Source organism: Benincasa hispida, chromosome 12 (genome assembly GCF_009727055.1).
Source record: "Benincasa hispida cultivar B227 chromosome 12, ASM972705v1, whole genome shotgun sequence".
In the NCBI taxonomy this organism is placed as follows: Eukaryota; Viridiplantae; Streptophyta; class Magnoliopsida; order Cucurbitales; family Cucurbitaceae; genus Benincasa; species Benincasa hispida.
The window spans coordinates 33,326,491-33,398,579 of NC_052360.1; the positions used below are offsets into that span (position 1 = coordinate 33,326,491).

The following is a 72,089-nucleotide window of genomic DNA, read 5'->3' on the forward strand; positions in this document are numbered from 1 at the left end:
CCAAAAACATACATATATTTCTAAGTTTAAAATATATTGAAAAATAACTAGAGAAAGAAATATACCACAGAAACTAACAAAAATCGGCAGCCAAAAAGGTATGAAAATCGAGCAACACGACCGCTACAATGGAGGATTCAATGAGGATCAAATGGATGACTAAAAATCGAGCAAAATCGAAATTTTGGAAGATTTCTGTGATGAAAATTGAAGATTCGGTGAAATGGAGACCTTGAGGAAAATCAACAAGATTTTGGAAAGTATAGGCAAAATAGAAGAAGAAATCGAAAGCAAAAATCGGTGAGAGGGAGAAATCGTTCATGCAAAAACAATCTAAATAGTTTCGGTGAGGAAGAAGAAGGGGCGGTTTCGATGAGGAAGAAGAAGGGACGGGCAGAGATTTTAATGCAAGGAAATCGTGTGTCGGGTACACGACTTAGGGTAATCGTGTACCCGACACACGATTTCCTCAGTCAAACCTGCATGACTGCCACGCCAGATTGGGCGTGCCAGGTGGCCAGGGACTCGTATACCTGGTACATGATTTAGGGTTTATCGTGTACCTGGTACACGATTTAAATACCTATTTTTGGGAATACTTTCCCTCCAACCCTAATTTTGTCATTATTTATTAAAAAAATATTATTTAAAAACAAAATTCTTTAATTAATCAATTCTTACCCACTCTCCCTCACTCTTTGTGACCTCTCACGCAAATAAGAGGACATAATTGAAATAGGAAAACACTCCAATTTAAATTGTCACATTTGTAGTAACTTTAAGAATTTTGCCATATTTGTAAATAGTTAGCTTTATTTTGTCATTTGTTATAAGTTTCGTATTTTAAGTAAGATTGTCATGTCTGATTTTATAAATTAAATACAAACATAATTTTTATTCATAAAATTATAATAACATTTTTCATTCTTAACTAGACATAGTCATATTTGAACCTTAAGTCTAAGCGCGTAAGAATCGGGCTACAAGGGAAGAGATTTTCAACTACTTTCAATGCATTTTATATTTGTTGAAAATTAACCTAAAACAAAAGGTTATATCTACTATTTTCTTTTATTACTTCATAAAACCATGTCAAATATTTATTTTTTAAAATAAATAAAACAATCTTTCAATATTCAAATTTAACTCTCAGAAATTTTAACCACATGCATCACAATGCTTTTTAAGTTTAAAAGGTCAATGAATAATTCTTTTTATTATTTTAAATGTTGACATGATATTTTAAATTAATAATAAAAAATAAAGAAGAAGAGGGGATGACGGTGAAGGGACGATAGAGAGAAGATGTTTTTAATTGAAGATGTTATTCAACAATTAAAATAATAATAAAAAATTACTCAGTAACCTTTTAGACTCCTTTGAAATTTGAAGATTAAAATGGTACATTGAAATCTTAAGAACAAAATGCCCCTATGGTTGAAAATTCGGAGGCTAGGAAGGTAATTCTCCCTTTAATATTAAGTCAAATATATATATATATATGCAATGTTTATGTTATTATATATAAAAAAATGTTGAGCCATATTTCAGAATAGTTGCAAAGGTTTTCACTGCATATATTCCACATCATCTAAAAGAATGTTATCTATACAGTGTAGGGGCATGTTGGAATCTTATAGTGCACAAAAATAATTTATATTAGGCAAGTTGTGACCCCTCAACTTTCACCTTTAATTAGCCTTTACAATTTATTCTCTATTCTTTACTCACATTGGCAGAATCAATCCATTGGGAATAAGAAAGAGAACCACACAAAATAATAGTCAAATCTCTATTATTATTCATACAAGTTTTTCTTTTTCTGGGTTGAAATTTACATAACCCAACAAAATGGATCTTACAAAGACTTTAAAAGCTATTTGAAGTGCGGTGTTAATTATCATAGTTAATGGTTATTATAGTCTATGCGTTATAATAGTTTATATTTGGGTACAAACTATTTTAGTTTAGGTTGCAAATGAGGAGAGAAGATGTTTACAAAATAGTAAAAATATTGTAGACAATGAAAATTTTCAAATAATTTTACTGTAGTTAAATGTGGGTTATAATAAGGGACTGTTGTAAATATAGCAATAAGGTCCAAAGTATTTACGGATATAGTATAATGAAAAAAAATTTGCAATTATAGTAAAATTTAGATTCAACTCTTGGACAATCAGTGATAGATCATATCCCTAATAGAAGTCTATTAGTGATAGAGTCTACCAGAGATAGATTTTGCTATTTTTGAAATTCTTTAAAAATATTGTTATGCACTTAATTATTAACCCTACAAGTGTTGCTCCTTGCAATTATCCTTATAAATAACTAAGAACTTCAATTATTATAATAAGAGGCTCATACATTGATTGGGATATACTAGCATACTCCACTCAAGGTAAGTGAAAAAAGATATATATATATATATATANATCCTAAAAAATAAACTTACATATCCTCCTCAGGTCTATCCACCCCTTTAAAAAGTCTATTGTTCCTCTTGATCTAAAAAGTTTATTAAGATTGCATAAAGTTGCATAAGTCACAAAAACTAGTTGTTCTCGAAAAAAGGTTGATGGAGAAGGAACTCATTAAACTGAACTCCTAGGATATGTGGCAAAAACGCAACTCCCAATGAGGTGGTCAAGATCTTCAGACATGATTAAACAAGTTTGAAAAATGATCCAAGAAATTAATCATTTTTAAAAGGATATGCCAACAAAATTGAATCACATTCTTGAGAATTTTAATCTTCCATATAGATGGAAAAAAAATCCAAGTGACCCAAAGATGAAAATCCCCTTTCCCATGGTTAATTGAAATTCATGAACGATAAAAGGTTAACGATGTTCGTCATTTCCCTATCCGTCAACAAATGAAAGAACATAAAATCAAGAGAGAGATCATCGCAAAACAAAAAAGAACGGAGGCTACTACTATTAGAATATGTTTAGTTCTTCAATTTTGAAAATAATTTTCATACGATTAAAAGTGACTTTAAATTATTGATGGATTGTTTGAGAGTGATTTAAAAAAGATATTTTTGGTATGAATGACTTAATTATAAACTATTTAATATTTGGTTCATCACTTTTAAAAGAGATTTTGATTTCATTAAAAATGTTTTTGTTTGATGATTAATATTTATTTTCAAAATTAACTTTAGAATCATCAAATACTAAAATTAGGCGGGAAACAAAATTTAAGAGAAAAAAATAGGGAGTTAAAAAAGTTTCAAAGAGGAAAAAGTGCTAGAGATGGAAAACAAATTTTGGAGTTGGACAAAAAAAAAATTAAGAAAGCTAAAAGTCAAAAAATAGAAAAATAAAGTGAAATAGGAGAATGTTTTCTTTTTTAAATTAGAAATAATTGTCATTTTAAAAATCAAAATTAATCATTTGAGAATCACCTCCCGAGTGGTTGTGTTTGGAGTACGTATTCAAGTATTTAATTTAAAAAATAAGTCATTTTAGAAAAGATTAGAGTGTTTGGCAACAACTCAAAATAGCTTTTGAAGTGTATTTTAAAACACTTTTTTTTTTTCTTTTCAAAAGTGTTTAAATAAAAATGAATTTTTTGAAAATACACTTTTTTAATAAGTCAATCCAAATGAACCCTAAGTAATTTTAGATTCTTCCAATATCACATACCTACCATTATCAAACAACACCATTTTAAATTAGAAAAATTTTGATCATATGTTGGGAATGATTTTAGCATGATCAAAATTAAATCAAATCACTTCCTATTGAAAATAGTATTTAGCATCAAATAAAATTTATTTTAAGAAAATCTAACATCATTTTAGATTAATTTTAGAAGAATTAGTTAGTAAGTGATTCTTGTCGAGGTGATTGACCAAAAATTCATCTAAAAAATGATTGTATAGTTAAGATATATTTAAATATCGTTGTTTAGCCATTGTGAGACCTTTTTTAATTCTCAACCAAACAATGATGGACTAAATATAAATAAATAATACATAGATTTATTTTGGTTTCGTTTGATTGACCAATATGCTTTTGAGCACTATAATAAGATCAGTTCATTCTAAAATGCCAGAAGGATTTAATTCTCTCTCTCTCTTTTTTTTTTTTTTTTTTATAAGAAATGTGGATTTTATTCTTAAGTTGAGATAATAGAATAAAATGAAATGAAACTTTAATATATAATCAAATTTTATTCTCTTAATCCATGGCAAAACAAAAATAAAAAACAATTCCCCATTTCATAGAAAGAACATCCTCATATAGGTGGTCTTTCTTGACCATAATTTCCTCGTAGTTTTAATAAGTTAATGTAGTTTTTTAAGCCTGAGTTCACCGCACACCATAAGCCAATTTTAAGGATCAACAAATCAACATTCATACTATTATATAAATCAGCTCTCCGAAACTCCAACATTGACCTTTTCCTTTTCTCTTCTTGACGCAAATGTTTCTGCGACGAGTAATGGGAAAGCGATTGTGGCATCACAATGTACCTGGTTTGCCAAAAAAGGAAATTGAATGGAATCATAACTTTGTTATATTTAGTCAAGGGAGACCATATAATAGAAAGAGCAATGAAGATCATTAAAGTGTTCAAATGTAAAAAATGAAAGCTGAGAGGCTTTTTTGATAGTGAGATCCAAATGAATCAGGAAACTTTTAAGTGTAAAATGGAAATGAACATGGATGAATGAAGCGGACCTTGACAGTCTTGGCCGAACCTCGAATTTTGCCCCAAGAGACAGCCTCATCAGGGCGGGCTCCGGAGTCACTTCCATCAAACTCTTGAGCGGTGTTGATGAAGACAGCATAGTCTGCACCGTTACGCATCATATTGGCATTGCAAATATGATGTTTTGGGAGTCCTCCACCAAGAATTATCATTCCAGTCTTCCTTGGACTTGCATGAACAGCTTCACCATCCATGTCCCTAATATCTGTCCAAATTTTTAGGTAAGACACTGAGCTTTCATCGAGAAAAAAAGAAAGAAATACAATGCACACAAAAAAAAACGTCCCATCAAACAAATATCTGTCCAAATAATCAAATTCTAGCCCCCCTCCCCACTCATCACCACACAATAACAAAATATAGTAATAATAGAAAAAAGTGACCTTGAACGACGTCAATAATCAATCCAGGATTACGATAAGAGTGGAAGTACAACATGTCTCCTATTGAGCCATCTGTTAATCCTGGACAGAAGACTGGAATATTATTCTGCATAAAATCAAATGCACTTATTTTAAACTACAGATGAAAAAGCAGGACAATTGCAAAACTATACAAATTCTTTATCCAAAATGTGGCAGAACAAGAAAATTAATTTGCAAGACTTCTACAACTTCGTAATCCAAAATGTGGCTGTTCGAACCAAATAAAGATCTTGACATCATAAGTAAGCTATATAGGTTTCTTCATAAATCTAATAAAATAAAAAATAAAAATCAAATTTGAAAGCTCACATATGAAAAATTGATTAAAGATAATAATGTACTCGGTAAATAAATGAAATCGCATAAAGGAAATAATGCCATTGTTGGTTAAATGATACTGATGAACATGAGAACAGGTATAAGGATTCTACTAACTTTTACCTTATAGGCCCAATAAAGATACGAACTCTTGTCATTTATTTCTCTTCCCAAACGTCGGGTTACCTTCGATGGTGTCCAGAGTACATTCTATGGAGACCAAACAAAATGAATGAGAAAACTAGAGAAAATTTACAGGGAAAAACATCAATCTAATGATTCTAATCTGAGTAAGTAACTCTACCATGATTGAAAGCAAGTACCTCTTCACGTTGTTCCTTCAACATCTGATCCAAAATTGGGATTATCCAATCCTCAAATTTGCAGTAGTTATTATTAGGAACCAATAAATTACCAATGCGATTCAACCCTTTTGATCGAAGAACTGCCCCTGGAAGAGAAAAGTCACCTTTATATGTGGGAGCAAGACATTTTATAAGATCTTCTTCAATACCACCAGTTGTAGTGACAATCACATCAACCTGCATTGACATTAAGATTAAGGTAATACCAGATTGAAATCATAGCATCTTTTAAACAGACCTAACTCACCATATGATGTTCAACAAGATAACGAATTGTTTCTCTAACACCAGAAGAAATAAGATTGGAAGTGAAACCAAGAAACACTTTGCACCTCGTCGACTCCCTAAAGATTGGATCCTTCTCCTCCTCGGAGCAATCTTCTGTTACATTCTCATCAGAAAGCCTCCAATCTAACTTCAATCCAATTCAGTAGTATTTCTCAGAATGAAATCACTAATGCTAAAAAAGTAACTGGGATGAGATATGTATGTTATAAGCATCCCGTGAAGCAAAATAACAAAACATCTGTTTAGATAAAAACTCACCATTTGATTGACGATTTCTACGGCATCTCCCAAATTGGAGGCTTGGAATCCAGTGGAGATCATGGACTTTATAAGGTTGGAGTAATTTAGTCCTTGATTGAAGTCATATCCTTCAATTTTGATGTTTTCCCCCTCAAGATTCTCTGATTCCTTAAAAACTGCGGCATGCACAGATGCCATAATATTATTGTTCTCCATCTGACCTAATGTTTCACGGCCTGCACAAGGCATTTACATGAATATGGAGCTGGAAACCATATAAAAAAGTTGCTCTATGCATGTACCACCTTTATTACTTTGAAGAAGTAATCCCAAAAAAGTAAAAAGTACCAATCCGTACATGCAACAAAAATTCTAAGTTGTCTCGGGTCAATGACGTGCACTGACCACGATTTCATCAGTTTAAATTAAGACTAATTCCAGTTATTCAACTCCCAGAATCATTAAACTTTCTGCTAATAAGCAATATTTACATTTTCCTAACGCAAAGAAAACCCCCAGCATCCATGGATAGTAAATGGCTGAAGTTGGCAGGAAATTAACGAAATCCCAAGAAGTAAGTTCATTTAAAACCATCCAAAAAGACCACAATCGTATCACTCTATCAACTAACAAACAAATCTCAAATTAAAACCATCCAAAAAGACCAAACACAAACTTCTAACCATCATTATGGCATATCTAATACCAAAGGAGTGAAACAATTGAATATTTTGTGGATATAAATAATCGAAGTAGTGAGGAGAGAGAACAAAAAAGTAAGACAATGAAAAGGGAAAGGAACTCACGTAAGGGAGAAACAAAGAGTTTGAATTAGAAGAGAGAGAGATATGGTACTACGGTAGAACGAGCAATGACTCTCTTTGCTATTTATATCTTTCTAAGTGGGGAGAATCTCTCTTCCTATTTTATCCTAAACATTTGATACCATTCGAAAAAACTTCTTTTTGGAGTTCAACAACACGAGGTAGGGGATCAAAACAACCTTTTATCTACTACTTTTTTTATTACTTCGTAAAACCATGTCAAATATTTATTTTTTTTACATAAATAAACCAATCTTTCAATATTCAAATTCCATCCTCAAATTTTATATTCTAAGAATTTTTAACCACATGCATTGAAAAGGTTCTTTTTATTATTTTAAATGTTGACAAGACATTTTAAATTGATAATAAAAAATAAAGAAGAAGAAGGGATGACGGTGAAGGGACGATAGAGAGGGAAGATATTTTTAAAAGTCATTGTTTTTAATTGAAGATGTTATTTAACAATTAAAATAATAATACAAAATTACTCAGTAACCTTTTAGACTTAATTCTCCCTTTAATATTAAGTCAAATATATATATGCAATGTTTATGTTATTATATATAAAAAAGTTGAGCCATATTTCAGAATAGTTGCAAAGGTTTTCACAGCATATATTCCACATCATCTAAAAGAATGTTATCTATACAGTTTAGGGCACGTTGGAATCTTAGAGTGCACAAAAGTAATTAAATTATATTTTCTCATAGGCAAGTTGTGAAGTGACCCCCTCAACTTTCACCTTTTTTATTCTTTATTCTTTACACACATGGGCAGAATCAATCCATTGGGAATAAGAAAGAGAACCACAGAAAATAGTAGTCAAATCTCTACTACTGTTCATACAAGTTTTTCTTTTTCTGAGGTGAAATTTCACTTAATCCAGCAAAATGGGTCCTTACAAAGACTTTAAAAGCTATGTGGAGTGTTGAGATAGTTATTATAGTTAGTGGTTATTATAGTCCGGGATTATAATAGTTTATGTTTTGGGTGTAAATTATTTTAGCCTATGAGGAGAGAAGATGTTTACAAAATAGTAAATACTGTAGACAATGAAAATTTTCAAATAGTTTTACCGTAGTTAAGTGTGGATTATAATAATGGACATAAGTGCATCAATTGCACTAAGATATGGTACTTCAAGACCAAGAAGTTTTCATTATCATTTCAAGGTCGAAATATATATTTCTTTACGTTTAGTGAACGAATTTATATTGAAATATTTAATAGATGTGCTTTGTCCATATAGAACATTTTCAAAACTTTTCCTGTGTAAGTTGACTGATGAATAGTATCTCATATGTTAAATGTTCAATTTGCAAGTCAAGGCAAAAAAATAATAATAATAATAAAATCTGAGATCTTTCATCTCAAATTCTTTCCCAAGACATTCTATTGCATTTGAAAGCTCTTCGGGAGTTCCAATTATATTAAATCATCAACTTTTATAATTATTATAGCAAATTCTTATTGTGATTTCTTTATAAAAACACACGAACATATTGGATTGTTTTGATATCCTTCTTTCAACATATATCCATTCAGGTAATTGTATCACATTCATCCTAATTGTTTCAATCTATAGAGTGATCTATGTAACTTTATTGAATACAATTCTTGATAACTTGATTTATATGTTTCAGGTATGTTAAATCCTTCTGAGATTTTTATATATATGTCGTGATTAAGAAATCCATATAAATATGTTGTGACTATATCCATAAGATGCATGTCTAGACTTTCATATGCAGTCACACTAATTAAATACCTTAATGTAACTGCATCCACCACTGGAGAATATGTTCCCTCATAATCAATACCAAGTCTTTGTGAAAAACCTCGAGCAATTAGTCTTACTTTATATCTTGTGATCTCATTATTTTCATTTTTTTTCTCACAAATACCCATTTGTATCTCACAAGTTTGACACTTTCTAATGTCCAAACTATTAGTCTAAAAACTAGACGTTTTGAAAGTGAGTTTAATTTTGTCTCGATTGCTTCTTTCCATCAAAGCCAATCTTTTCTATGTTGACATTCTTCAATTGATTTTGGTACAGAATCCCCACTTTCATATAACTACATCAATTCAATTTCATAATTTTTTTCCTGTCATACCATAGTTTATTGAAATCTCATTATTATCTTTAGGTATTTCACATTTCTCATTAATCATCTCAAGGATTTCTTCATGGGTATTTGCATTTTCAACCAATTCTTTTTTACTATCGACTATTTTTCTCTTTTAAGGATTTTTATTTTTGAACCCATTGGTGTACCACGATTCTGGTGTGCTCTAGATCATTAGTGACAATTTGCTAAGTTGGGATTGTTAGGGTTGATGCCCTAAATCTTGTAGTTTTGTAGTTTGTAAACTTTATTTGCACAAACAATTTATTTATTTAATAAAATAAATGTTATTTTATTTGACATTTAGTTGCATTAACCTAGAACCAATGAAGACATTACAACCAATAGGGACATTGGAAGGGGAGTTGTCCCAAATACTTGGCAGAGAAGAAGAAGGCCAAACAAGGTATATACCATTTACTTGTATTGGAAACTTGTTTAGTGGAAAATGATGATTATGCCTGGATAATAGATTCAGGTACCACTAACCACGTTTGTTCTTCATTTCAGGAAACTGATTCTTGGGGAAGTTGGTGACTAGTGAGATGACGATGCATGTTGGAACTAGGCACATCGTCTCAGCGAAGATAGTGGAGGGACTCCGACTTACTTTACAAAAATCTTATATTTTATTTTAAAATGTATTTGTAGTTTTTTATTTGAAAAGGAACTTGATTTCTTTAAATTGTTTACTTGAACAACAATATACTATATACTTTTCTATAAATAAAGTGTTTATTTGCAAAAATGATATTGAGCATTGTTATGCTAAGCTGTAAGATAATCTATATGTGCTAAGGCCATTAGCAAAAAATGCCCTCTTAACTACTGAACTGTTTAAAACTGCAATAACTCAAAATAAAAAATAAAAAAAATTCTCCAAAAGAAAATGCCCAACTTTGGCACATAAAGTTAGGACATATAAATCCTAAAAGGATTGAAAGATTGGTTAAAAATGGACTTCTAAGTGAGTTATAAGAAAATTCTTTATCTGTATGTGAGTCATGCCTTAAAGGTAAAATGACTAAGATATCTTTTACTGGAAAAGGTCATAGAGCCAAAGAGCCTAAAAATGGAAAAGGTCACAGAGCCAAAGAGCCCTTAAAACTTGCACAAACGGACCTTTGTGGTCCTAAATGTTAAGGCAAGAGTAGGGTTTGAATATTTCATCACCTTCACTGATGATTATTCAAGGTGGGTACGTTTATTTCATGCAACATAAGTCTCAAGCCTTTGAAAAGTTCAAGGAGTACAAGGCTGAAGTTGAAAACGCATTAAGTAAAACAACTAAAACATTTCAATTTGATTGATGTGGAGAGTATATGGATTTGAAATTCTAGGACTATTTGATAGAATATGAAATTGTATCCCAACTCTCAGCATCTGGTACACCTCCATAGAATGGTATATCACAAAGGATAAATTGAACCCTGTTGAACATGGTTCAGTCTATGATGAGTTATGTTTCCTTACCTAACTCATTTTAGGGTTATGCAGTACAGGTTGCCGCTTATATTTTGAACACGTGTTCTACCCAAAAGTATTACTAGAATACCTTTGGAATTATGGAATGATCATAAAGCTAGTTTACGCCACTTTAGAATGTTTGGTTGCTCAGCACATATCTTGAGACAAATCCTATGAAATTAGAATATCATTCAAAATTATGCTTATTTGTAGGTTACCCCAAAAGAACAAGAGGTGGTTACTTTTACGATCCTAAAAATAATCAAATGTTTGTGTTGACAAGTGCTACATTTTTAGAAGGGGACTACATAAGAGAGCATAAATCATGCAGCAAGATAGTGTTAACTGAGTTTTCAGTGAAACTACTGAACCTTCAACAAGAGTTGTTAAAGTTGGTTCATCTAGTAAGTCACATCCACCTCAATCATTGAGGGAGCTTCGACATAGTGGGAGGGTTATGAACCCGTCTATTCATTAAATGGGTTATACCAAAACCCTAGCTGTCATTTCTGATAGCGATAGTGAGGATCCATTGTCTTACAAGAAGGCAATGGAGGATGTTAATAAAGGTGAATGGATCAAAGCTCTGGATCTTGAAATGGAGTCTATGTACTTCAATTCAATTTGGGATCTTGTAAATCAACCTGATAGGGTTAAGCTTATAGGTTGCAAATGGATCTACAAAAGGAAACGGGGTACTAATGAGAAGGTGCAACGTTCAAGGTTAGGCTTGTGGCAAAGGGTTATACCTAAGTTGATGGAGTCAACTATGAGAAGGCTTTCTCACTTGTTGCCATGTTGAAGTCTATCTGGATACTTCTGTCCATTGCCTCATATTATGACTATGAGATTTAGCAAAGAGATGTAAAGATTGCCTTTTTTGAATGGCAATCTTAAGGAGACTATCTATATGCAATAACATGAGGGATTTATAACCCAAGGTCAAGAGCAAAAGGTTTGCAAGCTTAATCGGTCCATTTATGGATTGAAACAAGCTTCTAAATCTTGGAATATAATATTTGATATTGGGATCAAATCTTATGGCTTTGATCAAAATGTTGATGAACATTATGTTTACAAAAAAATCATCGATAGTTCAGTAGCTTTCCTAGTGTTGTATGTAGATGATATCTTACCCATTGAGAACGATGTAGGTCTAATGACTGAAATTAAACATTGGTTGGCGCCATAATTCTTAATGAAAATTTTGGAAAAGGCGTAGTTTATTCTGGGCATCTAGATCTTTAGGGATTGAAAGAATAAAATGTTAGCCTTGTCTCAAGCATAAATTGACAAGATGCTTGTCAAATATTCGATGCAAGACTCCAAAAGAGACTTGCTACCTTTCAGGCATGGATTTGCTCTGTCTAAGGAACAGTTTCATAAAACGCTTAAAAAAGTTAAGAAGATGAGACGGATCCCCTATGCATCAGTTGTTGGTAGCTTGATGTATACGATGTTATGTACTAGACCTGACATCTGCTATGCAGTGAAGATAGTTAGAGGATATCAATCAAATCCAGTATTAGATCATTGGACTGTCATTAAAACTATCCTCAAGTATCTTCAGAAAACGAAGGACTACATGCTCGTGTATGGGTTTAAGGATTTGATTCTTACAGGATACACAGACTCTGATTTTCAGAATGATAGGAATTCCAGGAAATCCACTTCAAGATCAGTGTTCACTCTTAATGGAGGGGTTATAGTCTGAAGAAGCACCAAACAAGGGTGCATTGTTGACTTCACCACGATGGCAGAGTATGTCTGCTTGTGAAGTTGCCAAGGAGGTTGTCTGGCTCAAAAAGTTATTGATAGATTTGGAAGTAATTCTGCTTATCACCCTTTATTGTGATAATAGTGGTGTTGTAGCTAACTCCAGGGAGCCTAGGAGTCACAAACGTGGGAAGCACATCGAGCGGAAGTATCGTCTGATACGAGAGATTTGCATCGAGGGAACATGATCATCACGCAGATAGCTTCGGCGCACAACGTTGTTGATCCATTTACAAAGGTTCTCATGGCTAAGGTGTTTGAGGGTCACCTACAGAGTATTGGTCTTGAAGACATGCCACATTTTGTGTACTAGACGCATATTTTATGCCCTAGTCTCTTGTTTTATGTGTACTTTAATATTAGTTTAACTTTTATGATGTACACCCCCATTAGCTTTAGAATAAGTGGGAGATTGTTGGGTTGATGCCCTAAATCTTGTGAATTCTGTAGTTTGTAATTGTATTGTACAAACATTTTATTTATCTGATAAAATTCGAGGCATTTTATTTAATATTTAGTAGCATTAACCCACAAAACCAATAAACTGAGATCCAATATTGTTTTTTGTAATTTAAATATGTATGTGGAGACATACAAGTGAATCATGTTTAAGTGATAACCTAAATGATCTGTAGTAGATAGATAAGGTTGGGTACCTTGTCCTGGTGACATTATGAATACGGCTCCCTTTATAGATGATACAATTGTTGTAAAGTGCTATAAATGATATAATCCTGATCATTCATGTGAAGTCATGAGAGCGGGGGTGTTCTATACAAATAGTTTGTATAAGATCGGACCACGAAATGAATAGTCTCACTATATAACACCATTGATAGAGGAGACTTACATTTCACCAGGATGACCATAGGTGACTTGACTTAAATCCTGAGCAAGTTGTGAACTTCTGCCTATGAAGGTGGTCCTTTGATTTGCATGGGTGAGAGTGTTAGTTCGTCGACTCAATATGCCTACCATTTTGGGTATTCATCTGATAAGAGAATTGGGAACACAACTACATAATAAAGAATTCGCTCATTTTTATAGGTAGAGATAATAGAGAAATTACTCCCTTAAGCACTGATTCCAAAGTTTGAACAATGTGGCACCCACCTCTTATGGCCCAAGAGGGGTTTGATCATAGTTGGACTATGACTTATTATTCATTAAAGAGATCAGTGATACTAAAGAAGTTAGATGTAACAATAGGGGCAAAACGATAATTTTGGCCCAACTGTACTTACGAGCAATTCGTGAATGGTCATGGCACCGTTGATTGGTTATATCTAATGGACACATAAATATATTTGTAGTGCTCATAGTGCAGCTATCATTATCGGTCTTTACTGAAGTGACCGACATTTAATGGATGTTGGTAATTTAATTAAAGAGTTTAATTAATTATCGAAGTACCATTGGAGCTTCAATTTATAGGTCCATAAGGTCCCTTCGGTAACTCAACTGTGATTATTGAGAATCAAATTAATTTTGGATTAATTTGAACTGTTCAAATTAATCGGGGGAATAAATTATATATGATATAATTATCATAAATAAATTATATGATATAATTAATATAATGCATTTGATACATTATAATATAAAGTTTATTTGAGAGGAAATGAATATTTAAATATGTTCAAATATTGATTATATGGATTAGATTTATATAATTAAATTTAATATAAATTTGATTTATATCAAATACCATAAATTATTGAGAGAATTACAAATTATAGGTTATATTGTATTTGATATAATATAAACTATATGATGTTATATTTGATATAACATATAGTTATATAATAAATTAGTTATTATATTATTATTTAAATCAAAATTTAGTTTTAATTTGAATCTAAATTAAAGGGGGGGAATTATTAAATAAATTTCTTCCCTTATTTTCTCTCTTAATTTATGTCTGATTGTGGGTGGTTGAGGTGGATCTTCATCTTCTTTCCTGCAAAAAAAAAAAAAAATAAATAATAATAATAATAATAAAAATACACATAAGGTCTATGTGTGTTTGTGTGTTTGTTTGTTTTTTTTTATTATTATTGATTTGTTACTCTCCCAATTACTCTCTCTAAAGAACAAAAAAAAAATCCTCTCAGATTTTCTTTCCCTCTGCCAAATTTATGAGCAAAGCCCACCGCTCTTGCTTGATTTCTCACCCTAAGGAGAATATGGAGATTTCTCTATTGGTAGTGTTCAAAATTGGATTGGGTTGCCTTATTGGCATTTGTACTCGAAGAAGATCGAAGGGTTCATGATCGATCGAGAGGATTTCGTGGAGAGTTATTTGGCTTCAAGGGTTAGTATGACTTAAACCCTTTCTCCTCTTCTCTGTTTGTTTTTTAGCATGCTGTAATTTTTTTTTTATAATTAGAATGCATAATTATCTCTTATGTATTTTTAATGAAGGAACCGTTGAAGGTCCCTGAGCGAAAAACGGGATCAGACCCAAACCCAAAATTTATAAAATTATAATTTTACAACAAACAAACAAAAATTATACATCTAAAAATAATTTAGAGCATGCTTGAGAAGATTATAGAAGAATAAAAAATGGGTTTAGAAATCTTTACCTTTGAAGAACTGTTCTTCAAGAAAGAAAACCCTCGAACCGAATGGAACACTACCACAAGAATTGCACTGTATTCTCTATATGAGAATTCCAGAGATGTGAGCTCTGGCTATTTTGGAAGAGCGAGTTTAAGAGAGATAAGACCAAAAGATTGGGAATAGATTGTAACTTACAGAACCTTTCTGTAATTTTTTTTTTCAGGAAGAAGAAGATGATGAAGAAAAAACATACCGCTTTCCACTCTCACGTCTATAAAGAAAAAGGGGGAGGGGAGTCAATTCTCTCCCTACAACTGTTTTTAAAAAGAAAATTAATTTTAATAAAAACTTTAATATATGTTTATATGATAACTACTTTATCATATAATATATATTATACTATATGTTATATCAAATATAATATATAACCTATAGTTTAATAATGTATCCAATACAATACCTATAGTTCAATTCTCTCAAACACGATATTTAATATAAATCCCATTTATATTAAATTGAATTATATAAATATAATTCACATAATTAATATTTGAATCATATTTAAATATTTATTTCGTCTCATATATATTTTATATTATAATGTATCAAATACATTCTAGTAATTATATCATATATAATTAGATTAAATTAATTATATCACATATAATTAATACTCTCAATAAATTTGAACAATTGAAATTAATCCAAAAATTGATTCTCATCAATTCTCGTTGAGCTACAGAGGGGACCTCCTGGACTTGTAGCTTGAAGCTTCAATGGTACGTGAAAAATTAATTAAACTCTTCTAATTAAATTATTCACCATCCGTTAACTGACAAACACTCCAACAAAGATCGACAGCTGTACTCTTCACACTACAAATATAATTTTGCATCCATTGGATATACCAATCAACAGTACGATGATCCTTCACAAATTGCTCATAGGTACAGTTGGGCCAAAATTATCATTTTATCCCTATAGTTACATCTAATTCCTTTAGTACCATTAATCCCTCTAATGAACAATAAATTAGTCCAACTATGACCAAACCCTTCTCGGCCAGGAGAGGATGTGGTGTCACATTGTTCAAGCCCCGAAATCAGTCCTAAGGGAGCAATTTATCTATTTACCTCGACATTGGGGAAGGCGTGAATTCCTTATTGTGTGACTGTGTTCCCAGCTCCACAATCAGACGAATCCCCATCTTTGTCAACAACCTTAGTTGCCTTCTTATAAGAAAATAGATCATCAACATCTCCGTCAGCTACCTTAACTAAGATTTCTGTTAAACCCATATACCGGACAGGCAGGTTTGCAACCCTCCCACTACGTCAAGGTTCTATCAACACTTGAGGTGGATTTGACCTACTAGATGATCCAACTTCAACAACTTTTGTTGAGGTATTGGATTCTTCAACAACTCTTGTTGAAGTTTCAGTAATTTATTTGGAAATTTCATTTAACACTATTTTACTGCGGGGCTTGTGCTCCCTTATGTAGTTTTTTTTTTCTAGAAAAGTAGCGTTTGTCGATACAAACACTTTATTTTTCTTAGGGTCGAAAAGGTAACCACCTCTCGTTTCTTTGGGATAGCCTACAAATAAGCACAATTTTAAATGAGGTTCCAGTTTCTTAGGATTTGCCTCGAGCACATATGCTGGGCAACCCCAGATACTGAAATGACATAAACTAGCTTTACGATCATTTCATAACCCCAAAGGTGTTCTAGTTACACTCTTGGATGGAACACAATTCAAAATATACGTTGTAATCTGTACTGCGAAACCCCAAAACGAATTAGGTAAGGAAAACTCATCAGAGACCGAACGATGTCAAACAAGGTTCGATTTCTCCTTTTTGATACACCATTCTACTGAGGTATACCAAATGCTAAGAGTTGGGATACTATTCCATGAATTAAATAGTTTTGGAATGTAAGATCCCAAAACTCTCCACCTCGATCAGATCGAAATGTTTTAATTGTTCTATTTAATGCATTTTCAACTTTGGCCTTAAACTCTTTAAACTTTTCAAAGAATTCAGACGTATGTTGCATTAAATAAACATACCCATACCTTAAATAATCATCAGTAAAGTTGATGAAATATTCAAACCCTCATCTTGCTTTTACATTCATCGGATCACAGAGGTCTGAATGTACACGCTCTAAGGGTTCTTTAGTCTTGTGACCTTTTCCAATAAAATATCTTTTAGTCATTTTGTCTTCAAGTATTAAGGAAGGATTTAGTTGCTAATGGTATTAGCATATAAAGATTATCTTTGAGATTTACAGAGCAAATATATATACCATTTTTGTAAATAAACACTTTATTTACATTAAAAGAGATAGTATAATTTTGTTCCAACAGACATTTTACAGAAATAAAGTTCCTTTTTTAAACTTGGAACAAAAAATACATTATCTAGTATAACGTATGATTTCTATAAATAAAGTCGAAGTACTCCTATTGCTATAGCTGAGACGACGTGCCTAGTTCCAACCCGCATCGTCATCTCCCTAACTTCCAGTTATCGCGAGGAACTAATTCTCTAAAATGAAGAACAAACATGGTTAGTGGCACCCGAATCAATTATCCAGGCTGAATCATCATTCTCCACTAAACAAGTTTCTAAAAGCAAATTATATTTATCTTACTTGGCCTTCTTTTTTTCCCTCAAATATTTAGGATAGTTCCTCTTCCAATGTACCTCCTGGTTGCAATGGAAATAAATTCCCTTTGCAACCTTGGCCTTCTTGCTCTCTTGGGCAGTAGCTGGTGGGTTCCATCTTTCTCATTTCCACCTTTCTTTTTCTTCCACTTCTTAGTGCCAAAAGAAGAAGGCACAGACTTTATCTCAGAAGTCGAACCTCTAAAAAACTTCTTAAAGGATGAAACAACATTTCCCTTTTATTCCTTGGTTTTCACCAAGGACTGGAAGGTATGTAGCTCGTTGAGTAAGGTGGTCAGGTTGTGGTCAATTTTGTTCATAACAGAATTGCTATGGAACTGTAGGAAACTTTCAAGTAAAGTTTCCAAGATGAAGCTAACCTGACTGGCTTCATCAATGATGGACCCAATCATCTCCGCCGCGTTGAAGTAGCTGGTGGGTTCCATCTTTGAAGATGTATTTGAGAGCGTCGTGCCTGAGTTGTGCGAACGGTTGTTCGAACATTCCCCTAAGAGATTCCATGAGCTCACAGGCCGTGAGCATGGACTCATGCTTCTTGGTGAAGACTTCAGAAAGGCTTACCAAGATCTACGCTTGTGATAGAATAATCATGCAAAATGTGGAAGCAACCAGAATCAATAAGCACTCTAATTACATTTAATTTGAATTTAAAAACATGCATGAAGATAGAATTCAAAAAAGGGTTTCTAGAATATTTTACCTTTGATGAAACTCTTCAAATTCTTGCTCATCTTCACAAAATTGGCCTTCAAAATCACAGTAGACCACCACAAGGAACTTCTCTACTATCATCTAACTCAGATTGTGTGGTGGACACACTGAATTGAGGTCAAATGATTTGAGAAGGAGCAAGGTTTGGAGAGAATACTGAATTCCAGAAAAACCAACATGCATCCTCTTTCAAACTCTGAAATTCAAAGTATTTATGAACATAATTCATGCAAACACTCCTTTAAACATCTGATTGACACTTCAATCAGCACTAATGGTGTGGATTAGGTGTTGAATTGTGGATAATTCCACTTCAAACTACAAAAGAGTTGGATACTTCCACTCAAATTATAAACCATTTAATTTTGGTTTTTATTTACTTAATTTGACAATTAAAACTAAATTTAAATAAAACAAAAAAAATCAATTCTGAAATTGAATTTCAAAATTGAAAAATGATTTATTAATTTAATTTAATTAATTAAATTAATAAAACATCTACTTTAAGCATGAATCCTATTCATGCAATTCAATATTTAAATCAATATTTAAATATTTTAATCTCTTCAATAACGTTTAATTTCGATAAATTAAACGTTTAATTATATCAAATATAATTAATCAAACCCTAAATTGGATTTGAACATTTCAAATTCAAAACCCTAATTTCGAATTGAACACTTCAAATCTGCTCAATTCATTAATCGAAAAAATAAATTTACGAGCTAGTAGAAGGACCTTATGGACCTACAGATCATGAGCTCCAACGATTTGAGATTAACTCGCTAAACTTTTTAGATCAAATTAATCAATATTCGTTAACTACCGAGACATACCACTATAACTCGATAGTTGCACTCTCCTCACTGTAGATATATTTTTGTCCACTTTAACCATAAATAGTAAGTTGATTCTTCACAGGTCATTCGTATTTACAGCTAGGTCAAAATTATCATTTTACCCTATAAATACATCTTGCTTCTTAAGCTCCCACTAAACCTTTATTGAACAATTAGTTTATAGTCCAACTAATAAACCATGACCCTCTCAATCCTGAAAGGGCGGGCCCTGTTGTTTAAGACCAGGAATCAATACTTAAGAGAACGACCTATATGCTAATCTTAAATTGGGTATGAGTGAATTCCATCTTGCAAGACTATTTCCTAAGCTATCTGTCCGGTCTTATCCCCAAAATGGGAGGCTTATTGAGCAGTGTTGTTGGACTACTCTCACCTATGTAGATCAAAGGATAATCCTGAATAAACAGGAGCTCATAGTTAGCTCAGGATTAAGATCGAGTTACTCTAGGTCATCGAATTTGAAATAGTCAATTTTACCAGTAAACGATCGTTATAAAGAAAAGTGACTATTTCGAGGATCGGTCTTACGCAAACATCCTTTGCATAGAATGTCTCCACTTGCATGTCTCCACATGAATGATTTTGGGATCACATCAATTGTGTTAGTATACAAAGGGGGCCATATCCAATGGTGTTACCAAGATGAGGTACCCAATCCCATCCATATACTTATAGACCATTTGGCTATATACTAAAATTTGATCTACTTTTATGTATTCACATAAAGTTAAAGTGTTCATATTATAGTCATGGATTTGTTTATTGGATTTTTATAACAAAATGCAATATCAATAACATTTTATTGAATGAAAATACTTAATAATACTTTCATTGATAAATAGAATATGTTTCTAACATTTACAAACTGCGAGTTTTAGGACATTTCCAACAGCTTGGGCCTTCTTGTTTACTCGTGTCCATCGCTCATATGCTTCTCGAACATTGATTTTGCACATTTAGATATTTTTTATTTTACCACAAATCAATAAACTTAATATCCCTGGTAGTCTTTATGTAACTTAAGCATGTAGTGACAAACAAGTAGATCATGTCCTAAGTGACAACAAAAATAGTTTGTAGTATATGGATATAAGAGGGAAACCTTATCTTGGTAACAATACGAATGCGACCTGCTTTGTAGAATTGTTACAAATGTTGTGACTTGTCATAGATGGTTTGATCTTGATCATTCGTGTAGTGGACATGCGAGCGAGGGCGTCCTATACAAAGAGTTTGTATAAGACTTGACCTCAAAGTGTTAATGTCTTGTCATATAACACCGTTCATGATTGAGACTTCATTTCACTAGGATGAACATAGGTAACATGACCTCAATCTTCAGTGAGTTAGGAACTCCTGCCATTGAGGGCGATCTTTTGATTTGCATGGGTGCGAGTGTCCAAAACGCCAACTCAAACCTACCATTTTGGGGATTCGTCTGATTTGGGAGTTGGGAACTCAACTTCACAAGATGGAGTTCACTCATTCCCCAAAGTAAGGGTAAGTAGATATATTACTCTCTTAAGGGCTGATCTCGGGGTTTGAACGATATGGCGCCACGCATCTTCTCATGGCCCGAGAGGTGTTCACACATAGTAGAACTATATTGTATTGTTCATTAGAGGGATCAGTGGTACTTAAGGAGAAAGATGTAATCACTGGGGCAAAATGGTAAATTGGCCTGCTGTAATTACGAGCGTCTGTGAAGGGTCATCGTACTGATGATTGGTTATATCCAATGGACATAGAAATATATCTATGGCAAGAAGAGTTCAACTGTCGGTCTTTAATGGAATGTTTGGCAGTTAACGGATGGTGGATATCCTAACTAAAGAGTTTAGTCAGCTATTCACGTACCGTTGGAGCTTCAAGCCATAGGTCCATAAGGTCCCCTTGGTAGCTTAGATACAAGTTGAGAATCAGTTTTTGAGTCAGTTTGAAATCTTCAAATTGACAAGAGGGAGTTCGATTATATATTGATATAATTGAACGAGTTAATTAAATATGATATAATTAACTTTATGTATGAGATACATTAATTTGGAGGAAATTGGATATAAATATGATTTATATGTAGTAAAGGAAAATATTATAATTAATATATGATATTAATTTACATGTTATGAATATAATAAGATCACATTCATTGGATGATTATAAAAGAAATGGGACGGCGTCTCTTCTGTTCTAAATAACGAATGAGTGCATTATAAATAGCCGATATTGCTATTGTGAAATAGATAGTGTCATCGTTTAGAAAACCAGTGCCTATACGATAGTGACTACACGATCGCTTCCATATATGATATTGCTAAGTGATCGCTTACCGATTACACCGTCGGGCGCTATAACTAAACGATCGTTTACCTTTTCCTAAGTGATCGTTTAGTTCCCGATATTTACTAAACGATCGTATAGACAATCGCTTAGTTTTTCCTACGCAGTCGTTTGGATTATCGCTCACCCTTTTCCTACACAATCGTTTATCTTTTCCTACACGATAGTTTAGACGCTCGCTTACTTTTTCCTACACAATCGTATACTTCACCTAAACGATCAAGCATCTTGTCTATGCGATAGACGACCTTGTCTACCACTTGCTTAATCGTTGTGTACGGTCTCTTTTTCTCCTTCTCTCTACCAAATCCGAACAAAGCCCACACTTTGGATTCTCACTCCAAGAAACTGAGGGCTCTGAGTGGTGTTGTCTTCTCCGTTTCCTTCTGTCCAAGTGGTGATTATTCGAGGTAGATGGTTGGGTTTTGACTCGCTGTGAAAAAGAAATCTTCATCTGGTATGTTCTCTTAATCTTTTTAGCATTATGAATGCATATTAGTATGTTTTGAATGTATATGCGATAATTCTGTCATAATGAATTGAAAAGATCCCCTTTTGTTCGTAGGTATTACTGAATAAGAGTTCTTTCAATTTTAACTAAGTGATTGTTTAATTTTCCCAAAAACAACATTTGCTTTGAATAGTTAAACAATTTTTTTTAATTAAGATTCATTAAACACTTTAACAAATGTTAATTAATAATTGCATGCTTGTAATAAATCTATTTAATTGGTAATTTCCCAGGTAGGGGTGTTAGATTTCCGTCAACTTAAATACCCCAACCTAGACAGAATTAGCCTTAGACAAAAGGTCTCTTATAGATACATTTGTTACAATGTTAATCTTTTAATTAAAACCATTTAATTCTATTAAACCGATTAAAAGATTAAACTAAATTTCTAATCTCATTAGAAATATGATATTAGGTCCATATGATTCAAATTTTAAAACTATTTTAAAAAATGAATTTAATTTAAGGTTTGCATGCAAAACTGATTTATCGATTTTAATTTCTAATTTTATTTTTTTTTAATAACAATTATAAGCAAATGAAATAAATTAAAACCATACATTGCATTAATTGACATACTTAGTAAATTATAACTATTATAAGTTACCTAAGGTAATGTCATGCTTCATGCAATTTCATCTCATTACTAACATACATAACATTTATATACTAAATGAATGAAATAAATAATAGTATACATTTAAACATACATCCATACACTACATTATATCTCTTATAATATAAATGATGCACGTATATGTTATTAATGCATGCATGCATATATTATAACATTTATACTATATGATGCATGAGCATATAAAATTAAATAATGCAACTAAACATATTTTATAACAATTATAATATAAATGATGTATTAAATTAAATTCATAGCTATGGTGAGATTTTATACTATACGACATATAAATTGATATATATATTTAAATAAAAAGCATACATCAAATGCATAATTAATAAAAAAAAATTATTGGACCGGGATTGGATACTTAAACAATTAATTAAATTAATATAACACTTATATTAATTTAATTAATAAAAAAAAAACTAACTATTACATAAACAAATAACCAACTGGGCCAAAACAAGCAAATTGGACCTTGAACCATCCAGCCTTCGAACCAAACTCGAACTGCTCGAACTGACCGAACTGAAAGCGAAGAAAACGAGCCACAAACCGAAGCGGGCAAGAATTGATTTGTTCTTTCCATCTCAGAGTGTGCAACGCTACGGAAAGAACATAACGTTAACGTCGCGGTACAGTCTCCACTGTACAACCGCGTTTTCCATCGTACTCCGTCGAATTTGGTCTCGTTTTCTCCAGATCGACACCAAAAAATCCATGAACGACTTAATGACTTAAAAATACAGACTCAATCGCATTCAAATATGCCCGAAACATGGGCTCTTACAAACCAAAAGGTAAATTGAAAGCGATAAACTAAAGTGCCAATCTCGAAAACATCCACATTCTCAAATATTCATCAAATGAAAATTACAGAATGCAAAATCCCACCAGAAATTGTAAAATAATTCCAAAATTTTGGAAAAATTTAGGCCAAAAACCCCACTCTGATACTAATTGGAGGACTCATCGAAGGTCCTTGCACTACTACAAAATCTACATTACTTGACACTTATAGTTTTTAATTACTCGACGTTTCTGTGGAAAAAAGTTAAGTAATATGATTTTGGATAAAAAAAATGTCAAGTAAAGGGTTAAAAAAACGGAGATTAATGGAATTTTTTGGATATTTTCACGCGAACCTTTACTTGACACGATTTTCATGTCAAGTAATATAAGGTCTTACTTGACACGTTTCACGTGTCAAGTATAAGAAGCTCATACTTGATATTTTTTCGTGTCAAGTAAAAAGGTTAAAAAAGCAAGGATTGACGAATATTTCAGATATTTTCACGCGAACCTTTAGTTGACATGATTTTCGTGTAGGTCTTACTTGACACGTTTCACATGTCAAGTATAAGAAGCTCTTACTTACATTTTTTTCGTGTCAAGTAAAAGGGTTAAAAAATGGAGATTGATGGAATATTTTGGATATTTGATAGGCCTCAAATTATGTGTCGTTCATTGTCTACTTCTACTAAGCATTGTGTAGTCGAGTTAAGCGATCGTGTAGCATTTGGTGGGCGATCATATAGAAACTGGTAAGCGGCCGTGTAATGTTTTGTAAGCGATCGTGTAGTTTCGGGTAAGCGATCGCGAGGTGTTTGTGGGCGATCGTTTAGTGTTACTCAACAATCGTGTAGCAGAGCTCAGCAATCGTGTAGCTTTTTGTAGGCGAACGTATAGAAACTGATAAGCGATCGTGTAATGTTTTGTAAGCGATCGTGTAGTTCCGGGTAAGCAATCGCGGGGGTGTTTGTGGGCGGTCGTCTAGTGTTACTCAGCGATTGTGCAACAGAGCTCAATGATCGTGTAGCATTTGGTAGACGATCGTATAGAAACTGGTAAGCGATCATGTAATGTTTTGTAAGCGATCATGTAATTCCGGGTAAGCGATCGCGGGATGTTTGTGGACGATCGTCTAGTGTTACACAACGATCGTGTAGCTTTTGGTAAGCGATCGTATATCATTTGGTAGGCAATTGTATAGAAACTGGTAAGCAATCGTGTAATGTTTTGTAAGCGATCGTGTAGTTCCGGGTAAGTGATCGCGGGGTGTTTGTGGGCGATCATCTAATATTACTCAACGATCGTAGAGCAGAGCTAAGCGATCGTGTAGAGACTTTATTTTCATTTCTCTCTCAAATTAAGAACTCTTTCTCTTTTCCTTTACTATTCAGCGAACGTGTAGAGACTTTAGTTTTTTGTTTCCCTCCCTCTCCTATTTTCATTTCCCTATCAAATTTGGTTTCCTTTCTACCAAAATTATCAAATAAAATAATATTTCCCTCTCTCAAATTAAAAACTCTCTCTCTTCTCCTTCACCATCTCACTCACGACCTTTCCCTTCCCCCCATTTTTTTTCTTCTTTCGTGCGGTCGAAAGCCCTAGCCATCATCAGGCTTCATTCTCCCCTCACCTTTGTTCGCCCTGTTGTTATTGAGTTTTTCATTCCATCGTCTACTCAGCCGCGCCAGCCCTCTTCCTTTTCGTCTACTCAGCTTCTTCGCCGTCTGCTCAGACGCGCCAGCCGGCTAGCTGTGCACGTCGTTCGCGAGTCTTCAGCCTTGCCTAAATTTGTAGCCGAACGCTCCCAACCGCTTTCGTCGCTTCAGTCCCGCCAGATTTGTAGTTGAACGCTTCCGTCGCTTCAGCCCCACCCAGATCTGTAGCTAAACACCCCCAATCCTTGTTTTGGGTAAGGTTTGGTCATTTGTGGGTTTATATGCATAATCTTGATTATTGTTTGATTTTGGGTTAGTTCTAATAAAAATCCATTATGTTTGGGTTATAGATTCAGATTGTAGTGGAGTTTGAAGATTGGAAGCGTGTTGTGCGGGGTTGGAGCCACTATCATAGATTCGGGTAAGTGTTTTGGATGTATTTGGATGAATTTTTTATTTGGGTTTTAATGTAGCATCTTATATAATGATTTGCTTGTTTGAATGTTTGATGATGAGATTGATTTTGAAGTGTTGGAAGGAGTTGAGTTTTTGTCCAATAGGTTTGAGACCGATCTTGGCAAAGTTTTGGTAAGTTTGGAGGTTAGTATTAATAGTTCTTTGTTACCCATTGAAGTATTGGTCTAATAATTGAGTTATTTTCAAAATTTGATGTTCAATTTAAAGATTTCAAGGGATTGGAGCCACTGTCCGACAAAGTTAACGATGTTTGGACGTTTTGATAGGTATTAAGGCCTTGAAACTCTTTTAGAATTGTTACATAGTTGCTGGAATTTACATTTTGTAACCATTGTTATTGAACTTTTCGTAGGTTGGATTACGTTGTTGTATTTTAACACTTATTTATATATTTTGAAATTTGATGTTATCACCCTTTATTCTATTTTGCAGGTTGACTTGTTTAAACATGGCTTGTCTGACCCTTAGTTCTCGATCTTTAGACTTCAAAGCTCAATAAATAGATTAAATAATGTACTTTGTTGAGAGGTTATTTATCAAACATTTTATCACTTTTGTGTTTGTACATGTGAAATAGAAATATTGTTGTAATTTGTGAGGAGTGTTCATAGTTGAACATATGGATTTTTAGTGAATATATTGAGTTGATAGATCTTAAATGTATAATGTTTATTTATTTGATGTAATTGTATTGTTAGAATACAAGATAAAAAAATGAGAATATCAATTGGAGCATTTAATTTGAAAACAAAAGGACATATACTTGACAAATAAAAAAGATCAAAGAGTATCACACTATACTTGACACTCGAATAAACTTGACATACCACCAATGTCAAGTGTATTATCTTACTTGACACAAAAATTGTATCAAGAAACATATTACTTGACGTTTTTTCGGAGTCAAGTTATCACACTATACTTGATACTCGAATAGTTGACGCTTTTATAAGTGTCAAGTATACCCTTTACTTGACATTGGAAAAACGTCAAGTAATCCAATTTCTATAGTAGTGTTGAGCGGAAAACGGAATCGGACCTAAACCCAAAATTTACAGAATTATAATTTTACAGCAAACAAACAGAAATTATGCATTTAAAAACAATTTACAGCATGCTTGAGAAGATTACAGAAGAATAAAAAATGAGTTTAGAAACCCGTACCTTTGAAGAACTGTTATTTAAGAAAGAAAACCCTCGAACCAAATGGAACACCACCGCGAGAATTCCACTGTATTATTTGGATGAGAATCCAATAGGTGTGGACTCGGCTATTTTAGAAGAGGAGTTTGAGAGAGATGAGAGCAAGAGATTGGAAAGCGATTATAACTTACAGAACCTTTCTGTAATTTTTTTTTTCAAGAAGAAGAAGATGATGAAGAAAACATACTGCTTCTCACTCTCACATTCTAGAGAGAAAAAGGGGGAGAGAGTTCTCCCAAAAACTGTTTTTAAAAATAAAATTAATTTTAATAAAAACTTTAATACATGTTTATATGATAACTACTTTATCATATAATATATATTAAACTATATGTTATATCAAATATAACATATAACCTATAGTTTAATATAGTATCCAATACAATATAACCTATAATTTAATTCTCCCAACAATGATATTTAATATAAATTCCATTTGTATTAAATTTAGTTACATGAATCATATTCAAATATTTATTTCCTCCATATATACTTTATATTATAATGTATCAAATACATTATAGTAATTATATCATAGATAATTAGATTAAATTATTTATATCATATATAATTAATTCCCTCAATCGATTTGAACAATTCAAATTAATCTAAAAATTGATTCTCATTAATTCTCATAGAGCTATAGAAGGGACCTCATAGACTTGTAGCTTGAAGCTCCAACGGTACGTGAATAATTAATTAAACTCCTCTAATTAAATTATTCATCATCCGTTAACTATCGGACACTCCAACAAAGAACGATAGTTGCACTCTTCGCACAACAAATATATTTTTGTGTCCATTGGATATAACCAATCAACAATATGATGACCCTTCATAAATTGCTCATAAGTACACTTGGGCCAAAATTACCATTTTGCTCCTATCGTTAAATCTAACTCCTTAAGTACTACTGATCCCTCTAATGAACAATAAATCATAGTCCAACTATGACCAAACCCCTCTCGAGCTAGGAGAGGGTGTGGTGCCACTTGTTCAAGCCCTAGAATCAGCCCTTAAGGTAGCAATTTATCTATTTACCCTGATATTGGAGAAGGAGTGAATTCCTTCTGGTGTGGTTGTGTTCCCAACTCTCCAATTGGACGAATCCCCAAAATGGTAGGCTGGTTGAGTCAGCAATCTAGCTACTCTCACCCATATAAATCAAAAGATCGCCTTCATAAGCAGGAGTTCACAACTCACTTAGGATTCAGGTCATGTCACCTATGGTCATCCTGGTGAAATGTAAGTCTTTATTATGAACGGCGCTATATAATAAGACTAAACATTTCGTGGTCCAGTCTTATACAAACTCCTTTGTATAGAATACCCCTGCTCACATGTCTCCACGTGAATGATCAAGGATCAGATCACTTGTAGCACTTTACAATAATTGTAACATCTACAAAGTGGATCGTACTCGTAGTGTTACCAGAATACGCTACAAGGATTTTGGGCTTTAATGTCGGTTGGAAAAACTGAAACTGGATGTATAATGTTGGTTTTATTTTTTTATTTTTTTATTTTTTAAAAGTGGATCTTTAATGTTGGTTTTAAACTGACATTGTAGGTATACCGTTAATGTCGGTTTAAAACCGACATTGAAGATTCGCTTTTTTTTTTTTTTTGTAAAAAAACAAAAAACAAAACCAATTTTGCTTCCCCTCCCCCTCCCATTTTTTTCCATTTCCCGCTTCACTCTCCCCCCTCCCCTCCCCATTTTTTTCCATTTCCGTTCACTCTCCCCCCTCCCCCATTCTTCTTTCCTTTCATTGTCAGCCTTCCCCCACAACCACGTGAACCCCTTCCAAAGCGACTTTTCATCCTTCTCACACGGAACACCAACCTAGCAACACTTTCTCCGACCGCCCTTTTTGTCCATTTCTAGCAACCGATGGTCTCGAATGTGCTCTTCACAGAGAGATAAAGAATGAGACTCGCTGACTTCAGAGCAAGCTTTGTAGGCAGCGGCGACGCTTTTCCAGAAACGTCCACTTGATTGTCCTATGTCGTTTGATCGCTCTATTTCGCTCTGACATTCGACCTTCGGTAAGAAGAATCGAAATGCCTTGCCGCGGAGTTCAAGTCCTCGAGCTTGCTCCCTCACTGACCTTCTCCTTCAACCTTAGCAGCTTGTTAATCAGGTTCATTGAGTTTTGAATTTGTTTGTGTAACTGTGATTGGTATGGATGATCGAAGATTCGATGTTTGATTGTTGACGGATGAGTGTTGATTGAAATTTTTGTGTTGTGGATTGTGAAATTGAATTGTGCATTGTGTTTGGGGAATTTCAATTTTGTCTGTATGGGAACTGGATTATTTTTGGGTCAGTTTTAGACCAATTTTAATGGAAGTTTAATCAATCGGACCCTAATGAGAGCTTTTAAAGATTTTAATAATTCAAAGTACGATGAAGTGAATTATCATTTTCCCATTCTGTATTTAATGAACAAATTTGTTGTAATTGTATGTTAAATTTAAATTTATTTAAACTAGAAGAGGGATAATTTAAAATTAATTTTGGCTAATAGAGGGGGAAAGAATGATAGTCTTAATTTTTGTTTACTAATTGTTTCATTTTCCTCTTTCAAATTATACATGATGAATTAATTATATATATGTACGTGTCTAATTCTTACGATTTCAATTTAGAATCAGAATGAGTGCACTAATATAAATGACATAGGAAATAATGGTATTTGTATAGATGAACTTTTATGTCAAGATTCTAAACAAACTAATTGAATTGTTCAAAATATCAATAGGGTTCTGCTGATTGTTTGTCTTTTTCACATATTGTTCCAAAAGGTTATTTTCTGAGTTTCCTGCCAAAAGTATTTATGGTTCTAATAAGTTTCAAATTGACAGGACATAAAGCTAGATGACTTGGAAACAAATCACTTTGTTCTTGTCCATGGAGGTGGTTTCGGTATAAACTATTGCTCTTCTTGAAGAAACAGGCAATAGAGCTACAACGATAGACTTAACTGGTTCAGGAATTCATTCATTTGATCCAAACAGCATCACAAATCTCTCGCAATATGTGCAGTCGCTCACAGATGTTCTGAAAAGCTTCCTGCTGGCGAAAAGGTTTCCATCCTTTTAACCCAATTTACTATATATATATATATATATACATATATAGATATATGTTCTGTAGGCATTGGTATTCATGCATACGTGCTTGTGGGTGTTGAAAATTCATGGAGAGTATTAAATTTACTTGAGCCTAATTTTTGGACAAACACTCGATTTAGTGGTGATTTAACAAAAATATTATTGAGATAGATTTTTCTATTTCGATTGTCTATTTTTTGATTAAGCTATTGTATGTTGCACTTGACTCCCTCAAAGCTTAATTTCTTTTTTCTTCTTAACTTATGTAGGTTATCCTAGTTGTGCATGATTTTGGTGGTGCTTGTATTTCATATGCAATGAAATTATTTCATTTCAAAATTGCGAAGGTTGTCTTCTTTGCTGCAGCAATGTTGAGTGATGGGCAAAACACTCTTGATATATTCTCCTTTCACGTACTCTCATTCCCTGATATAAATGATTTTGTAGCTTTGGACTTGAATGTATGTAGAAAGTTGGATTCCATATAAAAGATTACATATTGGTACGAATGATTAACTTTCAAAATTTTAAATGTTGTTTTCTTTTCATTCTTGTTTTTGGCTTTTATTCAATGCTACTAGATGATCTTTCTGCACTCTTCCGACCATGTTTATTTTAGTTTAGCTATGCTTGAATATGTGTTAGGCTGGTTCGGACGATGTCATGCGACAGGCTCAAGTCTTTGTGTACACATAAGATGCCCAATGCTTAGTGTCCTAAAAGCCATTTGTCACTCTTCCATCTCCCCATGATTATTTCATATTGTCCATGTGCCTTATAATTATTCATATTTGGTGTCCATGTAAGACCACATATTAGTTACCAAATGACCTATAGCGATTCGGTCAATAGACCTACTCTACTTGCAAAGGGGTTTTAGACCTTTGGTAGACAATATTATTAGAGATTGAATAGAATTGAAACATATACAAAACAATGGTTGAAGTAAACTTACAGAATGATTATTCTAAGAATAAGAAGAACAAGAAAAAAGGAGTAACACAACCTTTCTTGAATAATTTTGGTTAAAATCCGTTCAATAGGGTAGATTCTCCAACACCACAATGTCAAGATCTTCAAGCCGCCAAGGTTGGATGATGAAAGAAGCGGGAATATCACCAAATGTTGCCAAGAAAAGAATCGTTGGAGGAAAAGAACGTAAGAGAAGATGAAGAAACCACACCCTTCTTTCCCTCTCTCTCTTTGTGGCTACCAAGTAAGGTTTGAAGCTCTCTCTTCTTCTTATTTTTAGAATTAAACCCTAATCTCTATGATGTATGGTGCTTTTTTAATGAATGCTCATCATGTCCATACATACATACATATATATAGGACATATAAAAAAAAAGGTAAAATGTCCTGGCCGTGACTAAAAAGGGCTTGTGTTCAACTCCGCGGGTTGGCATATTGGTAGAATGAGTTATTTGGGATTTCAACAAATTGGCCCAAAAGTTGTGTGTATCTTATGGGAAGAACTTTAAATGACATAAATTTAAATTAGCCTTTCAAAAAAATAATTAAGTTCAATAAACCTAAATTAATTGAACTTAATATAATTTTTGCTAATTTAAATTAAAATAAAATTGAAACCAATTTATAACAATCTCCACCTTGATTTCAATTTTATCATAAAACCAAAGAAAAGCTCCCAAAGAAATACACCAAAAAAGAACAATAATCACCCTGTATCAAACTGCAACATTCTCATACAAAGGTTAAACTTGTCACAAGATAATGCTTTAGTAAATAATCTGCAACATTTAATTCAGTAGAACATTTAATTCAGTAGAAGCCTTTTTAATAGAGACTAAACCATCATCTATAACATCTATAACAAAGCAATAATGCACATCAATATGTTTAGTTTTTTCATAATGAGAATGATTTTTAGATAAATGTAGAGCACTTTGACTATCATAAAATACAGTCATAGTAACACGATCACTACAACTTAATTCAGAGACAACATCTTTAAGCCATAAAGATTTCTTAATAGCTTTACTTAATGCAATATATTCAGAATCAGTTGTAGATAAAGCAACTATGGATTGTAAACCAGATTTCCAACTTATGGTGCAACCAAAAAGTTAAAATACAAAGCCAGTCAAAGATGTACGTTTATCAATATCAGCAGCATAATCAGCATCAACATATCCAATGACTTCAATTTCATTGTTTTTCTACTCAATTGTGTTTGCTCCACCATAAACAAGACATAGATCAGTGTGACATGCAATATATCTAAGAATCCACTTAACAACATTCTAATGTTACTTACCAGGATTAACAAGAAATCTACCAACAACACTTAGTGGATGAGCAAGATCAAGTCTAATGCAAACCTATCATACATAAGACTCTCTACAAAGCTGGCATATGGAATATCATTCATTTCATGAATGTCATTAAGAGTCTTGGGAGAATTATCAATAGACAATTTAAAATGTTTGCCAAAAGGTATACTAACCCTTTTACTATTTTGCATGTTTAACTTATTAACAAGTCTTGTTACACAATCACATTTAGACAAACATAATTTCCTTTCTTTTCGATCTCTAACAATGTCCATGCCTATGCTTTGCCTAAGTCTTTCATTTCAAATACCCTCTTTAATAGATTTTTCAACTTACCTATCTCATGCATAGATTTACAAGCAATCAACATATCATCAACATATAGGAGTAAGAAGATAATTTGAGCATCAGAGGTTTGTTTAAAATAAACACAACCATCATACTTACTTCTACAAAAATCAATGGATAACATAAAAGAATCAAAATATTTATACCATTGGTGGGTTGATTGCTTTAAACCATACAAATATCTTTTAAGGAGGTTGATCCATGTGAATGGTTTCCTCAAGCTCACCATGCAAGAAAGCAGTTTTAACATCCATTTGTTCTAATTCAAAATCAAAGTAAGTAACAAAGGCAAGCAAAATACGAATAGAGGTATGTATGTCTAACAATGAGAGAAAAAATTTCATCATAGTCTATACCCTCTTTTTGTGTAAATCCTTTGACTACTAACCTAGCTTCGAACCTAGGTTTGTTATTTTCTAAAGGGTTTTTTTTTTTAACTTTATAAATCCACTTGCAACCTACCGTTTTGACATCCAATGGTTTATTAACTAGAACCCAAGTTTGATTCTTGATGAGGGAATCATACTCTTCTTTAATTGTGGCCCACCATTTATCTTTATTTTCATTATTTATGACCTCATTGAAAGATTGTGGTTCTTGATTAACAAAATCATTGGTGGATACTAAGGCATAGGATATAACGTCAACATATCATATCTAGTGGGAGCTACCATGTTCCTTCTTTCCCTATCTCTAGTTAATTGATAATTGATTAAATCTTGGTTTTCCTCCACCTCCTCCTCTTCAACTACTTCCTCTATAGGTATTTGATCTAAAGTAGGTGGTAAAGGTTATTGTTCTACTATGGGCTCATCTACTTCACTAACTTGGGAAGTAACTATGGGAGGTGACAAAATGGTTTTTTAAGTTGCTAGTGGGGTCTTTAGGGTTAGACTTGTTTTCTTCTTCATAACCAATTTCATCAAAGACCATATCTCTATTTATTAAGACATTGGATGAATCTTTTTCTAAGCACCATAACTTGTACCCCTTAACACCCTCGAGATACCCTAAAAAGACATACTTTTTAGCTCTTGGATCTAGCTTTCCCTCTTTTAAATAAGCATAAGCTAAACACCCAAAGATTTTTATGTGAGATAGGTCGGGGGGACTACCTTGCCAAAGTTCTTACGATGTTTTTAGATCTATGCCAGTGGATGGACTTCTATTTATTAGCATGTTGTTGCAGCAACTTCAGCTCAAAAACTTTGAGGAAGCTTAAAATTTGAAAACATGCACCTTACTCTTTCCATTATGGTATGATTCATTCCTTTGACTGTCCCATTTTTGTTAGGGTATTCCTAAAACGGTCAAGTGTCTTGCTATATCCTTAGACTTATAGTAGTTTTTAAACTCATTGTTACAAAACTCTAGTCCATTATCAGTTCTAAGCTTCTTCATTCTAAGGATAGTTTGGTTTTCTACTTATTTTACCCATTTAATAAATTTATTAAAAGTGTCAGATTTGTTTTTAAGAATAAATCCCCACACTTTCGTAGGAAAATCATCAATAATGGATAAAAAAAAAATATCTATCCCTCCCATTAGAAGTTATACTTGATGGACCCTGTAAGTTAGCATGCATATATTCTAATTTTCTTTTAGTAGAGTGACCACCATTTCCAGATTTAACTCTCTTGTGCTTACTATAAATGCAATGTTCACACATATCTAGGTTTACATTTTTATATCAGGAACAATATTTTGTTTAACTAACTTAATCATCCCTTGCTCACTTATGTGACCTAAGCATTTATGCCAAAGAGAAGTTTTGGAGTGTTCACTTTCCCTAGCTAGATCACTTGACCCGACGACTGTTGAACCTTTTAAGGATTATAGGATTTGTCTAAGGATGCCTTTCATTGCTATCATAATACCCTTCATGACTTTAAGCACACCACCTAATTTTACGTTATACCTTAACTTATCAAGCATGCTAAGGGAAATTAGGTTTCTCTTTACCTTAGTTACGTACCTAACTCCATTTAGTAGCCTAATATTCTCGTCATGAAGTCTAAGCCTAACATTTCCTTGACCTTCTACATTACAAAAGTGACGGTTCCCTAACATGACTTTACCTCCTATACCGGTTTGGAAATTTTCTAGCCATTCTTTATTAGGTGTCATATGAAAAGAACAACTCGAATCTAAGATCCAAGTATCATCTTCATCAGTGGTATTAACCATAATGGTGTGGTTATACTTCTCACTTATGTTTACCCCATCACAAATCTCTTTCCCCTTACTTGATGACTTACGTTTTTTAAGGTCAAGACAAAATCTTCTAATGTGGCTTTTTTTTTACAATGGTAACACTTCCTATTTTTAGCCCCCTTGGATTTGGACCTACCTCTACTTTTACTTCTATGTTTTGTGTTTTTATTCTCAGTCTTTCCTTTGATAAACAAAGATTCACCGCTCTTTTTATTTTCTTTCAATTCTTGTTCTTTAACTCTTATAGCAACCATAGTTATTTCCATAGTTAAACTATCCCTACCAAATTTCATTTCGAATTTAACATCATTATATGCATCAGGCAAAAAATTCACAAGAACTATAACATTATTTTCATTAGAGAAAGTTTCACCAATATTTTCCATTTAAAAAATAACACTATGAAATTCCTCTAAATTTTCTTTCATGCTTTTACTAGACTCCATTTTAATTAAAACTAAAGAACCTAGATTTAAGAAATATTTTACTAGATAATGATGCAGTTTGGTAGGTAATTTTCAATTTATTCCAAAGCTTAATGGTGATATCCTCAGTTTTCATTTGCCTACGTAATGAGTCAGACAAATGCAAAATAATAAGGCTATGTGTTACCTTATTCATTTCCAAAAGATTCTCCTCAGCTACACTTTTGGAATGTCCTTTGATCCCATGAGTGTGTAATCAACCTTTTGTTGTCGGAGGACCGTGAACATTTTGATCTTCCAAAGACCAAAATTGTTTTTTCCATCAAAACGCTCCACCTCAAATTTACTTATCTTGAAAAAAAAAAGTACTAAATTGGTAGTAAACTATTAAAAATAAAGAATAAAGGAAACTTAATAAAACTAATCAAGAATACATTTAAACTAATTTTAAGAATAAAACGAACTCTAAAAAACTTCCAGAATCTTTTTACCCAAAAAAGTTTGGAAGAAAGCGAGAAAACTAAAAGGGTAAGGCTCTGATACCAATTGTTATTATGTCAAGACATTAGCACTTCCAATTTAGTACTTTATTGTGCGATCTAAGGGGTGTTTTAAGCAATTTTAGAATAGAAATAATGGTTGGACAGTGTTTAACAAGAATGCAAAAATAGAAAATTAAAGAACAACACAATGATTTATAGTGGTTCGGCCAATAGACCTACTCTACTTGCAAAGGGGTTTATAACCTTTCCTAGACAATATTATTAGAGATTGAACAGAATTGAAACATATACAAACAATGATGGAAGTAAACTTAAAGAGTGGTTATTCTAAGAACAAGAAGAACAAGAAAAAAAAAAGGAGCAACACAACCTTTCTTGAATAATTTTGGTCAAAATCCGTCCAATAGGGTAGATTCTCCAACATCACACTGTCAAGATCTTCAAGCCACCAAGGTTGGACAATGGCGGAAGAGGGAATATCACCAAACGTATACGAAAAACGAATCGCCAAAGGAAAAGAATGCAAGAGAAGATGAAGAAATCATACCGTTATTTCTCTCTCTCTTTATGACTACCAAGTAGGTTTGAAGCTCTCTCTTCTTCTTATTTTTAGAAATAAACCCTGACCTCTCTAATGTACGGTGCTTTTTTAATGAATGCTCCTCATATCCATGCATACATATATATATATTATATATAGGACATATAAAAAAGTTAAAACATGATATTGGTAGAATGGGTTATTTGTGCTTTCACAATTGTCCAAAAATTGTGTGTATTTTATGGGAAGAATTTTAATTGGCATTAATTTAAATTAGTCTTCCAATAAAACAATTAAGTTCATAAACCTAAATTGATTTAACTTAATATAATTTTTGCTAGTTTAAATCAAGATAAAATTTAAACCAATTTATGACACAACATGTTATATAATGTATTCTATAAAAATGTGATATATAATGTACACAACTACTACCAAATGTTACAAATGACCTTGGCATCTTCGGAGAAAGAATTAGGGTTTAAACACGCAATAAAGTAACAATCATATTAATCTTTCATATATAATTGTAACAACATCACATACGCTTTTAATGATATTAATCTTTGGAAAAATTTTATAGATAAAAAGAATGCCAAACTATTTACGAAAATAGTAAAAAGAAATATCGATAGATATTGATAGACTTCTATTATTGTCTATCATCGATAGACTTCCATCAGTTTCTATCACCGATAGACACTTGTAGATTTCTATCCGTCTCTATCAAAGAAGATTAAAATGTTAATATTTTGTGTAAATAGTTTCCCTTATTTTTTAAAAAAAATTCTTGAAAATTCCCCTTAATCTTTCACTTATAATGATAAATAATATTGCACGCACATGCTAAAGTGAGTTTGGCTCAATAGTATTGACATGTGTTCTGTCCCTTGGGTTGGAGGTTCAATCTCCCAACCACAATTGTAGGGGTGGACAAAAAAATTGCTCAAACTGAACCGAATTGCAAAATTGAACCGAACCAAACCGATTTATAAGCAAAATTGAATTTTTCGGTTCGGTGCGATTCGTTGGGCTGGTGAAACCAAATTTAAACGGTTCGGTTCGGTTCAAAGCTTGAAAACCGATTTCTAAACCGAACTGAACCGCTTATATATAAATTTACATACATACACACACACACACACACACACATATATATATTATATATATAATATTAATATTTATTTAATAATTAAATAAAAAAACCTAATTTAAACTCACTTTACCTTCTTCAGCACTGTTGAGCACCTCCCTCCACCTTTAGTATTTCGCATTTTCATTTTGCAACTAGGGTTTATGTCGCGCCGCCGTTCTTCTTCCAGTTTTTCGTCGACTGCCACCGTTCTTCTTTGTTACTAGACCACCGTCGTTCATCTTCGTTATACTGTTGGTTCTTCTTCCTCTTCGTCGACGACTTGACCAGACCGTTTGGGCGTTTGGTTCTTCTTCTTTGACCAGGTCGTTCGGACTTCGGCGCTCACTTCTTCTTTCATAGACCAGGCGTTGACTTCGTCGACCAGGCCGTTCGGTAAATAACTAAAATAAAATTATTGAAATGTAAATTATTTTATTTGTTGAAATTTTGAAATTTTAGGTAACTAAAATAAAATGTTAGATAAATAATTTGTTGTTGTTGTGTTTGAATTTTTAATTTAAGTAAAATGTAAATGATTTTGTTTGATGGTAATAAGTTCTTTCTATTTTCCCCTTTATAGGTACCATTCGTCTATCACAATGAGCTTGAGCAAAAGCAATGATTCCAATGATGATGTTGTTGTGATGCCATCACTACCACCACCACCACGAAAAAACGAAAGTGAGGAGACAGTTTCAAAACATACAAGTGGACGAAAGAGGAAAAATTCATCTATGATATGGGATCACTTTACTAAATGTTCTGAATAGAGTGACGATGATCCGCATGCTAAATGTAACTATTGTGGTATGGTGTATGCATGTCATCCTAGAAGGAATGGAAATTCAACTATGAGAATGCATATTGAACACTAATGTAACAAAAATCCTTATCAAATTAACAAGTCTAAGTTAGATGTAACAAAAACTAAGTTGGTTTTTAAGAACAAATAGGGATTTGGAGATAATTCACAATCACGTTCATCCCTTAGTTACAAGATGTTTACTATTGGGAGTGCTCGTAGACTACTTGCTGAGATGATTATTATAGATGAGTTGCCATTTAAATTCGTGGAGAACCAAGGGTTTAAGAGGTTTGTGAATGGAACTTTGACGTTAGTAGAACCTAATTTTGTTATTACTTCTCGAAAAACAATTGTTAAGGATATTTTGGGAATTTATGATAGTACAAAGAGATGTTGAAGGGCATTTTTATGAAAGAAGGATATGGAGTGTCACTCACAACCGATACATGGTCATCAATCCAAAATATGAACTATTTGGTTTTGACTGCACACTTTATTGATAAAGATTGGAAATTACATAAGAGAATTCTTAATTTCACCCAAATTAAGAATCATAGATGGGAGATGGTAGGAAAAGAGGTTGAGAAATGTCTAAAACAGTGGGATATTGAAAAGGTTATGACATTGACAGTTGATGCTTCGTCAAATGATATTGCCATTGCTTATTTGAAGAAACGTTTTAAGCATGGGTTGGTGTTAGATGGTGAGTTATTGCATGTTAGATGTTGTGCACATATATTGAACTTAATTGTATGCGATGACCTAAAATATATTAATGATTCATTGGTTTGAATTCGAGATGCTGTGAGGTTTGTTAGATCTTCTCATGCTAGACTTGTCACATTTAAGAAGTGTATCACAAAGTAGAACATAAATAGTAAAAGTATGTTGTGTCTTGATGTTCCAACTAGATGGAATTCTACCTATTTGATGCTTGAGACCGTCGTAAAATTTGAAAAGGCATTTGAGAGATTAGAAGACTACGACACAGTCTACGTGAATGAGGAGGAAAACCAACCACTAGGGATTGGGAAATTGCGAGAATATTTACCAAATTATTATCAGTGTTCTATGAAGTAACTGTTAGGCTTTCAAGGTCTTTGTATGTTACTTCTAATATAGTCTTCCATGAGATTAGTATTGTTCAGAATTGCATCAGAAAATATTCAAGTGCAACTGGTCTTAATGATGTGCTTTTGCAAGAATTGGCAATGAAAATGCAAGAAAAATTTGATAAGTATTGGGGAAAAAGAGATAGAACAAATTTATTCTTGTATGTTGCCTTCGTTTTGGACCCTCGTTATAAAATGAAATTTCTTTTGAATTGCCTAAATCAATTATTTGATGTTGATGTGGCAAAAGCCATAGGAAGTAAGGTAGAAGGCGTTTTGAGAGCATTGTTCAGTGAATACAATTTGTCACTATCAGTTGCTAATAAGGGTCAATCTTCATGTACCATTAAAAGTTCTCCATTTAGAACTTCAAGTGCAAGTGCTTCAGAGATTTTCCGTTTTGATTTTGAAGATTTGGATGAAGATGATTCGCAAAGTGTGGGTTCAGAAGTTGATATTTACTTACTGGAGCCTCGTGTTAAATGTGAAGATAACTTTGATATCTTAGATTGGTGGAAGGGGAATTCTTCTAGATATAAGATTCTTAGCAAAATTGCACGAGATCTTTTAGCAGTTCCAGTATCCACAGTTGCTTCTGAGTCTGCATTCAACACTAATGGGAGAGTAATTGATCCTTTTCGTACCTCATTATCTCCAACCACTGTTGAGGCACTTGTATGTGCACAAAATTGGTTACGTTCGGAACAAATCAGCACTAGTTTACGACAATACTTGGAGGAAATTGAAGATGAAGAGGAAAGTTCGTATATTCTAAACATATTTATATATATATATATTTTAACATATTTGTTCATATATTTATTATAGTAACTACTAACAAGTTTATGATTTGTTTCTTGGTTTTCATAACGGGATTGAACGGAGCGACAAAAAACAAGGAGAAGGAGAATCATGATTGACAAGCGAATAAATTTGTTTGTATTGATTGGACTTTTGGAATTTAGCACTAGTGTTTTAGCTTGTTATTTGCTTTTATGTGACTTGTGTATCGTGTACTTCTACTTTGGAGAACTTTTTAGTTTTTAACTTTTTATTGTAGTCATTTGGATTGAAATGTTTTTATTGAGTTATTGTGGATTGATTTGATATGTTTTTATGAGTTATTATGGATTGATATATTTTTATGAGTTATTGTGAATGTGGATTGATATTTAAGAAATTTTGCTATGTGTACTTTGGAGAACTTTTAGTTTTTAACTTTTTATTGTAGTCATTTTGATTGTGCTAGAGATTTGTGCTATGTGACATGTTCTTATTGTGAATTACTAGATTGATATTTAAATTATGTTGAATATAAAAAAAAGAGAGTGGAACTTGGAAGGAAGAAAGAAAATAAAAAGAAGAAGAAAAAAAAAAGCAAAAAAAAAAAAAGTTTTTTAAAAAAGGCAAAAAAATAAAAAGGAAAAAAGGAAAAAAAGGTTTTTAACAAAATGCAAAAAAAAGTTAAAAAAAAGGAAAAAAAAAAGTTTTAAAAAAAGGGCAAAAAAAAAAAAAAAACTCAAATCGATTATTGAAACCGAACCGAACCGAATTGAACCGGTTCGGTTCGATTTCAGGTATATACAAAAGCGGTTCGATTCGATTTGACCATCAAATTGAATCGAACCGAATCGATTCCACCTCTACACAATTGTTGTATTGAAAAAAAAATATTGCGTATACATTCTAGTTTGTATACAATAATTACCATATAAATTTTCATTGTCTATTATATTGAAAAAGTTTAAGAATATATTTTGTTTTTTCTTTTTGTAAAATTTTAAGGGTGAAAATGAAAATTTTCAAACTATGAGCATAATCGAAAACTTATCTCATAATCTAAATAGTATTTTGTATAGTTTAACCTAGTTTATATATATTAAAGAAATCAACAACTACATACATTATAATTTGTCATAATGAACATAGTTGAATAGTAGTTAACATATCTTATAGGTTTTTCGATGTTAAAGGTTCATGCAATCTAAAGACATAACCCTACTCATTGGACTAATAAAACAAAGATTAAAATACAAATTTGGTCATATACTTTGACTTTTATTTTACTATAATATATTTACTTTTTAATTGTTTAGTTTTAATCTATATACGGTCAATTAAAAAACTGGTTAAATAATAACAAACAATAACTTTCATGCAATCTAAAGACACAATGTGACTATATTTTCAAAGTATATAAATGAAATTCTAGTAGTGTAGAATTGTACGACAATGCTAAAGTGGTCAATAGAGTTGCTTGACATAATTAAAACTTTTTAAAAAAATTCAAGTAAAACTAAAACAATTTAAACTAATGAATTATGCAACCTAAAAATGTCAAGACATTCAACAATATTAATTGAGTTTAGAAGAATTTTACGTTTTTTTTTTTTTTTTAAAATATTTGTTGTTATTATTATTATTTTTTAAAGAATTTTACATTGTTTTAAAATTAGTTGCTAAATTAGCTGAAATTGTTGTCCCCCTGATCAGCGTAAGCCCTTCTTTTTCACTAAACCCTATACATCTTCAGCCACCCCTCTCTTCCATTAACAGCCACTCGGAACCCTGCTCCGCCTCACGCTGCCGCCACCGCAAACGGTCTCAGCCTTCCGCCGTTACTCCCTCTCACACTCTCTTGCCTCTCAGAGCAATCAGAATCACTTATCTTTGTTCGCTTTTTCTCAGAAACAGTGTACAGACCCTAACCCGCGCCGCTGGTGAGATAGCGCTTCCGCCGCTCATTTTTCAGATTCTCAAGGGTTTTATTCTTTTTATTTTGATTTTGGATTTTGTTTTGTTGGTTTATTTATGTGAGACTCTAGGTGGGGTTTTGGCTAATAATTCAAAGCAATGTTGCGAAGAAACATTCGGTTGAGGAGGGAGTATTTGTACAGAAAGAGTTTAGAAGGCAAGGAGCGTTTGCTTTATGAGAAGAAGAGGAAGATTAGAGAAGCCCTAGAAGGTATTGCATCTCTTTGCTTGATTGCGTTCCTCCCGCAACTGGAGGAAATAGCATTTGATCAATAAAAAAGGGAGGGTACGAAATTGGAGGATTAATAACCAACTACTAGTCAAAAGAGTTGCCATAAACTTTTCATTTAGCTTCTATATTGAAGATATAATAGTTACGAATATGGCTAGAAGGAATGCTTAATCGGGGAAACCAAAAAAAGATTGAATCAGAAGTAATATGAGGAATTTGAAAATATGTATGTGATTGCTTTTCCAACTGGCTCAGAGCTCCTAAACTTGCAATCGTGAACTTTTAGCTCAATATTCTGTGGATTTTTTTTTTTACTGCAGAGGGAAAACCCTTTCCTACTGAACTCCGAAATGAAGAGGCAGCACTTCGTAAAGAAATTGAACTTGAGGATGAACTCACAGCAGGTACTAGTCTCTAACTATTCTTCAATTTAATAGGGAAGGTTAACACTTTTTGCTGTTCCCTGCCTTCTCCAAAGAATTCTCGTCATTTAATGAAGAAAATGAATGAGATTTGCATCTTCAAGTCAATGACTTATTTGGGATCCTGATCCTGATCCTTAACACCAGTGGTTTAAGATCATTCTTTTTATCTTCTTTCTATCTCTTTCAATTCTTTTCACATTTTTTTTTCTTTGTGAAAATGGAGGTTAATCTCTTTCTTCATTAGCTTAGTTGGTAAGTTGTGAAGATTTTTATTCATATTTTATTTAATTAGAAGATATAAGGAAAGAGGAAAAGCTTATTCTTTATGCAATGCATTAGATTCTAATGGGATCAAATTTTTTGTGGTTTTTTTTAAATAATATTTTATTAATTTTATTTTATGAATACTAACTTTCATTGAGATGGGATCAATTTCTTTGGTTGGGACATACTATTGAAAGGAGCATAACCACTTTGCTGCCTATTGAATGATAAGTCCATAAAAATGGAAGGTTTAATTAAGGATCCGTTTGGTTGAAAAAATCTTGGATGATAATCACCATTAGATGCATTATGGCTACAACAGGGTCATTAAGGTTGGATGGAGAGTTTTTAAGAGACGTTGGATAATTTTAAGAGGAAAATAGAAGGGAAGAAGGATGGGGATAATTAAGTTGAAGAAATTGTGAGAGTACTAAGAAGGGCTATTTTGGGAATAGTAGCAGAGTAAGAATATGATGATAGTTAGTTAGAGATAGTTTGGTTATAAATAGGAGTTGGGGTTTGCAGGGGAGGTCATAGTTTGGTAAGTAGTCCTGAGTGTATTGATTGTGGGAGAGACATAGTCCTCTTGAAAGACAGTTGATATTGCAATATAACTATCTTTAGTGGTTTCATATGTTTTGGTATCCTAACAAAAACTTCAGTTGTTAAGGGGGAAAAGAGAGTGGATAAACCTTTTGTACTAGCCTTGAAAGTAAATTAGGGAGAAAATGTCAGTTGGCTGGGGGGATTAATTCCATGATTTGAAGTTACATACAAGGATTGTGAAGAAGCAAGATATCAGTTCCATGATTATTGGTACACCACTGTGGAAGTGAAGATAATTTCTGAAGTTACATAAAAGGTCATAGTTTGGTAAGTCAGTCATGAGTGTATTGATTGTGGGAGAGACGGTCCTCTTGAAAGACAGTTGACATTGCAATATAACTATCTTTGGTGTTTTCGTATATTTTGGTATCCTAACAAAAACTTTAGTTGTTAAGGGGGGGAAAAGAGAGTGCATAAATCTCTTGTACTAGCCTTAAAAGAAAATTAGGGAGAAAATGTCAGTTTGGGGGGTGGGGGATCAACTGGGAGTAGGATTACTATTTGTGTGGTAGAGTGCGAGGCATATAGTTTTTGGGGGTAGTGGGGTTTTTGAAGTTACATAAAAGGATTGTGAAGAAGCAAGATATCAGTTCCATGATTATTGGTACACCATTGTGGAAGTGAAGATAATTTTTGGGCTAGCAAGTGGTCATGTGAGGCACAAAAGTCCAAATGTGACTATTAGAAGGCCTTTTGTAGTCCATCTCATTTTCACGGAATGCTTCAGTTGCCCAGTCAGACTTCATAATCTCTAATCAATACAATTAGCGGGTGCCGTGCAATCATTGAGTTAATGATTGATATTTGTTGGGCACAAAATTGAATGTTAAAAAACTAATAGACAAAATCTTGAAAGTTAAGCACCAAATTTGTAAGTTGACCTTTATTTTAATATGATTTTTTATTCTCTTACCACAGATGTGGAGGAGAAATATCAAAGTAAAATGATCATTGATGCTTTTGCAATTTGCATATCTTGATCTTTTTGAATATCTATTCAAAAGCCTCTTTGTTTTATGCTGTTCCAATTCATAACAGAACTCTTGATTCTTAATGTCATATTGTAAGTGCAAGCTGGTTTCTAGAATTTCTTGCTAATGTACGGCTGCCTCTTGCCTCTTTATGTGTATCAAATACAGTCCCAAGGACACACATTGATGATGAGTATGCGAATGCTTCAGAAGTTGATCCTAAAATTTTGATAACTACATCTCGGGATCCAAGTGCACCTTTGACACAGTTTGCAAAGGTTGATATATTCTATCCTTTTCTCCTTTGTAACTTTTGTTGTTGATAGATTCAAGTGTATAGTTTTTGGCATTAATCGGAGTTTTATTGGGAATCTGTACACAGGAATTAAAAATTGTTTTTCCCAATGCACAACGAATGAATCGTGGTGGTCAGGTTAGTATTAATTTTGCCCACCTCATTGGGTTTTCTATCATCAGTTCGTTTAACATTTAGCCAATGATTTCAAATTGGAATTTCTCATTATTCTTTGAAGCCAAACGAGAAAGCCTTTTGTGATTGGAGCTTTTTTAGACTTAGGAATGCTTTGTTATTTCATAGTTGATACTTAGTTACATGTTGGATTTATTTCATATTTGATACTTAGTTACATGGTGGATGGTTTAAAAACCAGTATGGAAAAACAAGTGATAACTCCTCCTTATGGGTTGAACTTTTGGCAGTCAGCTCATCAGGCTGTTAACAACTCATAGGTCTTTTAATGCTGGTGTTAGAAGATGACAAATGTTTCTTAAGATAAGCTAAGGTGTCAGTAAATTGTAAGTTTGTAACACGTCAGTTGGTGTAAGGTATCTCCCATTTTTTGGATAAGATACGATTTCATTGATTGAATGAAATATCCAAAGATATCAAAGGTACAAAAGATAGGTATCTCCCTTAGAATCAGTATATTGATAACATGTCAGTTGGTGTAAGGTAACTCCCATGTAATCATCCTTGGGCTATTTTTTGTGTGACGGATGTCCAGGGACAACCGATAACAAAAACAAATACCCAACGGGGAGTACAAGTTACTCAGCCTTTTGAGAGGGCTATACATGTACTATCCTTCCTAAGACAAAAAGTCAAACAAGATAAAACCTAACCTTTACTAACCGAAGACTAACTATATATAAACTGATTACACCTAAAACCATAACAAAAGATAGTCCAGCAAGCAACTTCCCTAGGGTGCAATTCCATTCCTGCCCTTCCTTGTTTACGTATTTACAATAGAAGGACTTACAGTTGGTCCAGGCAGGCCCACAGAAAGTTTCTAATACTATAGTTTTTCCATTTAAAAAATTATAAAAACGAAAATATTATATCGATGACTTGAAAAATCAGAAAATATGGAAGAATACCCTATATTTTCACTTGTGTAGTTAAAGTGCATTTTAAGATAATCTCACAGAGAAGCGGAGGTAGAATGTGTTGTTGGTGGTATACTTATCTTATCATTTGTAGGCCTTTTGTTTAATTAAAATATCTGTTGTTTCTTAGGTTATCTCAGAGATTATAGAGACATGCCGTGCTCATGAATTTACAGATGTTATTTTAGTTCATGAACATCGTGGTGTGCCAGATGGTTTAATTATCAGTCATCTTCCATTTGGTCCAACTGCATATTTTGGATTGTTGAATGTGGTAAGTGTTCTTTTGGAATTCTTTTTTTCTTAATTAATGTTTTTAGACACTAGGTGGTTGGGCTAGTATACTAACCGTCTTTTCCAATTGAGGTTACAAGACATGAAATTAGGGATAAGAAAGCTATGGGAACGATGCCCGAGGCCTATCCGCACATAATTTTGAACAATTTTACCACGAAGGTAATACACATGTTTTGAATGATACGACATAACCTTGTCATTTGACATATTTCATGATCGTCTTTGTTACTTTCAACCACGTGTTCTTTATTTTGATATTTGTATTGAGTTTTGACATTGAATGATGTTAGACTGCTGAATTCATATTTCATAACACAATGAAAGAGGCTGAACTTGAAAATGAAGACTTTCTGATGTACATTAGTATTAGCAATCATTCCTTCTAATCTCCAAGTTTATCCTTTCAAAGTAAATAATGTTTACTTTTAGTGTCGCGATTTTCTTAATATTCCTATAATCTACATGCTGGTGTCATTATGTCTTAATAATCTTATCATCACTTTGTTAGCTACACCTTGGATTTACTCCAATATGGATGTTCGATTATATGTTTTTCCCTTCTTTCTCACATAGGACTCCGCCATATGTTCTATTTCTATTTTCCACCATATCCCATGCGTATGTGGTTGCATGTTGAGGACATGGATGCCTACATTTTCCCTCATTCTGCCATCATGTAAAGATTGTTTATTTGTTTTTTCTTTAGAGCGATTACTTATGTAAAGATAAATAGTTATTCAGAATTTTAGCATCTTCTCTAAATTGCATTTTTAATTATATTTCTAAAATATTTCATTGTTCTATTTCTGATAGTTGGGTGAAAGGACGGCCAATATCTTAAAGCATCTATTTCCTGTGCCAAAGCCAGATACCAAACGGGTGGTTACTTTTGCTAATCAGTCTGACTATATCTCATTCAGGTTGGTTTACTAAAATATTTCCCTAGAGAATGCTAAATTGGTGATGATGAACGTGATGGTGATACTTGGGCTTAGTTTGGGATTGCAGTACTTTTAGAAAGACAAGTTATGACATAAAGTAGATCAGTGTTTAGTGTTTGGTAAAATAATATTAAATTGTTGTGATTTAGTTATATTGATCAAAATAGGCACATTATTTTCATATGGATATTTAACATCTATTTTATTAGAAGTTAAGTTTACTTTCTTGAAAAAAAACTGTTTTCAAATTTATATGATTTTATTGCAAAGTTATATTGTTTAATCTAAATTATTTGATAAAAACAACAATTGATTGTCATTGAATAAAAAAATTCTTTAAATCAATCATAATAATAATAGCTAAATTGAATAATTAGTTTATTTAGAGGCAGAAACCTTGACGAGGAACTAAGAGAAGAAAGAAGAAAGTATTTAATCCCACTAAATTCCTAAAATTGAACCTACAGCCTGTTCAGAGGGAGCATAGTTGTCTCCTAGTTTCAAATTCTCAATTTCATTCGTGGCTCCATGGTGAAGCCTTGTAATTATCCTAAGGTCTTTTTTTAAAAATTTGATTGGAGACCCTTTTTGTAGTCTCTCCCTTTTTTGTGGGTTATATTTTTATACAATCTTTCATCTTATATTATTTCATCTTTTTTCTTAATGAAAGTTCAACTATTGATCAAATGAACAAAAACAAATCTTCTCTCTTTCAATGCTGTCAATTTTTCATTTAGGGGATGTTTGGTCCGCCAACATAAGTCGGTGTTGTTGCACGACCCGACCCTTCGCCTTCAAACTCAGACTTCGTCGATCTTCACCGGCTCTGCCTCAAACTTCGCCAATCACCGCCAGCTCCGATCACCATTGTTTTGTCGCCACCCTCGACGCCTCTTTTAGGTGGTCCTTTCAACGAAATCTCTCTCCCCCTAAATCCTCCCCTAATTCCTCCACCATTTTTGCGTTCGTGACCCATCCTCTGATTCTTTTCCAACCACCGCCGACTGTCCTCGACCTTCCCCCTTGGCTATTGTAAGGTAACCCCGTTTTCTCTCTCCCCATATCTAGCCGTTATCACATTTCCGTTCTCCACCTCTCTAGCCATTTCTCTCCCTCCCCGAAGCCTCTTCTGAAAATCCTACCTCCGTTTAGCATCCTAGCCGCTTCGTCTGGCACCTCACCCTACCTCCGTTCATCTTCCAAACCTTTGCTATCGGGTGTAATTAGAAGCTTTATCTTTGAAGGATAGTTAGTTTAATAATTGTTTGTCATGAATGGATTGTTGTTTTAAATTGGTTAGTTTTGTTTGTAATTTTGTTATGTAAACAGAACCTACACTCTGTTTTCCTATAAATAAAGGCTTCTCTCCCCTTAATTGAGGAAGAGATTCATTTGGATTCAAAATTAGAGTTTTGGTAATACATCTATTGGTATCAGAGTGACAAATCCTTGAACGAATGGCGGAAAGAAGAGTTGCCCACATGAGAGGAAGAGATGCTCTGACGCTAGACTAAGAGGTGGAAAAACCCCCACCCTCTCTCCAAGAACTACAATGAGATGCTTGCTGTCCATTGAAGACTCATTGGAGGGAATTCACGGTTCGTTGAACAACCTTCAAAAAACAATGGCAATGCTTGTGAGAAGGATAGATGAATTGGCAGCACTGGCCCGAATTGAAGAAGATGCTCCGATGTTCAATCAAAATTGGGGAAGAAGAGGAAGACATGGCGCTGGACAACCAAGAAACTTTCAGTTTCAGCAAGAAATTCATCAACGAAGGGTTCCAATAATGCATAGGCATCTTCAAGAAAACCCAAGAAGACGACGAAATATTCAAGAAGGATTCCAAGAAGACCAAGATTGAGATCCTTCGAGTGAGATCAAGAAGAATAATATTTTGGTGCAAGAAGGGGCAGAGAAGGGAGATAGGAAGCTAGAGGTGATCCTTATGACTTCAAAATGAAGCTAGACTTGCCGTTTTATACTAGTAAGCATGATTGGATCAAGAACATGTAGAATTTCTTTGATTATATGAACACACCGAATCATAAGAAGGTTCGATTGGTTGCCTTCAAGTTGAAAGGAGGAGCATTCGTGTGATGAGATCAATTGGAAGTAAATCGACAAAGACAAGGCAAGAGACCTATCTGAACATGGGAGAAGATAAAGCGGTTGATGAAAGAAAGATTTCTTCCTCCCCATTATGAGCAAACACTGTACAATCTGTACCAAAAGGCCCTCAGACAGTAGCTGATTTCGTGGAAGAGTTCCATCAATTGGGAGCAAGAACTAATTTGGCTGAAAATGAACAACAACTTTGATAGCACAGTTCAATTGAATGGGTTTTTGGAAAAAAAGAGTGGGACCTCCAAGAGAAGCTAAAACTTCAAACAACAATTCAATTTGTGGCTGATGTGATTGTTTTTTGTTGAAAACAGTGGAAAAACTCAATGATTTCGCTTCCAAGAAAAGCTTTCCAAGAAAGGCCCCGTGGGAAAGTATCCCACAAAGTAGGGAGAGTGAATTCTTCATCCAAAGGTACTAATCAATCATCATCCACATCTTTGGCCAAAGAAAAAAAGAAAGAAAATCTTTGGGGGAAGCCGTGGAATAGAACACTGAAGCTGCCAACAAGAAAAAATCCCAAAAATCCTTACAACCGGCCTGCCATTGGGGCAAAATGTTTTTGATTGGCCAAAGCTGGCCATTTGTCCAATGATTGCCCTCAATTTCTTCCTCCCCATTATGAGCAAACACTGTACAATCGTACCAAAAAGGCCCTCAGACAGTAGCTGATTTCCGTGAAGAGTTCCATCAATTGGGAGCAAGAACTAATTTGGCTGAAAATGAACAACACTTGATAGCACAGTTCATTGGTGGATTGAGAGTGGACCTCAAGAGAAGCTAAAAACTTCAACAATTCAATTTGTTGGCTGAATGTGATTGTTTTTTGTTGAAACAGTTGGAAGAACTCAATGAAAATTCGTCCAAGAAAGCTTCAAGAAAGGCCCCGTGGGAAGTTATCCACAAGTAGGAGAAGTAAATTCTTATCCAAAAGGTACTAAATCAATCACATCCACATCTTTGGCCAAAGAAAAAAGAAAGAAAAATCTTTTGGGGAACGCCGTGGAATAGAACACTGAAGCTGCAAACAAGAAAAATCCCAAAATCCTTACAACCGGCCTCCATTGGGCAAATGTTTTTGATGTGGCCAAGCTGGCCATTGTCCAATGATTGCCCCTCAATTTCTTCTCCCCATTTATGAGCCAATACACTGTACAATCGTACCAAAAGGCCCTCAGACAGTAAGCTGATTTCGTGAAGAGTTTCCATCAATTGGGAGCAAGAAACTAAATTTGGCTTGAAATGACAACACTTGATAGCACAGTTCATTGGTGGATTGAGAAGTGGACCTCCAAAGAGAAGCTAAAAACTTCAAAACAATTCATTGTTGGCTGATGTGATTGTTTTTTGTTGAAACAGTGGAAGAACTCAATGAAATTCGCCTCCAAGAAAGCTCAAAAGAAAGGCCCCGTGGGAAAGTATCCACAAGTAGGAGAGTGAAATTCTTCATTGCCAAAGGTAAACTAATCAATCATCATCCACATCTTTGGCCAAGAAAAAAGAAAGAAAATCTTGGGGAAGCCGTTGGAAATAGAAACACTGAAAGCTGCCGAAACCAGATGAAAAAATCCCAAAATCCTTACAACCGGCCTCCATTGGGCAAATGTTTTTGATGTGGCCAAGCTGGCCATTTGTCCAATGATTGCCCTCAAAAGAAGACAGTAGCTTACATGGAAGATGAAGAAGTCTTAACTGTAAATAGTGAAGAAGTTGAAGAAACTGAATTCATTGAACTGGATGATGGTGAAAGGGTATCTTGTGTTCTCCAAAGGATGCTATTGCTCATAAAGGAAACCTTCAAGGACATTGTCTTTTCAAGACAAGATGTACAATCAATGGGAAGGTGTGCAACATGTATAGACAATGGAAGTAGTGAGAACTTCGTGTCCAAGAAGCTTGTGACAGCATTGAACCTCAAGGTGGAACCCCACCCGAATGCATAAAAGATTGGTTGGGTGATGAAAGGTGGAGAGGTTCAAGTCAATGAAATTTGTATAGTTCCCCTCTCGATTGGGAGTGGACGCAAAGATCAAATTGTATGTGACGTATTGGAGATGGATGTATGCGATGAGATTGTGGCAATTTGACACTCAAGCCTTGTACAAGGGGAGAGAAAATGCATACGAGCTCCAATGGATGGACGAGAAGATTGTACTACTCCCGTATCTTTTTTGACCCAATAAGGAAGTGTTGGCTGATAAGGCATTAATAAAACTTTATGATAGTTTTGCTGATATGGTTTTTGATGGGAAATGGCGAGAAATTAGATCCTTGCATTTGAAGGTTGAAAATTGGTCTTACAAAGCACATTTTCATCCGAAGTTCATTGTGAGTTATGGAGGTTAGTTGTCAATAAAAAATTTATCTGTCTTTTTGGGCTCATCCTATTCTTGAAGCCATTGGCGAAAACCTTGGGGGGTCTGGTTAGTATTTCTTCTCAAATTTTGAATTTTTTGGATTGCTCTGAAGCTCGTATTGAAGTTAAAAGAAATTTGTGTGGTTTTCTCCCAGCTAAAATTGAAATTAAAGATAAGACTCATGGTAATTTTCACCTTAGATTTGGTGATATTTATCCATTAGATCCTCCTAGTATCCTTCCAGGTGAGTTATTTTTCTATGATTTTTCTAACTCTTTGGATATTGCAAGATTGATTGAAGTTAAGCGTGACTAAGAAGTGTTTGAGGTTTCAAATTTCGTTGAAGAGGGTGTTACCTTTCTGTTAGACAAGGAAACTAGTTTTGCTCTAGTTTTGAATGAGGTGGATCCGCTTCCTCTTTATAATTCTATGAAAACTGCCGTTAGTACTCCACAGCTTCTCGACTTAGAGAGCAGTAGAAAGGATGTTAACATAGAAAATTCTCCATTTTCTTATTATCCTCTTTTTTACAATCAAACAGAAAAGAAGCAACCATCCACAAAGGAACATTTTGCGGATGTGAACATAGAAAGTTCTCCATTTTCTTATTATCCTCTTTCTTACAATCAGACAAAAAAGATGCAGCCATCTGCAAAGGAACATTTTGAGTTCAATCAAGATGTTTTGGAAGAGTCATGTGTAGGTCTCCTATTAGCTGATTTAGAACCGGCAGACAATCCACATCCTTTGTCTTATAGTTCGAACTTCAGCCAATCAATCATTATAATTCCGGGTTCAAATATTACTTTTATAAAAGGAGTTTATGGCCATCCACCTCCTAAAGAAGACACTCCTAGTTACGATTTTGATGGAGATTCAAATGTTAGTTTAAGTAGTGAGGATATTATGGATTCTCTAGCACAAGATGATTTTGTTGAGGAGACTCTAGAAGTTTGCTTTGTAGATGGTTTTGGTTTTGATACTTTGTTTGAGTGGGGTGAAAATATTCAAGCAAACTTGTTTCCCAAAATCCCCGCCAAGTTCTCCACTTTGATTGAAAAATGTGGCTTTAGATGGAATCAATTCCTCATTCTCCTTCAGTTAAAGCATAGATTGGTGGTTTTGTCCAGGAATTGAATTATTTTTTTGGGTTTCTCATGTTTATGTGCCTAATCCTCATTGTTTTGTTTGAAATTGTGTTTTTCTCCTAGTAGTTGTTTTCTTGGAAGCGACAATTTAGAAGCTAGTTTGTTTTGATTCTCGCACTTCAAACCTTATAGGTCTTCTCACCTTGTCGGCTCATTAGGCTGCTATCAGCTTTAGCTTTTTAGTTTATGTGTTCTCTGGTATTGTTTTCCTTTTTGGAGCTGGTTTGTTAGGTTTTAAGAGATTGCTTTTTGATGTCTTCTCTTTATATCCCAATAGTTCTTTTTTCCTGCTTTTGTTTTTTTTGCAATTTCTCTATTCTTTTGAAGGTTATTGTATCTTTAGGCATTAGTCTCTTTTCATTATATCAATGAAAAGTTATGTTTCATTTTTTTAAAAAAAGATATCATAAGTCAGTGTTAAATAACTCAACTTCAATAGTGTTCACTATTGAAGTTTGCATATTTATCGATGAACTCCATCTTACAACTGTATCCTAAATACAGACTTTCTAACTCCAACATATTAACTCCATACTCCATAACTCAACTTAGCACTCCAAACACTCCATTCGCATCTTCAAATGTCTTCATGAAGGAAAATGTTCACTTCATTCCGTTGGTCTAAACATTGGGGAAAGCATATATATATATATATATATATATATATTTGAAGTCGTGTTTCTTCAGTAGTAAGTAGCTCTTTGCTAATTTGTGCCTGTTTTCTTTGGTAATTTGAATTAAAAAAACTATAGGCATCATATTTATGAGAAGCATGGAGGTGCCAAATCAATCGAGCTGAAGGAGATTGGTCCACGATTTGAGTTGCGATTATACCAGGTACCTATTTCTGTGATTCGGTTCATTGCTTTGACGTATTTCATACATACTTTCCGATACTGGAGAAAGCATTTCTACAAAGATAGATAAGCAATCTAGGCGTTCAAAGGTTGTTTTACTTTGATCCTGTAGAAAGTATTTGATAACAAACTAATTAATAAGCTACCATGGTCTTATATATATTATCATCCAAACTCTCTCTGGAGTGTCTGAGAGTCAAATTTTTAGTTCTAAGGTGGTCAAAAGTTGGAAATTCTCGTCATAATAAGCATGCCTTTAGAAATAGAAAATAAAAGTTGCTCAAATACAACTGATTTTATTTTATTTTAGAAGAAACTAGTACAATTGTATTGGATTCAAACAGAATTTGATGGATGATGTGATAGTTTTTGACAAAAATCAAGACTTTGTTTATAAAGCCTGATGATATAATATTTTCTATCGTCCCTTTTCAGTTCACAGAAATATGTAATTTGTCAATACCAAAAGTTTTTGTTTGGTGTTCATTTGATATCATTTTGAATTTCAGATGTTGCCAAAAATCTTATCAAAGAAAATTTTTGTTATATTTCGACATTGTGTTGATGTTACAGGAATGTTTCTCTTCCCATATGAAGTCTTTGTTGAAAAATAATAGGTTAAATTACAAGTTTAGTCCCTATTTTTTTAGGTTTGTGTTTATTTGGTCCTTGAATTTTAAGTATAGTATGCTTTTGAGGGTCTAGTAGATTTCTGTCCTATTTCACAATTTTAAAGTGTCACAAGTTTCATGTCTAAAATCCCATCAGAAGTAAAATTTAACTTTATATCAAATTGATGAGTTAATTTTATTTTCTTTTAATATGTCAAGGAAATATTAATCCTTTTTAAGATTTAATACATACAAAATTAAACTTTTTTTTTTAGTAGTTTAGGTATCAAATAGACACAAACTAAAAAATTAACTAACATTGTACAAACTATTTTTTCATAATGATTCAACAGTACTATCAAATTCAGACTAGGACAACGTATATTTAACTTATTATCATCGTTCTTACCCTCGGGTTTTTTTAACTTCACAAGTCTTGCCATACCCGATCACAGTTGAATAGAACACGATCTGCAATTTTGTTGTATCGAGTATCGTTTTCGGGTGGTAAGCAATATTATGACGTGTCTAAATTTCCTTTTTGGTTTTCTTGGAACTCTGTTGCAGATAAAGTTAGGAACTGTGGACCAAACAGAAGCTCAAAATGAATGGGTGATTAGACCATACATGAAAACAACGAAGAAACGTGATTTCCTTGGTGCTTAAGAAACTGCTAAAAAAGCACATTGTAATCTATCTTTTATTGTTATTATTATTATATTTTTTGTTTGCATAATCACATTTTTATTAAAGTTTATATTTTTTTCGGTTGGTATGGGATGCCAAATTTTCTCTAGATTATTGATAGACTTAGTCGAATCTTTGTATTAGAAAGGTAGGTTTGTTTTTAGCACAATGATTGTAGAAGTTTGAAGAGACGTGCACTTGAAAGTTTTTGCCGTAGGAAATGTACAAAATGGGAGGGTAATTTTGAAAAATGTCTATCTTAAGAATTTTTTTAAAAAATGTCTAAATTTTCAAATGGGTATGTAGCCGTTTGATAGTTCTTCCTTATTTGTCCTCCAACTATTAGATACTCCAATTTGGCAATTTTTATCTATTGACCAATGCAATCATTGCTCTTAGAAACAAAGTCTCATTTTTTTTTTTTAAAAAAAGGACAAATTTATGAGTTAAGAAGAATTTTTTTTCACTAAAAAAAGCTTGTGGGTGTATGTGATTTCTGATTTTCGAGTCTGCATTAATTAATTATGTTTTGCAAGGATGTCTCGCATGGAAACAAAATCAGTTTTTTTTTTTCCTCCTCTCAACACAGTTTTTCTTTCTTTTTTAGTACATTAACTTGTTTTCTTAACCAGATTGTTCTTTTCCCCTTTTTCAAATAATATAATGTTTTGTTTATGGTGTGTTTGTAATACATTTTTAAGTCTAATTTTAGAAATAAGTCATTTTTAAGTCATTTTAACCAGAGTGTTTAGTAACTATTCAAAGTAGCTTTGAAGTGTTTTTAACCAATTTTGTCAAAAATGTTTAAATAATAATGAGTTTTTGAAAAGTATTTTTTTTTCCTTGAGTCAATTTAAACGGGTTCTTACTTTTCAGGTAAGGTATTTGCATTCCTTGAGACAATTGAATCCACATCAAGATATTTGTGCTGCATGGATACTTATGGGTTTACTTTTTGGAACACTATATTTTTCAAAAAGGAAAATACATAATTTTTTATATGGATTATGTTGTCAAAAATTATGAAGGAATCTTCATTATATTTTCGGAAATTCTCTTTGATTTTCGGATGTGTGAAACTTGAATTATTTATTTCCGTTATGTTTTCCTTTATTTACGGTTTATTTGAATTTTTGAATTAGATTCTGTTTTAAATATTGTGTAATTTATTTGTGATAAGGGTGTATCCGTCTACTTAATTTATAAAATAAAGCGTAATTTTATTAAATGGTTTTCGTTTATAGATATGTTTTGGATCAAAATTTGGTTTAGATATTTTTCAAAATTATCTTTTAAAATTAGACATTCATCCAATCATCCCAAATTTTGATTATACAGGATGAAAGTTCGATTCCTTCAGTTTTGGACCCAATCAAGAACCAAATCGAATTGTTCGATTTTTGTGAAGAATTGAACAGTTTGAACCAATATTTAAATTCACATAGAACTAATTGGTTTGATTCTCGATTTTGGGCTTACTACACATATAGTCCAAATAGATAGGTCTAATGACACAATTGTCTAAGCTTTTTTATTTTTTTACATGAATAACTTAATGTGTTATTATTTTACCCAAAAGTTTGGCCTAATTTACTTTTTCGGGCCGCATTACCATTCATTTAAGAAAAACTAATATTAGTATCAACAGAAATTATGTAAAAGATGTTTTTTTAAAGAACTATGTGGGAGAAGTTTTTTGCGATTATAAATTTCTCAAAATGGTTTTCGTTTCAAAATCTAGGGAGAATTTCTCCAAAAATCCAAAATTGTTGCCTCATTATCTATAAATGAAGCCATGAATAGGCAATAAATTTCAAAGGAGAAAGCATTGTATATTTGATATATACAACACTATATGTTTTAATTTTTTAGAAATCAACCATGGTATATTTGATAAGTGCAAGAATAAAAAAATTTGCACAATATATTTTCTTATATACCAAACAATATATGCAATATATATTAATTTACATTTTCAATATATTTGTAAATGCACCAACAAATAAATCACGGTATATTATTAGTATATTTGACATTACTTGAGACCTCAATGAAGAGATGATTGATTTCCAACCAGTAATATAGAAGGAAACAAATGAGATCTCCTCAAATGAAGGAACCATCAATTTAAAATATCTTGCATTAAATAAATATCAACTGAAATTAATAAATAACTAAAATAAAGTCAAAATTCTAAAATGATGTTAATAAGGAAAGAACTAAATATTTCAAATATTTATTGATGAGAAATAATGTAATTTACGATACCTCTTTCTATATAAAGCACTTAGAAGTACATTGAATCTTAGTTTATTGGATTTGGGTTTATGTCGAATAAAATAACACTTTATTTTATATAAATAATTTGTATACAAATAATTTACAAACTACAGAACCTACGAGATTTAAGGCATCAATCCCAACAATCTCTTACTTGTCTTAAAGCTAGATGGGGGTAAAAATACAAAGTAAAAACAAAGTACAGTACATAAAACAATAAACTAGGGCATACACTACATCAAGTAACATCTCTCACTTGCCCTGGACAAGATGATGCATGTCCCGTAGACCTAGACTCTCCAGGTGACTTTAAAAAACTTTAGCCGTGAGAGCCTTTGTAAAAGATCAACAACGTTGTGCTCTAAAGCAATCTTCATGTTGATCATGTCCCCTCGATGCATAATCTCCTAGATGAAATGATATGTGCACTCAATGTGCATTCCTCTCTTGTGGCTTCTATGCTCTTTGGAATTTGCCACAACACCACTATTATTACAATAAAGGGTGATGAACTTTGACATATTAGAAACAACTTCCAGGTCTGCTAAAAATTTTCTAAGCTATACAACCTCTTTGGCAGCTTCACAAGCCACTACATACTTTGCCTCCATGGTTGAGTCAGCAATGAAATCTTGCTTTACGTTTTGCCACACTGTAGTCCCTTCGTTAAAAGTGAACATTGATCCAGATATGGATTTCCTAGAATTCGTATCAATTTGAAAATCAGAGTCGATATATCCTGTAAGGATCAAATCCTTAGCTCTATACACAAGCATATAGTCTCTCGTTCTCCGAAGATTCTTGAGGATGACCTTAACTGTTGTCTAATGATCAAATTCTGTATCGGACTAATATCTACTCACAATCCCTACTCAAATGTCAAGTCTAGTACATAACATCGCATATATAAGGCTGCCAATAACCAATGCATAGGAAATTTGTCTCATTTTCTCAACTTCTTTAGGAGTCTTAGGACACTATTCCTTAGATAAAATAATTTCATGCTGAAAAGTAATAAACCCCTATTGGAATTGTGCATTGAATATCTAACAAGCATCATGTCAATATATGATGTTTGAGACAAGGCTGACGTTTCGTTCTTATAATCCTTGATGATCTGGATCCTTAGAACAAATTGCGCCTCTCCAAAATCTTTCATTTGGAATTGAGCGGCTAGTCATTTCTTAACATCTGTCAATATACCTACATTAATCCCAATGAGTAGGATATCATTTACATACAACACTAAGAGAGCTACTGAATTATTGATGATTTTCTTCTATACATAAGGCTCATCAATGTTTTGGTCAAAGTCATCAGATTTGATCGCAGTATTAAATCTTATATTCTAAGATCGAGACGCCTGTTTCAATCCATAAATGGATCAACTAAGCTTGCAAACCATTTTCTCTTAACTTTGTTTATAAACCCCTCTAGTTGCTGCATGTAGATGGTCTTTTCAAGATTACCATTTAAAAAGGAAGTTTTGACATCAATTTTCCATATCTCATAGTCACAATATGTGGCAATAGACAAGAGAATCCGAATCGACTTAAGCATGTCAACAGGTGAGAGTTTCCTTATAGTCCACTTCCTTAACCTAGGTATAATCTTTTGCCACCAATCTAGCCTTAAATATCTGTACCTTACCATCTACACCCTTTTTTCCTCTTGTAGATCCATTTACAACCTATAAGCTTTACCCCATCAAGTTGATCTACAAGATCCTAAACTAAATTAAAGTACATAGACTCTATTTCGAGATTCATAGCCTTAACCCATTTATCTTTGTCCACATCATCCATTACCTGTTTATAAGATAATGGATCCCCGACATCACCATCTGATATGACGATTAGGATTTGTTAAATCCATATAACGAGCAGGTGGGTTCGAAACTCCCCTACTACGTCGAGGCTCTCTGAACTCTTGAGGTGGATGTGCTTGACTAGATGAACCAATATCAACAACTTTTGTTGATGTACTAGTCTCTTCAACAACTCTTGTTGAAATTTCAGTAGTTTCATTGGAAGTTCATTCAACACAATCTTACTGCAGGGCTTATGCTTCTTGATGTAGTTCTCTTCTAAAAATGTAGCATTTGTCGACACAAATATTTTATTCTCCTTAGGATCAGAGAAGTAACCACTTTTCGTTTCCTTAGGATAGTCTACAAATAGACAGAATTTAGAAGGTTGTTTCAATTTATTTAGATTTGCCTCAAGAACATGTATTGGGTAGCCCCAAATTCTGAAGTGTCGTAATCTACCTTTACGACATGTGCATAATCCAAAGGTGTTTCAGAAACATTCTTGGATGAAACATTGTTCAAAATATAAGTTGTAGTCATTAATGCATAACCCCAAAACAAATCAGGTAAATGAGCATATCTCATCATAGATTAAATCATGTCCAACAAAGTTCTATTTCTTCTTTATGATACACCATTTTGCTGAGGTGTACCAGGTATCGAGAGTTGGGATGGATTCTATGTTCTATCATATAGTTCTAGAATCTTCAATCCATATACTCACCACCTCGATTTGATCAAAGTGTTTTAATGGTTTTACCTAATAAATTCTCAACCTCAGCTTTATACTTCTTGAACTTTTCAAGAGATTCAAACTTATGTTGCTTTAGTTAAACGTATCCATATCTCGAATAATCATTTATGAAGGAGATGAAATATTAAAAACCTCATCTTGCCTTAACATTCATAGGACCACAGAGGTCTGATGTACAAGTATCAAGGGTTCTTTAGCTTTATGACGTTTTCTAGTAAAATGTTTTTTTTTTGTCATTTTGCCTTCTAGGCATGACCCACATACTGATAAAGAATTTTATTCTAACTTGCTTAGAAGTCCACTCTTAATCAATCTCTTAATCCTATTGAGATTTATGTAACCTAATCTTAGATGCCAAAGATGGACATTTTTCTTAAGAGAAATCTTTTTCTTTTATGTTGAGTTGTTACACTTCTGAATATTTTAGTATTTAACAATGCTTTAGAGACTAATAGCCTTAGCACATGTAAACTATTCTCTAAGTTTGCAGAACAAATGTTAACACCATTTTTATAAATAAACCTTTTATTTATGTTAAAAGAAACAATATATTGTTGTTCAAGTAAAATTTTTACAGAAATAAGGTTCCCTTTCAAACCCGAAACCACATAAACATCTTTTACAAGAAGACAAAATTTTCTAGAAGAGTAATTTAACGCCTCTCGCTGCAACCGTTGAGACGACATGCCCTGTTCCAACCCGCATCATCATCTCGCTAGTCCCGAGCTTTTGCCAGGAACTAATTCTCTAAAAAGAAGAACAAATATAATTAGTGGCCTCTGAATCAATTATCCACGCCGAATCATCATTCTTCACTAAAGAGGTTTCCAAAACTAGTAGATTATATTTACCTTGCTTGGCCTTCTTTTTCTCTGCTAAATACTTGGGATAGTTCCTTTTTCAGTGTCCCTCTTGGTTGCAGTGGAAATATTTTTCCTTGGCAACCTTGGCCTTCTTGCCCTTCTGGACCGCAATAGAGTTAGCTTTATTCCCTTTGTTGGGGTTAATGCCCTAAATCTCATAGGTTCCTATAGTTTGTAATTGTATTGTACAAGCTTATTATTTATTTAATAGAATATATGATGTTTTATTTCAAAATTATTTGCTTTAACTACAAACCAATAGACTAACATCCAAGATTATCTTGTAGCTTAAACATGCATGTAGAAACATATGGGTGTATCATGTTTAAGTGATAACCTAAATGGTCTGCAGTAGATGGATAAGGCTAGGTACCTTATCCCGGTGACACTACGAGTATGGCCTGCTTTGTAGGTGTTACAATTGTTGTAAAGTGCTACAAATGATCTAATCCTGATCATTCATGTTTAAACATGTAAGCGGAGATATTCTATCCATAAAATGTTTAGTCTCATTATATAATGTCGTTTATAATAGATACTTACATTTCACTAAGATAACCACAGGTAACATGACTTAAATCCTAAGTGAGTTGTGAACTTTTGCCTATGATGACAGTCCTTTGATTTGTATGGGTGAGAGTGGACAGATCGCCGACTCAATAAGCCTACCATTTTGGGGATTTGTCTGATTGGGGAGCTGGGAACATAGCTACACAATAAGGAATTCATTCCTTCCCCGAGGTTGGGGTAAATAGATAAATTACTTCCTTAAGGGTTGATTCCGAGGCTTGAACAATGTAGTGCCACACCCTCTCCCGGCCCGAGAGGGATTTAGTCATATTTGGACTATGATCTATCGTTCATTAGAGGGATCAGTGTTACTTAAGAAGTTAGATGTAACTACATGGGCAAAATGGTAATTTTGACATAGTTGTACTTACGAGCATTTTGTGAAGGGTCATCATACTGTTGATTGGTTATATCCAATGAACATATAAATATATCTGTAATGCGATGAGTGTAGTTGTCGGTCTTTAGTGGAGTGCCTGACAGTTAATGGACGGTGAATAATTTTATTAAAGAGTTTAATTAATTATTCATGTACCATTGGAGTTTCAAACTATAGGTCCATGAGGTCCCTTTGGTAGCTCAATAGGACTAATGAGAATCAGTATTTGGATTAATTTGAAATTTTCAAATTAATTGAGGGAATTGATTATATATGACATAATTAAGTTATTTTAATTATATGTGATATGAGAGAGAAAAGAAACTAGATTATATTGTATATGATAAAATATTAAAACTATAGTTTATATGTTATATTTGATATAACATATAGTTTAATGTATATATTATATGATAAGTTAATTATCATATATATTAAATGATAATTGAAATAAATATTAAAACTATAAAATTTATTTCTCTGTAAAAATGGGATTTGGGACGTTCCCGCTTCCTCTCAAAGGTTCTTCACCCTTGACCTCCAGTCTTCTTCCTCCACTTTTTAGTGTCAGATGAAGCAAGCACAAACTTAGTTCCAGAGGTCGAGCCTCTATGGAACTTCTTAAAAGAAGTGGTAACATTTGCCTCTCTCTTCTTTCCTTAGCTTTCATCAAAGTCTAACAAGTCTGTAACTCATTAAGAAGGGTGGTCATGGTATAGTCTAGCTTGTTTGTAACAAAATTATAGAATTGAAGGAAACTCTTTGGAAAGTTTCCAGAATAAAGCTAACTTGATTGGCCTCATTAATGACAGTCCCGTTCATTTCAGTCACATTAAAATGAACCATCATATTGAGAACATGTTATCGCATAGATGTCTCCTCTTGCACATGAGCATTGAAAATGAACTTTAGGGCATCATGCTTGATCTGTGAGGACGATTGTCCAAATATCTCTCTCAGTGAATCCATAATCTCGCATGCAGTGGCCATGGATTCATGTTTCTTTGCCCAAATTTCAGTTAAGCTGGCAAGAATATATGCTTTAGCCTTTTCATTTTCCTTTACCCACCTCTCATAAGCATCTAGAACTTTCAAGGTGCATTTTGAACGAAAACTTGAGGACACTCCTCCAGTAAGACAAACCTTGGGTCATCAATGATAAATATTAATTGTGTTTTTTCAACTAGTGTAGTTGTCACGAGTTAATTTATCGACACTTAATAGATTGGTTGTAGCACTAGTCATTTTGAAGTTTGCTGAAACCATACAAATTATTTATATTAGTTCAAAGCATAACCCGTTAAAACCAATCAAATTTAGCAAAATTTAATTGTGCCCCATGTGACATCTAATTTTGCAATGGTGTTTCGGTTAATTAGAATAAAAGCCATTGAAGGGTGATCGTTTGCCCATTGACTGAATTGAAACATTCTCAACCAATCATTACATCAGAATAACTTTTATTCCTATAATGATTAGTCACCATTATTCGGTCAATAAATTATTAACTTGCTTAAAATTTCTTGTAAGTGTAATAGTTCATTTTAGATCTTAAAGTTCTGCCCCAATGAGTCAACCGAAGGGAAAAACTAATTAGGATAAAAACTAAGGAAATTCTATCTATTTCTAGAGTTTATGATTAATTTCATGCAAACACTTTCCGAAGGAGGACACAAGCAAACGATGCCATGAAGCCGAGCATGAAACTTCACAACAAACTAATGAAAGAGATCGCAGGATGTGTTGACACACGTCATTCTCCCACTTACTATAAACACTTTCTCCATTCACCTTTTTATTGACCTTAGCAAACACCCTTTGAAGGGGACACAAGTAAGTGGTGCCATGAGGCCGAGCATAGATCTCACAATGTGAACTTTTTAGGGAAAAAGTGAAAAAAGTTGACATATCATATATATCAATTTTTCTCCCACTAAGTTTTAAACCTAGGGTTCTTTACTTACATAAATCCGGCTAATAATTTATTTGAGTCTATGGTTAAATTGGCCCATTATAACTCTTATATTGGATAGTTTAACAATATATGATTTTTGTTCATTAAACACTTTAATAAACTAAATCATGTATTATATGCTTATAAAATATTTGTCTAATTCACCTTCCAGGTCGGTTCCCAGGTAGAGTTGTTCGATTTTCGTCAGCTTAAATACCCCAACCTTAGATAGAATCTTCCTTATACACAAGTCTCTTATAGACAATTATTTTATAAATTTAATCTTTTATTGTTTTCAATTAAATCCTATTAAAAAAAATAAAAGATTAATCTATTTCTAATCATATTTGAAATATTTTAACATAAGTCTAGGTGAATTAATTTTAGACCATTTAAAATTACTTAAGACCTATGTTTGTATGCGATTCTTGAATATAGATTTTAATCTAATTTATTAAACTTATACCCATTATAAAATAATGAAAAATTAAAGCCTATAATCATGCATCTAATAACATTAATCAAATATAACACTTATATAAACTAAGTACTATCATGCTCAATACAATTAAGTTTCATCATATAATATAACACTTATATTATTCAATAATGAAAATAAAACATATATGTCATTCAACCATATAATATAACATTTATACTATAGTATGATGCATGTATATGCTTAAAGATACATGCTATCATATAATATAACATCTATATTCATTAAGATACATGAACATGCTTATAACATCATGCAACTATATAATATAACATTTATATTAAATATGATGCATGATAATTGTTTGTCCTAAGGTGGGATTTTAAGAACTATATGACATACATTATGCAACATATAAATTTAATCATACATCACATGTAAAATTAAATAAATATCAAGAATAGACCAAATTTTGACACCTTTAAAATTAATTAAATCAACATAATATTTATATTAATTTAATTAATTAAAAAATAAATAACATTAAAAATGAAACTAAAGCAAATAACTTCTGAAGGAACTGCCTTCATGAACGAACCCACAACCTCTGAATCTGATTGCAAGCACGCCTGAAGTACGAAGCTGGAGCATTGCAACACTCCATTCGAGTGTCACAACACTAATCTGAAAGTTGCCATAGCGTAGTGCTACGCTGCTTGCACTGATCTGCTTTACGCCCTGGTATAGAATGCATGATTTGCTTTATTCTGAGTTTGATCTTGCTCCGTTTTACACTGATCTCTTCAGCAACACTTGCTCCACGACCGACATGGACTTACAAACTCGATAGCAAGAATTAAAATGCCTAAAACAACAGTTTCTTACAACTTTAATCAACATTAAAGTAGTATATCTAAGTGCCAAAACTTGAAATTAACTACTTTTGCAAACCAACATTCACAATGCAGTAAACACCCACCATTTCTCTAATATTTGTCCAAAAAGAAATACAGAGACATAATCTGGCTTTGATACCAATTGAAGAATTTAAATTCTTAGCGGAAGCGAGTAATCAGCTTGTGCCAATGAATTTTATTTTGGAAAAAACTTCAAAAATAGAGAAATAATACAGAGTTCGAATAAACATTAAATTTACTTATAAGCATGCTTTTATATACAGAGAGGATGGGAAGAAAAAATTGTACTTACCCTTGTAGAATAACCTTCTTCATGATATTCCTCTCCAATGTCATGATCATTGCCCTCTACAAACACATCAAGAAACTCTTTTAAAAACCACAATAAGATCTTCATTACTCATGATAAGAACTAGAAGAAATCGTAAGTTTTTTAAGTTTTGGTGAAGGAATGAGAGTTTTTGAGAGAATTCTTGGGAGGAGGGAAACTTGCAAAGAAAAATCATGTTCTCTCTATTCTTTTATAAAATTCTCCATGGTTCTTATGTATGAGAGAGAATGAGAGAGTTATTCAAAATAACTCTTCTATAATTTTGTTGGGAGTTATTCCTTTTTTTTATAATTAATTAAATACATTAAATCTAATGTAAATCAAAATAATTTTAATTAATTTAACTATATATTAAATCTTATTTAATATATGGTTAAATAAATATAATTAATTAATTAACGAATCAATAATATTCTCTCACATAACCTATAGTTTTAATATGAGTCTTATTCATATTAATTTTGACCTATAATTTTATATGAATCACAATCATATAACTAATAATTGAATCCTATTCAAATATTTATCTCTCTCATCAAACTTTATATTATAATGTATATTATATTAGTTGTATCTCATGCAATTAATTTCCTTAATTAATTTGAACAATTCAAATTAATCCAAAATTAATTGATTCTCATTTAACTCTTAATGAGCTAGTAAGGAAACTTTATGGGCCTACATATTAAAAACTTTAATGATATGAGATTAATTAATTAAATTCTTTAATCAAAGAATCAATATTCATTAACTGTCGAACACTCTACTAAAGACCGATAGTTGCACTCTTCGCACTATTATATTTCCGTGTCTATGAATATAACCAATCAACAGTAAGTTGACCCTTAAAAAACTGCTCGCAATTACAGTTGGATCAAATTACTATTTTACCCCTGTAGTTACATCTAACTTCTTAAATACCACCGATCCCTCTAATGAACAATTAGTTATAGTCCAACTATAAACTAGACCCCTCTTTGGCCAATGAGAGGGTGAGGCGCCTCATTGTTCAAGACCCGGAATCAACCCTTAAGAGAGTAATTTATCTACTTTTTCTTAAGATGGGAAGGGGGGAATTTCATCTTGTGAAGTTGTGTTCCCAACTCCCTACTCAGAAAAATCCCAAAATGGTAGTCATATTGAGTTAGCGAATCTTGCTACTCTCACCTATATAGATTAAAGGATCACCCATATTGACGTTCATAACTCACTCAGGATAAATGTCAAGCTACCTATGGTCATCCTAGTGAAATGTAAGTTTCTTCAAGTAACAGTGTTATAAAGAGAGACAAATCATTTTGTGGTCCGGTATTATACAAACTCTTTGCATAGGATACTCTCACTCACATGTTTCCACATGAACGATCAAGAGCAGATCATTTGTAACACTTACAATAATTGTAACAATTACAAAGTGGGTCATATCCGTAGTGTCATCAGATACCCAACATTGTCCATACACTACAGACTATTCAAGATATTACTTAAATATGATCCACTTATATGTCAACCATATATATGTTTAAGTTATATTAAATAATCTTGGATCTTAGTTTATTGGATTTGTGTTAATACAGACTAAATATCGAATAAAATAACACTTTATTTTATTAAATAATTAATTCGTGTACAAATAACTTACAAACTACGAAACCCACAAGATTTAAGACATCAACCCCAACAGTAGATGTATTGCCCCCTTAAATGCTGACTCCGAGTCTTGAACAATTGGGCCCCTCCTTCTTCTTGGTCCGAGAGGGATTTGTTTATGATAGAACGATAAACAGATTGTTCATTAGAGTATTAGTGTGACTTAAGAAGCAAGAGGTAATTATAGGGATAAAACGATAATTTGATCCAACTATAATTACGAGCAGTTCGTGACACTACAGGAACAAAGACCTACGATAGCTTAAAAAAAAACTATAATAGGTCTTTCATAGCATTTTCTGCACAGTCATGTTAGTCCAAGCTATTGTATGAGACTTTTTATAGCATTTTTAAAATGCTATAAAAAGTCCAACATTTTTATAGCCTTTAGTAGCTTGCTATGAAATACTTGATTTTTTTTTTATAGCATTCTGCAAACAATATTTGATCTTTTAAAATGTAATATAGATTTTTGAAAAAGCTATGAAAATACTTTTGTACCCAAAATATGAGGTCATTGTTTGTCCATTATAGCATTTATTTTTAGCTACAACTATTTGTTTAATGAAAGCTATAATAAGCTTAAAAAAAGTTATTTCCATAGCTTTTATAAAACTTTTATCGCTTTTCTTAAGAACTTGCTTCTCAAATATGTTCATATTGTTATTACTGTGTTTTAAACCTTGCTACATAGTAAAGTGAAAAAAATATATTAATAATTCACAGAACCAAATATAAGCATTCATACAAGATTCATATTGTAAAAAGAGAGAGATATACTAATGAGTATATCATACATTTGGAGATGATCAAAATATAAACTTTATTAATTATAAAATGTTGATATAAAAATCTAATTAACTTTACCTTAGTTATATTTGTTGTCTAGACGTTGAATGCATTGATAGTCCTTTGACAACCTACAAAAAATCATTAAGTTAAGTAAAATTATTCAAATTAAGAACAATAATAATAAACATATACATACAATTTAAGACTTTGTACTACCAATTGTTTCTTGGGTGTGTATCTTATGTTCAATCAGCAAATGCAAAATTTGACAACTTTTCATATAATTGGAGATCAATGTATCTTTTACTAAACATCTTTTATGTATTAGAAAATTTTCCATTGAATAGAAATTAAAATTGCACGAGACGACAATGCTATAATAGGGTAGTATTTATTGTAGTGTGATGAGTTGACTAATTGGTAATGGTTATATCCATGAACACGAGAATATTCTACCGTGCGAAGAGTGCATTTGTGGGTCTTTAATGGAGTGACCTACAATTAGTGAATGTTGATTAATTTTAATTAAAGAGTTTAATTAATTAATCTCATATCATTGGAGCTTCTAATTTGTAGATTCATTAGGTCCCTTTATTAGCTCACTAAGGATAAAACAAGGCATATTTAGTTTTTGAAGAATTTGAATTATTCAAATTATAAGGGAATTTATGTTAATTGTATATAATATAATTAATAGAATGTATATACATACATTATATTATAAAATTAATTTTGAATGAGATTCAAAATTAAACTATATAATATGAGAGAATAATGTATTTGAATAAGATTCAAACATTAAATAATATGAATGTGACGCATATTAAAACTATGGGTTAAATTTAATATGAATGAGATTCATATTAAAACAATAAGTTTAATTTAATGTGAATGAGATTCATATTAAAAATATAGTTTATGAGAGGAAAATACACTTGGATATGATTCAAATATAATATTAATCAATTATATTAATTAATAATTATTATTTAATTTTATTTGATCTAATTTAATCAATTAAATAATAATTCCCCTACAGTTACACGAGTGTTAATGTGAGTGAGGAGGGGAGTTAACTCTCCTCATTGTTATGTAGTATTGAGGATTGAAAAGTTCTCTTTCTCTCTCAATTCTCTCTCAATCACAAATTACTCTAAAAAATTTGCAGAGAAAGATTTCTTCGGTAAAAGTTCAAAAACTCTTTCCTGTTTTCTAAAAAGAGGTTCCTACAAACCTTTTTTTACCGGAGAATAGTGGAGAAGATCTTGTAGTGGTGTTTTGTTCGAGATCCAAGAAGAGTTGCAGAGATCATGATTACAGTGAAGCATTGGAGAAGACTGAAGATCAGTCTTTAAAGGTAATCTTTTTCCCTTAAAGTTCTTCATAGTCAAAAGCATGCTTAATTAAATATGTTTAAATTTCTCTGTGTTTTCTATAAATTCGAAACAAATTAAAAGTATAGGCAATCAATTGCTTCCTCACGGGGGGATTCGATCCCTTGAAGTTCCTATTTTTGAATTATGTGATTCAAACATTACAAATTTTGAAAACTAACATTTTTATGTTTTATTGTATTCAAATTTTGAATTATAAATTTAAAATGTAGAATTATATTAAATAAGATAAAAAGATTTAGATGTATAATATATCATATTATAAACTCAATTATTTTCTAAAGTTAAAATATTTATTATATAATATATTATAAATATATAATATTACAATATAATAAATATACAAAACACTTTAACTTAAAACATATTCATAAATAAATTAATAATAGTTTATTGTCAACTAATATTAGTAGGTAACTACAATTAGTTTTATGATTTATAAACATAATATCAAACACATTTTAAATAATGGTTAAAATTATAATTCAGTTTTTGAATTCGTTATCAAACAAATATTAGAAAACATGAAATACAACTCAAATTTTATTGAATCATTGTTTTCAAATTCTCTACCAAACAGGTTATAAACTTCTTTATTTGAACAACTAATCAAGATGTTCACTATGTTTTAAAAATGTGTAATGTCCTTTCATATTATGTATTTTTCTATCAAACATGCCATTAACTTCTTTATTTGAACAACTAATCACACTAATTTAGGGAGTCTTTTTAAATATCAAAAGCACTTTTGAAACTTCATATTTAGAACTTTTTGCTATAAAATGTAAATATTTTTTAGAATTTTTTTATTTATAAGAATTTCCCATAATTTTTATCCGTTTATTCTCTAAATTTTGAAGAGTAAAAAAAAGAGGGAGTCCACATCCTCTCTCTCTATATAAATTGATAAAATTTTCCAAATCAACAAGTTAAACTTATCATTTAACAACCACATCATTTTACCAACGGTCTAAGTAACCTCAAGGACTACTTAGAATTATTTCTCAAACCTCGGAAATTAAAATGTTAATCTTGAAACTTTAGGGATCATATAGACATCAAGTTCAAACTTCAAGGACTGAAAGTGCATTTTATCCTAATTTAAATTTTAAAGACCAAAAGTGTTGGTTTTAAAAATTTAGGAACCAAATTGATAATGTACCTTGTGAGTTATTTACAGGGTGTTAGTTTAGGGCTTCAATCAAACTAAGTATTTTGATAATAACAAACTCCAGTTATGGTACTAATACTTTTTTTAGTGTTTCAAAGTATTCATTTTGTAAAGCTCAAAAAGACGATTCCAATACATCTTGAGTTGTTCGAATCAGAGCTACAAAAAAGATATGAGTAAAAGAAGATTGAAAAAAAATTTCAATGCAGTCGATGACATGGTGGTGACATCGCAAACTTGGACCAACCGTAAGACGATATGTGGTGAGTTGTTGAACAGAGAAGAATAGAAAAAAAGGAGATGAAAAGAAAAAGGAAAAGACAAGAGAAAATGCGGACCACACAAGATTATAACATGTGACATCCCAAACCTATTAAAAAAGAAGAAGAAGTGGGAAACATATTCCATCTCTAAAATTCTTTCTAAAATTAATTTATTTTATTTTCTCTTCCCATTTAATCTCAACCATCCATCCTTTTAACTTAGATTCAATGGTTGAGGTTAAACCCTTTATTTTATTTGTTTATTTATTTATTTTTGTAATTAATCATTCATCTATCCTTGTAGCCATCTTTCAAAAAATTAGAGCAACCTCATTCCTTCCTTGATCCATCCTTCAAGTGCCCAAAAGCTCAAAATTTTTTCATTGTTTTCAATTTTTACAAGTGTACTAGTTTATAGAAAAATTATTAGAGTATTGTGGAGCAAAACTTGTGAATCTTACATACTTACAGATGATTTTTATTTTATTTTATTTTATTATTGAAATTTTGTATTAAGGTGTGGGTACACCTTGGATTGTGAGAAAAAAACAATTGGTTAGATCGTGAACAAGTGAAAAGGATCCGAATTTCTGTTTAGCCTGAATGAAGAAAAAAAGTTGTGTAGGTTTTGTTCTCACCTACAAGAGAATAAAATAACCAAAGAGTCTTGGAGAGTGGACGTAGTTACATTGTCAAACCACTATAAATTCAATATCTTTTTTCCTCTAAACTCTTCACTTATGCACTTAGTTTATTTCTCATTTTTAGATTGCATGTTAGGATTATTTTGTCGAGTCGCATAATTGTGATATATGTTACTAATTAGAATAGGTTGTTTAGTATTATTTAATTTTCTTAAATTAAATTTCAAATTTAGTTGTCACGTTTAGAATTTTAAAATTAAAATTAGTAGACAAAACCATATTCACCCCTTCTAATGTTGCTATTAGATCTTATATAGGATAGTTTACTTATTACTAATTTTGTAATTTACTTACTCTACCTTAAAACTTGACCTTTATACTTTTGATAAGGCGTATTTGTGACATCCCAAATAAAAGAAGTTTAAATTTCATGGTCCAAAAACATATTTACTCCTTTCAATTCTCGATAGGGTTAAGAAATTAAAAAGAGATAAAGCTACTACATATAAGAATGAGGGCCTTCATTATATTAAGAGTTAGTCCAATTTCTCGATTTTAGAGGCAATTGAAAAGAAATTGAGCCGATTGATTTTATAAAATAGGGAACCAAACCAATGCCTAATGAAGGACAGAACTAATGATTTGAGTTTTGATTGGATTGGTTTTCATTTTCCGTCCAATTGTTCCTCCTCCTCTTATTT

The 72,089-nt window shown here is 32.6% G+C and overlaps 2 protein-coding genes and 1 long non-coding RNA gene across 4 annotated transcripts; 1 reads left to right on the plus strand and 2 right to left on the minus strand.

Annotated features, from left to right (window-relative positions):
- Nucleotides 1–4,154: 4,154 nt before the first annotated feature.
- On the minus strand, nucleotides 4,155–7,318 carry LOC120092780 (deoxyhypusine synthase-like). Of its 2 annotated transcripts, XM_039050980.1 has the most exons (8): nucleotides 7,165–7,318; nucleotides 6,377–6,594; nucleotides 6,078–6,245; nucleotides 5,789–6,007; nucleotides 5,589–5,675; nucleotides 5,106–5,211; nucleotides 4,692–4,927; nucleotides 4,155–4,483 (listed from the first exon to the last, which is right to left on the minus strand). In XM_039050980.1, exons 2-8 carry the CDS (start codon nucleotides 6,572–6,574, stop codon nucleotides 4,382–4,384), a joined length of 1,116 nt encoding a protein of 371 aa, XP_038906908.1. In that variant the 5' UTR covers nucleotides 6,575–6,594; nucleotides 7,165–7,318; the 3' UTR covers nucleotides 4,155–4,381. The 2 variants fall into 2 exon arrangements, with proteins under 2 accessions (XP_038906908.1, XP_038906909.1); XM_039050981.1 differs by lacking the exon at nucleotides 7,165–7,318 and having other exon boundaries at nucleotides 6,078–6,241; nucleotides 6,377–6,513.
- A 23,658-nt stretch (nucleotides 7,319–30,976) lies between these two features.
- LOC120093012 lies at nucleotides 30,977–36,552 on the minus strand. Its single transcript, XR_005486242.1, has 2 exons — nucleotides 36,448–36,552; nucleotides 30,977–36,338 (listed from the first exon to the last, which is right to left on the minus strand). It is a non-coding gene; the product is annotated as an uncharacterized LOC120093012 (long non-coding RNA).
- Nucleotides 36,553–41,959: 5,407 nt separating this feature from the next.
- Nucleotides 41,960–55,422, plus strand: LOC120093011 (U3 small nucleolar ribonucleoprotein protein IMP4). The gene is made up of 10 exons (XM_039051301.1): nucleotides 41,960–42,213; nucleotides 42,319–42,458; nucleotides 42,800–42,883; nucleotides 44,914–45,023; nucleotides 45,128–45,178; nucleotides 46,286–46,429; nucleotides 46,522–46,611; nucleotides 47,266–47,372; nucleotides 53,775–53,859; nucleotides 55,058–55,422. Exons 2-10 carry the CDS (start codon nucleotides 42,347–42,349, stop codon nucleotides 55,154–55,156), a joined length of 882 nt encoding a protein of 293 aa, XP_038907229.1. The 5' UTR covers nucleotides 41,960–42,213; nucleotides 42,319–42,346; the 3' UTR covers nucleotides 55,157–55,422.
- Nucleotides 55,423–72,089: the final 16,667 nt, after the last annotated feature.

Coding starts and splice junctions, on each gene's coding strand:
- LOC120092780 (XM_039050980.1), bottom strand. CDS start 6,574: ATGGAGAACAATAATATTATGGCATCTGTGCATGCCGCAGTTTTTAAG. Junction 6,008..6,077: donor ATCTTGTTGAACATCATATG/GTGAGTTAGGTC, acceptor ATGTCAATGCAG/GTTGATGTGATTGTCACTAC. Junction 5,676..5,788: donor TGAAGGAACAACGTGAAGAG/GTACTTGCTTTC, acceptor TGGTCTCCATAG/AATGTACTCTGGACACCATC.
- LOC120093011 (XM_039051301.1), top strand. CDS start 42,347: ATGTTGCGAAGAAACATTCGGTTGAGGAGGGAGTATTTGTACAGAAAG. Junction 45,179..46,285: donor GAATGAATCGTGGTGGTCAG/GTTAGTATTAAT, acceptor GTTGTTTCTTAG/GTTATCTCAGAGATTATAGA. Junction 47,373..53,774: donor TCTGACTATATCTCATTCAG/GTTGGTTTACTA, acceptor AAAAAACTATAG/GCATCATATTTATGAGAAGC.